The 72,089-nt window shown below is 39.6% G+C and overlaps 1 protein-coding gene across 1 annotated transcript; it reads right to left on the bottom strand.

Annotated features, from left to right (window-relative positions):
• Positions 1-625: 625 nt before the first annotated feature.
• Positions 626-51,839, bottom strand: ZNF208 (zinc finger protein 208). Its single transcript, XM_055104102.2, has 4 exons — positions 46,466-51,839; positions 24,115-24,241; positions 22,552-22,647; positions 626-10,145 (listed from the first exon to the last, which is right to left on the bottom strand). Exons 1-4 carry the CDS (start codon positions 46,466-46,468, stop codon positions 6,493-6,495), a joined length of 3,879 nt encoding a protein of 1,292 aa, XP_054960077.2. The 5' UTR covers positions 46,469-51,839; the 3' UTR covers positions 626-6,492.
• Positions 51,840-72,089: the final 20,250 nt, after the last annotated feature.

Consider the following 72,089-nt stretch of genomic DNA (forward strand, 5'->3'; position numbering starts at 1 on the left):
AAAATTTGTGGTCTGCATGTACATCATCATCCATTGAGTGGTCTATAGTTCCTGAGTTTCAGAAATGCTAATATAAGAATACTTCTTCCAATTGAATAATTTAAGTTTTCTCAGTGACTAAAAAAGATTGGAATTACTGATCACTCACTTACAATGGGGTTTTAAATGTTATTTAATGAAGATATATAAAGTTTCTTTTAAAAATCATTCTAACAACATTTCTTTTGCTTTTTCACTTTTGTTAGAAAATAAGTACGAAAATTTATGTTACTACAAGCCTATAAATTTTATTTAAATCTAGACATAATGCTAATCTTAAAAGACCTGTAAGTTTAAGATTATGGATATTCTATTTACACTTAGAAGATAAATAACTGCTTTCCAGTAAATCAAATGAGGCAATTTTGACTGTCAATTATAAGCTATTAAAATATTAATACTATCATCTGGTAGAAATTTTAGGTGTCTGTATGTTCAGGTTTTTTAGCATATAATAAATCAGAAACTATAAATTTTTAGAAACTATAAATAATACACTAAAATAAAGTATCACTTTCTTTTTGTCAGTTTTGAAATACTGTCATTTCTAGATGATATAACAATTACAGAGGCTGTGGCTGTTGAAATTAGAAATGTCATGGTTCATTCTTCTTTACTTGCTGCCTTTTCATTTCACACAAACACAGCAGCACAAGGAAGGCAAGAAATGCTACACCTTGATTGAAAACATGCCAGTGCCCATCTAGGGAGAATAAATGTCTGAGCATATTCACTTGAAATTCATGGCATCTTTTGTTCAAGTACAGACTTTCATATGGAAATTAATAAAGAAAAGAATTTCACACTGCAATAGCATAAGAAAAGTACTCTAAAAATACCTTCTGACCCATTATTTCTATTTTTCACAAGAATGATTGTGATGGAATGAGCATTTGCAGCACTGTGGTCTTAAATAACCCCCACTTTCTGTTGAATTATTTTTGGAATACAACCATAAGACTTTTGTGCTTTTTTTTTTTTTAGAAAAAATGTTTTATATTTCTAATTCAGTAATTTAGCATAATTTTTAGTCTCACCCTTTCACAAATAGTTCATTCTGAAAAAAAAATGATTAATCCAATTACATTTTCCCCCAAAAGAGTACAGTAACAAATTAAGTCTATAGTCTAGTGTACAGTTAATACATAAATAATAAAGGTGTAATTTGTTTTACTTGCACACTTGAAAATAAAACACTTTTTGGGCTATAGACCAAGAAATTTCAGGTTAGCTTATAAAATGTGAGGAGACCTGGTATAGAAACATTCACCACCATGCCTTAAGGGGTGAAAAATTTGTCTTTCACCCCTAATTTCAACTATTAACCCAGCACTGGAAAAATAGAACATGTCATTATACCAAAAAACATTTTATTATTTTTATTTTATATTTAAGGTACATGTGCAGATTTGTAAAACAGGTAGACTACATGATGTTGAGGTTTGGATACTTAATAATTCCATTGCCCAAGTAGTGTACATCATACCTAAGCAGATTTTCAATGCTTGTCTCCCATCCTTCCTCCTTCTTTTTAGAATTCTCAGTGTTTATTGTTTTTATCTTTGTTTCCATGTGCGCCCAATTTTTAGCATCCATGTATGAGTGAGAACATGTGGCATTTGTTTTTCTGATGCAATAATTTGCTTAGAATGGCCTGAAGCAGAGCTGCATTCATGTTGCTGCAAAAGACGTTACTTCATTCTCTTCTGTTGCTGCATAGTATTGGAGGTTGTATAAGTACATCATTTTTCTTATCCAATAAAAGATTCATGGGTAACTGGTTAAATTCTGTTTTTGCTATTGTGAACAGTGCTGCAATGAACATGTGAGTGCTGGTGTCTCTTTGGCAAAATTATTTATTCTTTTTGGGGGCAGATATCCAGTAATCGGCTTGATTGGTCAAATGGCAATTCTATTTCTAGTTCTTTGAGAAGTCTCCAAACTGCTTTGCACAGGTTCTGAATTAATTTGCATTCCCACCAACAGTGTAGAAAGATTTCCTTATCTCTACAACTTCAACATCTTATTTATCTTACTTTTAATAAGTCATTCTTACTGGTATGAAATAGTATCACACCGTCACTTTGATTTACATCTTTCTGATAATTAGGAACATTGAGCAATTTTTACATGTTTATTGGCAGCTCTTATGTCTTCCTTTGAGAAGAAGCTGGCTATTCATATCATGTTTGCTTTTTTATTAAATGTATTATAGATTCTGTACATTAATCCTTCATTGTCTGCAGTTTGCAAATATTTTATTTCATACTGTAGGTTATCTGTTTACTTTGCTGATAGTTTCTTTTACTGTGCAGAAGCTCTTTGGCTTAGATGCCATTTTTTATTTTTATTTTTGTTGCACTCATGTTAGATGTTAGTCATAAATTCTTTACAGAGGCCAGTATTATCTAAGTGTTCTTCTAAGATTTTTGTAGCTTGGAGACTCACAGATCAAGTCTTTAATCTATATTGAGTTTGTTGTTTTTTTTTTATAGAAAAAGGTAGTACAGTTTTCTTCCACATTATGACTAACCAGTTTTCCCAGTATTACTTACTAAATAGGGAGTTAATTCCCCTTTTGTTTATTTCTGTTGGCTTTGTAAAAATAACCTGATTGCAAAGTATAGCTTAATTCAGTACTCTCTCTTCCATTTCATTGGTCTAGATATTTATTTTTGTACCAGAACCATGTTATACTGGTTATTCTGATGCAATCTTGGCTCACTGCAACCTCCACCTCCCAGGCTCAAATGGTTCTCTTTCCTCAGCCTCCCAAGTAGCTGGGATTACAGGCATGCACCACCACACCTGGCTAATTTTTTGTATTTAGTAGAGATGCAGGTTTCACCATGTTGGCCAGGCTGGTCTCAAACTTCTGACTTCAGGTGATCCATCCATCTCAGCCTCCCAAAGGGCTGAGATGACAGGCATGAGCCACCATGCTTGGCCCAGATTTATTCTTTTAGTCTGAAGTTTTCTTGGCTATTTGAGCTCTTTAATTCTTTTGAATGTATTTTAGAATAGTTTTCTTTTTCTAATTCAATAAAAATCGTCATGGATAGTCTGATAAAAATAGCACTTAATCTGTAGGTTGCTTTAGGCAGAATGACCATCTTAATTATATTATTTGAATCCATGAGCAATATTTTTCCATTTATTTGCATTGTCTCTCGTTTCTTTCAGCAATGTTTTGTTGTTCTTTGTAGAGATATTTTACCCCCTTGATTTAATGTATTTCTAGGTATTTTTTTGTGTGTTTGTTGCTATTGTAAATAGAGCTGTGTTTTTTATTTTGTTCTCAGTTTGAATATTATTGGTGTACAGAAATGCTATGCATTTGTGCTGATTTTGTATTCTAAGATTTTTTTTGAAGTCTTTTTCCAGGCTTAGAACTTTTTTGGTGAAACATTTAAAGTATTCTAGGTGGACAATTCTTTCATCAGTAAAGATAATTTGACTTTCTTTGTTTTCTGTTTGGATTCCTTTTATTCTCTGGCTAGGATTTCATAACTTCAATAGGACTGTTTAGAATGGATATTCTTATTTTTATTCTCATGGAGAATGCTTCCAGTTTTTGCTCTTTTAGTATGATGTTGGCTAAGGATTTGTCATAGATGACTCTTATTAAGATATTTTCATCAATGTCCAGTGTGTTGACAACATTTTTGAGTCAATATTGGGTTTTCTTGAATGCTTTTTCTGCCCCTACTGTTAATTTTTTTCTTTTAATTATCTTTACATGGTGAATCACACTTATTGACTTCCATATCATGAAACACCTTCATATATATGGAAAAGCTCACATGAATGTAGCAAAATAACTTTCTGATTTGCTTTTGAATTCAGTTTGCTAGTATTTCATGGAGGATTATTATTCCAATATTCACCCAGAATATTGACCTGTACTTTCCTTTTTTTGTGGTGCCTTCACTAGATTTTAGTTTCATATATTTCACTGATTTAATATAACAAGTTAGGGTGAAATCCCACCTTGATTTTTTCGAATGCATTCAGTAGGCTTAGGTAAAACTCTTTGTATATGTGGTAAAACTTCGCTGTGATTTCATATGATCCAGGGCTTTTTATGGTTAGTAGGTTTATTATTACTTATACAATGTCATTATACATTTTATACATTTTTGCTCTGCTAAAGACTTCTGTTATTAGGCCAGGCACTGTGGCTCATGCCTGTAATCCCAGGACTTTGGGTGGCCAAGGTGGGCCTATCATGAGGTCAGGAGATCGAGACCGTCCTGGCTAATATGGTGAAACCCCGTCTGTACTAAAAATACAAAAAATTAGCTGGGAGTGGTGGCAGGCGCCTGTAGTCCCAGCTAATTGGGAGGCTGAGGTGGGAGAATGGCATGAACCTGGAAGGTAGACCTTGGCTAATTTCTGTATTTCTTTTTAGTAAACATGTTTAGTAAACATTTCTTTTTAGTTCCACTATGTTGGCAAGGCTGGTCTTGAACTCCTGACCTCAGGTGATCTGCCCACCTTGGCATCACAAAGTATTGGCCACAGTAAGCCAATGTGTCTGGAAAAAAAAAATCTGTGTTTTGAAGAAAAAAGTATACTTTAAATTTAATTATAACTCTTCAAAGATCTATTTCTTTTAAAGTTATATACAAATAATTCTTCTTTTTGCCAACTTTAGTTTTGGATTTTTTCCTATACTCAGCAGTCTGATTTAGTGTAATATCTGAAGTTTGAGTGACAGGTATTTCTACTGTGAATTAGCTGATATTTACATAAACTTAATTTTGGATTAAATATTTTTTATATTTACTGTATCTGTAAAAACATATTTTAGTATAAATGCGTTTGTGTTTTATAATCTGTAGTTTTTGAAAAAATGTTTTTCCAAATTTATTAAATTTGCAGGGTTATTCTTCAATATAAATTCCCTGATGTTGAGCAAAGTTGGAACAACTACCTCAGGTTTTCCTGTAGTACAAAATGTGCACAATAAAATCTGTGATACAAGTACATGTACTACAACCCTCTTAATATTTATAATGTGTTTCCTCAAAATAAATATTCTTCTGTACTTTAACAGCTTTTATTTTCTGAAAGATCTAGTGACAGTGATTGCACTTTTAATACTTTTATTTAGTATGAACTCTATGATGTTTAATAAGCTGTGAGAAGATATTACTGGCATTAACAAATTTTTTTTTTTCCAGACAGTCTCTCTCTGTTGCCCAGGCTAGTGTAAATGCTTTCCTTTGCAATAAGGCATGAGCACTGGTTAAATGTTTGTCACATTGTTTATTACAGTAGTTTTCTCCAGTATGAGTTATCTTACCTACAATCAAGTGTGACAGCCACTTAAAGGCTTTGTCATATTCTTCACTTTTCTAGGATTTCTCATCTGTACGATTTCTTTTATATTCAGAAAAGTCTGAGGTGTTGCCAAAAGCATTGTCACATCTTTCAGGTTTGTAGAGTCTCTCTTGTGTATGAATTAGCTTATGTCTCTTAAGAATTGAGGATCTGTTAGAGGCTTTCCCACATTCTTCACACATGCATGGTTTCTCTCCAGTATGAGTTGTCTTATATGTAGTAAGCCTTAAGGACTGGTTAAGGGCTTTGCCACATTCCACACAATTGTAGGAATTCCCCCCAGTATGAATTACATGAATGTTTAGTAAGGATTGAGGAATAGCTAAAAGGCTTGCCACATTCTTCAGATTTGTAGGGTTTCCCTCCTGTACAAATTCCCTTATGTTCAGTAAGGGTTGAGAATTAATTAATAGTTTTGCCACATTTTTCATATTTGTAGGGTTTTTCCTCCAGTATGAATTCTTTTATGAGTAGTAAGGTGTGAGGACCAGTTGAAGTCTTTATCACATTCTTCACATTTGTAGGGTTTCTCACCAGTATGAATTCTCTTATGTTCCATAAGGTTTGAGGACTGGTTGAAGCCTTTGCCACATTCTTCTCATTTGTAGTGTTTCTCTCCAGCATGAATTTTCTTATGTGCAGGAGGGTTGGGAACTGTTTAAAAGCTTTGCCACATTCTTCACATTTTTAGAATTTCTCTCCAGCATGAATTTTCTTATGTTTACTAAAGACTGAGAACCAGCTGAAGGCTTTGCCACTTTCTTCACATTTGTAGGGTTTCTCTCCAGTATGAATTACCTTATGTTTAGCAAGGATTGAGAATGTACAAAAGCCTTTGCCACATTCTTTGCATTTGTAGGGTTTCTCTCCAGTATGAATTACCTTATGTTTAGTAAGGATTGAGAACATACTAAAGCCTTTGCCACATTCTTCACATTTGTAGGGTTTCTCTCCAGTATGAATTCTCTTATGTTCCATAAGGTTTGAGGACCAGTTGAAAGCCTCGCCACATTCTTCACATTTGTAGGGTTTCTCTCCAGTATGAATTTTCTTATGATAACTAAGGGTTGAGGGCCACTTATAGGCTTTGCCACATTCTTCACATTTCTAGAGTTTCTCTCCAGTATGAATTTTCTTATGTTTACTGAAGACTGATAACCAGCTGAAGGCTTTGCCACATTCTTCACATTTGTAGGGTTTCTCTCCAGTATGAATTACCTTATGTTTAGTGAGGATTGAGAACGTACTAAAGGCTTTGCCACATTCTTCACATTTGTAGGGTTTCTCTCCAGTATGAATTTTCTTGTGATATCTAAGGGTTGAGGGCCACTTATAGGCTTTGCCACATTCTTCACATTTGTAGAGTTTCTCTCCAGTATGAATTACCTTATGTTTTGCAAGGATTGAGAACATAACAAAGCCTTTGCCACATTCTTCACATTTGTAGGGTTTCTCTACAGTATGAATTTTCTTATGATAACTAAGGGTTGAGGACCACTTATAGGCTTTGCCACATTCTTCACATTTGTAGGGTTTCTCTCCAGTATGAATTACCTTATGTTTAGTAAGGATTGAGAACGTACTAAAGCTTTTGCCACATTCTTCACATTTGTAGGGTTTCTCTCCAGTATGAATTCTCTTATGTTCCATAAGGTTTGAGGACCAGTTGAAAGCTTTGCCACATTCTTCACGTTTGTAGGGTTCCTCTCCAGCATGAGTTGCCTTATGTTCAGTAAGTCTTGAGGGCCAGCTGAAGGCTTTGCCACATTCTTCACATTTGTAGGGTTTTTCTCCAGCATGAGTTGCCTTATGTTCAGTAAGGCTTGAGGGCCAGCTGAAGGCTTTGTCACATTCTTCACATTTGTAGGGTGTCTCTCCAGTGTGAATTTTCTTATGTTCCATAAGGTTTGATGACCAGTTGAAAGCTTTGCCACATTCTTCACATTTGTAGGGTTTCTCTCCAGTATGAATTACCTTATGTTTAGTAAGGATTGAGAATGTACTAAAGCCTTTGCCACATTCTTCACATTTGTAAGGTTTCTCTTCAGTATGAATTTTCTTATGATAACTAAGGGTTGAGGATGACTTATAGGCTTTGCCACATGCTTCACATTTGTAGAATTTCTCTCCAGCATGAGTTTTCTTATGTTTACTAAAGACTGACAACCAGCTGAAGGCTTTGCCACATTCTTCACATTTGTAGGGTTTCTCTCCAGTATGAATTACCTCATGTTTAGTAAGGATCGAGAACATACTAAAACCTTTGCCACATTCTTCACATTTGTAGGGTTTCTCTCCAGTATGAATTTTCTTATGATAACTAAGGGTTGAAGGCCATTTATAGGCTTTGCCACATTCTTCACATTTGTAGGGTTTCTCTCCAGTATGAATTACCTTATGTTTAGTAAGGATTGAGAACTTACTAAAGGCTTTGCCACATTCTTTACATTTGTAGGGCTTTTCTCCAGCATGAATTGCCTTATGTGTAGTAAGGGTTGAGACCTTACTAAAGGTTTTGCCACATTCTTCACATTTGTAGGGTTTCTCACCAGTATGAATTCTCTTATGTTTAATAAGGATTGCAGATCGGTTAAAAGCTTTGCCACATTCTTCACACTTGTAGGGTTTCTCTACAGTATGAATTTTCTTATGATAACTAAGGGTTGAGGACCACTTATAGGCTTTGCCACATTCTTCACATTTGTAGGGTTTCTCTCCAGTATGAATTACCTTATGTTTAGTAAGAACTGAGAATGTAGTAAAGCTTTTGCCACATTCTTCACATTTGTAGGGTTTCTCTCCAGTATGAATTCTCTTATGTTCCATAAGGTTTGAGGACCAGTTGAAAGCTTTGCCACATTCTTCACATTTGTAGGGTTTCTCTCCAGTATGAATTACCTTATGTTTAGTAAGGATTGAGAACTTACTAAAGGCTTTGCCACATTCTTTACATTTGTACGGCTTCTCTCCAGCATGAATTGCCTTATGTGTAGTAAGGGTTGAGACCTTAATAAAGGTTTTGCCACATTCTTTACATTTGTAGGGCTTCTCTCCAGCATGAATTGCCTTATGTGTAGTAAGGGTTGAGACCTTACTAAAGGTTTTGCTACATTCTTCACATTTGTAGGGTTTCTCACCAGTATGAATTCTCTTATGTTTAATAAGAATTGCAGATTGGTTAAAAGCTTTGCCACATTCTTCACATTTGTAGGGTTTCTCTCCAGTATGAATTTTCTTATGATAACCAAGGGTTGAGGACCACTTATAGGCTTTGCCACATTCTTCACATTTGTAGGGTTTCTCTCCAGTATGAATTACCTTATGTTTGGTAAGGATTGAGAATGTACTGAAGCTTTTGCCACATTCTTCACATTTGTAGGGTTTCTCTCCAGTATGAATTCTCTTATGTTCCATAAGGTTTGAGGACCAGTTGAAAGCTTTGCCACATTCTTCACATTTGTAGGGTTTCTCTCCAGCATGAGTTGCCTTATGTTCTGTAAGGCTTGAGGGCCAGCTGAAAGCTTTGTCACATTCTTCACATTTGTAGGGTTTCTCTCCATTATGAATTACCTTATGTTTAGTAAGGATTGAGAACATACTAAAGCCTTTGCCACATTCTTCACATTTGTAGGGTGTCTCTCCAGTGTGAATTTTCTTATGTTCCATAAGGTTTGAGGACCAGTTGAAAGCTTTGCCACATTCTTCACATTTGTAGGGTTTCTCTCCAGTGTGAATTACCTCATGTTTAGTAAGGATTGAGAACATACTAAAACCTTTGCCACATTCTTCACATTTGTAAGGTTTCTCTCCAGTATGAATTTTCTTATGATAACTAAGTGTTGAGGGCCACTTATAGGCTTTGCCACATTCTTCACATTTGTAGGGTTTCTCTCCAGTATGAATTACCTTATGTTTAGTAAGGATTGAGAACTTACTAAAGGCTTTGCCACATTCTTTACATTTGTAGGGCTTCTCTCCAGCATGAATTGCCTTATGTGTAATAAGGGTTGAGACCTTACTAAAGGCTTTGCCACATTCTTTACATTTGTAGGGCTTCTCTCCAGCATGAATTGCCTTATGTGTAGTAAGAGTCGAGACCTTACTAAAGGCTTTGCCACATTCTTCACATTTGTTGGGTTTCTCTTCAGTATGAATTATCTTATGTTTAGTAAGGACTGCAGATTGGTTAAAAGCTTTGCCACATTCTTCACATTTGTAGGATTTCTCTCCAGTATGAATTACCTTATGTTTAGTAAGGATTGAGAACTTACTAAAGGCTTTGCCACATTCTTTACATCTGTAGGGTTTCTCTCCAGTATGAGCACTCTTATAATAAGTAAGGGTTGAGGACCAGTTAAAAGCTTTGCCACCTTCTTCACATTTGTAGGAATTCTCTCTAGTATAAATTCTTTTATGTTGAGATAGGTGTGAAAGCATGCAAAATGATCTGACATATTCTTTACATTTCAAATGTTTCTTTCCAGTATGCCTTATCTTATGTCTGTTTGAATTTGAACATTTATGAAAGACATTTGCATATTTGCCACGTTGAAATACCTTGCTCTGCGTAGTTGTCAAACTCTGGTTAAGTTTATTATAACCTTCTTTGTGCACCTTACACTCATCCACATTGGTATAACCAATTTTTAAGTGTAAATTCTCATGTCCACATTTTTCATACCTTCTCAATATCACTTTTTGGAAAGAATCTTCTATGCCCTGCTCTGGCCAAAGATCTTGAGCAAAATGAGAACATATAACTGAAAAGAAATAAAAATCACAAATTAGCCTACTTACTAGACTCAGATAAATACAGTTTCTAAATCTAAACTATAAAATTATTCAAACTACATAAGCAAGATGACACTGCAATATGACACAGGCCCTAATTCTTCATAGACATATAAATCTAATAAAAACATATAGACCGAAATACATATGTGGATAATTTATACATGAGTTAAGTGTGTGCAGTGCCTGAATTAAGCTGAATGCAGAGTCACATAGAAAAAAAGTTTGTTAAATTTACCCAGTACAACTCTTTCTGTTCCTCAATATTACCTAGTACCTTCAGAACTAAATTGTCAACTTCTATTTGTGTTTTTTTGTTTTGCTTTGTTTTGTTCTGTTTTTAAGGAAAGTAAAATATTGGCACAAAAAATTTAATTTATGTCTTCTACAGCCCTTTCCACACACTGGTTTCTGTCTCCCATGACATAAAATGCTGAAAGATATGGTGGTATACTTAGAAATGACAGTTTGAGTCTGCTGAGACCAAAGGTAAATGCACTGCAGCAGAGCACTGCAGTCCTGCAGAGAGAGACCAGATGTACCAAGTGATTACTTTTCAGAAGAAAGATAAATAATCTCTCTCAACTAAAAGTAAATGCAAAACTTCAGACAAGACAAATCTGAAGATGTTTGAGAGGCCCACATAATCTTAACCAAGACCATTGTTTTCTGACTATGCCAGGACAAAGCTACATTATAAATTTTGTGACAGGTAGCCTTTTTAAATGTCCAAATCTCAAAGATTAAAATCTATACAAAATAGGGCAATATAATTCCATCAAAAATATTATACAATTTTCAGAAAGAACCCATTAGCAATGGATATACTAATTTTAAAAACTGAATAACACTCAGTGAAATAGGAACACAAAAGTGTATAGAAAATCAGAAAAATGAGGATAAGAACAAAAATGACCAGTGAAATGTCAACAAAAGATTTGCAGGCCAGAAGAAAACTGTGTGATACAGTCAAAGTCCAAAAAAAAAAAAAAAAAAAAAAAAAAAAGGCTATCAAGTGAGAATAATACCATCAGCAAATCTGTCCTGCCTAATGGGGAAAAAAAAAACTTTCAAAATAACTAAATTCTTAAGAAGTATATTAGCACTGCATATGTCTTCCATAAGAAAGATGCCGAAAGCAGTTTTTACCACTGAAAATAACATAATGTAAGAAAACAACACCTAATCATATAAAAATACATTATTTTCTAGGAAAGACATGCACAGACAAAAAACTGAATTTCTAGCATTATTCTAATGGTGCAGAAAACATTTTTAATTATTCTCTAACATTTGAGAGATAAAAGCATAGGAATTATTATAAACATCTGTTAATGAATATACGACATAAATCAATAAACTTAGCAACATCGGTGACAAATTTAAGAGCAGACATAATAGGGAAGAATTTTTTATGCAACCAAAGTTAATTTTTCACCTGATTAAAATATATTGTTGTATTTTTAGGTTCTATGTAATCCCCAAGGTACCACACACACAAAATATCTGTATACATACAGAAAAGAAAACTAAGATAGTGAGAGCATATCCATACAAAAATCAGACAGAAACAAAGGAAGACAGAAAGAGAAAATGAGAGACAAGATGCAAGAATCAAATAGAATAGGTAATAAAAGTAACTCCTTCACTTTCAGAAAATTATTTAAATATATGGAAAATTAACTTTCAAATCAACAGATATTTAATAGATTTATTAACATTTATTCTTTTGAGACAAAGTTTTACTCTTGTTGCCCAGGCTGGAGTGCAATGACCCTATCTCAGCTCACTTGAACCTCTGCCTCCCAGGTTCAAGTGATTCTCCTGCCTCAGACTCCCAAGTAGCTGGGATTACAGGCATGCACCACCACACCCAGCTAATTTTTGCATTGGTAGTAGAGACAGAGTTTTACCATGTTGGCCAGGCTGGTCTTGAGCTCCTGACCTCAGGTGATCTACCTGCCTCAGCCTCACAAAGTGCTGGGATTACAGGCATGAGCCACCGTGCCCAGGCTATTAAAAAATTTTAAATATCAAGATCCAACTTGCCTTTCTACAAGAGTCAGTTGAAACCTAATGTTAAAAAGACTCAAAGTGGCAAGATGGAAGTAGACATTTCATGCAAATATTAATCAAATGAGAGCAGAAGAGGTCAAAATAATACTACACAAGCTAAATCTTAAGTCAAAGACTCATATTTTATAAAATGCACTTTACAGTGAAACTCCAAAGAGACAAAGAAAGATATTAAAAATAATGGATTAACTCAGAACCTGTGAAAACTTTGAATACGTGTGTGTGTGTATCACACATTAGGATTACAAATACAGAAAGCAAATACTGACAGAATAGAAGAAACACAAGGAGAGCAATACAATTATAGTAGGATGTTATTACACCACACTTTCTGTAATAAAAATCAAAATAGAGGAGGCTGGCAAGATGGCCAAATAGGAACAGCTCTGGTCTACAGCTCCCAGCGCGATCGACACAGAAGGTGGGTGATTTCTGCGTTTCCAACTGAGGTACCGGTTTCATCTCATTTCGACTGGTTGAACAGTGGGTGCAGCTCCCTGAGGGCAAGCCAAAGCAGGGTGGGATGTCGTCTCCCCTGGGAAGTGCAACGGGTTGGGGAACGCCCTCTCCTAGCAAAGGGAAGGGTTTAGGGACTGTACCATGAAGAACCGTGCTCTCCAGCCCAGATACTGTGCTTTTCCCATGGTCTTCGCAGCCTGCAGACCAGGAGATTCCCTCTGGTGCCTATGACACCAGGGCCCTGGGTTTCAAGCACAAAACTGGGTGGCCATTTGAGCAGACACCAAACTAGCTGCAGGAGGCTTTTTTCCCCCATACTCCAGTAGTGCCCAGAAGTCCAGTAAGACAGAACCGTTCACTCCCCTGGAAAGAGGGCTGAAGCCAGGGAGCAAAGTGGTCTGGCTTGGCAGTTCCCACAACCAGGGAGCCCAGCTGGCTAAGACCCACTGGCTTGAAATTCTGGCTGCAAGCATAGCAGTCCAAGCTCCACCTGGGAAGCTCGAGCTTGGTGGGGGAAGGGCGTCCGCCATTGCTGAGGCTTGAGTAGGCAGCTTTACCCTCAGAGTATAAACAAAGCCACCTGGAAGATTGAACTGGATGGAGCCCATCGCAGCTCAGCAAGACCAGACTGTATCTCAAGATTCCTCCTCTTTGGGCAGGGCATCTCTGAAAAAAATGCAGCAGCCACATTCAGGGGCATATAGATAAAACGCCCATCTCCCTGGGACAGAGCACCTTGGGGAAGGGACAGCTGTGAGTGCAGCTTCAGCAGACTTAAACATCCCTGCTGGACAACTCTGAAGAGAGCAGTGGAGGTACCAGCACAGCATTTGAGCTCTGCTAAGGGTCAGACTGCCACCTCAAGTGGGTCCCTGACACCCGTGTCTCCTGATTGAGAGACACCTCCCAGTAGAAGCTGATAGACACCTCGTAAAAGAGAGCTCTGGCTGGCACATGGCGGGTGGCCTTGGGACGAAGCTTCCAGAGGAAGGAACAGGCAGCAATCTTTGCTGTTCTGCAGCCTCTGCTGGTGATACCCAGGCAAACAGGGTCTGGAGTGGACTTCCAGAAAGCTCCAGCAGATCTGCAGCAGAGAGGCCTGACTGTTAAAAGGAAAACTAACAAACAGAAAGGAATAGAAGTAACATCTCCAAAAGGATGTTTACTCAGAAACCCCATCCAAAAGTCATCAACATCAAAGACCAAAGGTAGATAAATCCATAAAGATGGGGAGAAGCCAGTGCAAAAAGGCTGAAAATTCCAAAACCCAGAATGCCTGTTCTCCTACAAAGGATCACAACTCATCGCCAGCAAAGAAAGAAAACTGAATGGCGAATGAGTTTGAAGAATTGACAGCTCAAATTTGACAAATTTCAGAGGTGGGTTATAACAAACTCCTCCAAGCTAAAGGAGCATGTTCTAACCCAATGCCAGGAAGCTAAGAACCTTGAAAAAAGGTTAGATGAATTGCTAACGAGAATAACCAGTTTAGAGAACATAAATGCCTGATGGAGATGAAAAACACAGCACGAGAACTTCATGAAGCATGCACAAGTGTCAACAGCTGAATCGATAAAGCGGAAGAAAGGATATCAGAGACTGAAGATTAACTTAATGAAATAAAGCAAGAAGATAAGATTAGAAAAAAAAGAATAAAAAGAAATGAACAAAGCCTCCAAGTAATATGGGACTATGTGAAAAGACCAAATCTACATTTAATTCGGGTACGTGAAAGTGACAGGGAGAATGGAACCAAGTAGGAAAACACTCTTCAGGATATCATCCAGGAGAATGTCCCCAACATAGCAAGACAGGCCAACATTCAAATTCAGAAAATACAGAGAACACCACAAAGATGCTCCTCGAGAAGAGCAACCCCAAGACACAGAATCGTCAGATTCACCAAGGTTGAAATGAAGAAAAAATGTTGACGGCAGCCAGGGAGAAAGGTCGGGTTACTCACAAAGGGAAGCCCATCAGACTAACAGTGGATTTCTCTGCAGAAACCCTACAGGCCAGAAGAGACTGGGGGGCCAATATTCAACATTCTTAAAGAAAGGAATTTTCAACCAAGAATTTCACATCCAGCCAAACTAAACTTCATAAATGAAGGAGAAATAAAATCCTTTACAAATAAGCAAATGCTGAGAGATTTTGTCACCACCAGGCCTGCCTTACAAGAGCTCCTGAAGGAAGCACTAAACATAAAAAGGAACAACTGGTAAACCAGCCACTGCAAAAACATACCAAATTGTAAAGATCATTGACACTATGAAGAAACTGCATCAAGTAATGGGCAAAATAACCAGCTAGCGTCATAATGACAGGATCAAATTCACACATAACAATATTAACCTTAAATGTAAACAGGCTAAATGCCCCAATTAAAAGACACAGACTGGCAAATTGAACAGTCAAGATCCATCAAAGTGCTGTATTCAGGAAATCCATCTCATGTGCAAAGACACATATAGGCTCAAAATAAAGTTATGGAGGAATATTTACCAAGCAAATGCAAAGCAAAAGAAAGCAGGGGTTGCAATTCTAGTCTCTGATAAAACAGACTTTAAACCAACAAAGATCAAAAGAGACAAAGATGGTCATTACATAATGGTAAAGGGATCGATGCAACAAGAAGAGCTAACTATCCTAAATATATATGCACCCAATACAGGAGCACCGAGAATCATAAAGCAAGTTCTTACAGACCTACAAAGAGACTTAGATTCCCATACTATAATAGTGGGAGACTTTAATATCCCAGTGTCAATATTAGCCAGATCAATGACACAAAAAACTAAGAAGGATATTCAGGACTTGAACTCAGCTCTGGACCAAGCAAACCAAATAGACATCTACAGGACTCTACCACAAATCAACAGAATATACATTCTTCTCGGCACCACATCACTCTTATTCTAAAATTGACAACATACTTGGAAGTAAAATACTCCTCAGCAAATTTTAAAAAATGGAAATCATAACAAACAGTCTCTCAGCACAGTGCAATCAAATTAGAACTCAGGATTAAGAAACTCACTCAAAACCGTACAACTACATGGAAACTGAACAACCTGCTCCTGAATGATTATAAGGTAAATAATAAAATGAAGGCAGAAATAAAAAAGTTCTTTGAAACCAACAGGAACAAAGACACAACACACCAGAATCTCTGGGACACAGACAAAGCAGTGTCTAGAAAATATATAGCACTAAATGCCCACAAAAGAAAGCAAGACAGATCTAAAATTGACACCCTAACATCACAATTAAAAGAACTAGAGAAGCAAGAATAAACAAATTCAAACCCTAGCAGAAGACAAGAAATAACTAAGAAAAGAGCAGAACTGAAGGAGATAGACACAAAAAATCCTTCAAAAAAATCAATGAATCCAGGAGCTGGTTTTTTGAAAAGATTAACAAAATAGACTACTAGCCAGTCTAATAAAGAAGAAAGGAGAGAAGAATCAAATAGACACAATCAAAAATAATAAAGGGGACATCACCACTGATTCCACAGAAATACAAACTACCATCAGACAATACTATAAACATCTCTATACAAATAAACTAGAAAATCTAAAAGAAATGAATAAATTCCTGGACACATACACCGTCCCAAGTCTAAATCAGGAAGAAGTCAAATCCCTGAAGAGATCAATAACGAGTTCTGAAACTGAGGCAGTAATTATGAGCCTAACAACCAAAAATGTCCAGGACCCGATGGATTCACAACCTTTGTACCAGAGGTACAAAGAAGAGCTGATTCTATTATTTCTGAAACTATTTCCAACAATAGAAAAAGAGGGACTCCTGTCTAACTCATTTTATGAGGCCAGCATCATCCTGATACCAAAACCCAGCAGAGACACAACAAAAAAAGAAAATTTCAGGCCAATATCCCTGATTAACATGGATGCAAAAATCCTCAATAAAATACTGGCAAACTGAATCCAGCAGCACATCAAAAAGCTTATCCACCAAGATCAAGTCAGGTTCATCTGTGGGATGCAAGGCTGGTTCAACATACACAAATCAATAAACATAATCGCTCACATAAACACAACCAATGACAAAAACCCATGATTATCTCAATAGATGCATAAAAGGCCTTCAACAAAATTGAACAGCCTTCATGCTAAAAACTCGCAATAAACTAGGTATAGATGGAACGTATCTCAAAATAATAAGAGCTATGTATGACAAACTGACAGACAATATCATACCAAATGGTCAAAAACTGGAAGCATTCCCTTTGAAAACTGGCACAAAACAGGGATGCTCTCTCTCACCACTCCTATTCAACATAGTATTGGAAGTTCTGGTGAGGGCAATCAGGCAAGAAAAAGAAATAAAGGATATTCAAATAGGAAAAGAGGAAATCAAATTGTCTCTATTTGCAGATGACATGATTGTATATTTAGAAAACCCCACTGTCTCAGCCCAAGATCTTCCTAAATGGATGAGCAACTTCAGCAAAGTCTCAGAATACAAAATCAATGAGCAAAAATCACAAGCATTCCTAAACACCAATAATAGCCAAATCATGAGTGAACTCCCATTCACAATTGCTACAAAGAGAATAAAATACCTAGGAATACAACTTACAAGGGATGGGAAGGACCTCTTCAAGGAGAACTACAAACCACTGCTCAAGAAAATAAGAGAGGACACAAAAAATGGAAAAACTTTCCATGGCTGGGCGCAGTGGCTAACGTCTGTAATCCCACCATTTTGGGAGGCCGAGACGGGTGGATCATGAGGTCAGGAGATCGAGATCATCCTGGCTAACACTGTGAAACCCCATCTCTACTAAAAACACAAAAAATTAGCCGGGCATGGTGGCAGGCGCCTGTAGTCCCAGCTACTCGGGAGGCTGAGGCAGGAGAATGGCGTCAACCTGGGAGGTGGAGCTTGCAGTGAGCTGAGATCGCACCACTGCACTTCAGCCTGGGTGATAGAGCGAGACTCCATCTCAAAAAAAAAAAAAAAAAAAAGGAAGAACATTCCATGCTCGTGCATAGAAAGAATCAATATCATGAAAATGGCCATACTGCCCAAAGTAATTTATAGATTCAATGCTATCCCCATCAAGCTACCACTGACTTTCTTCACAGAATTAGGAAAAAAAACCGCTTTAAATTTCATACAGAACCAAAAAAAAAAGCTCATATAGCCAAGACAATCCTAAGCAAAAAGAACAAAGCTGGAGGCATCATGCTACCTGACGTCAAATTACCCTGAGGCTACAGTAAACAAAACAGTATGGTACTGGTATCAAAGCAGATATATAGACCAATGGAACAGAACAAAGGCCTCAGAAATAACACCACACATCTACAACCATCTGATCTTTGACAAACCTGACAAAAGCAAGCAATGGGGAAAGGATTCCCTATTTAATAAATGGTGTTGAAAAAACTGGCTAGCCATATGCAGAAAACTGAAACTGGACCCCTTCCTTACACCTTATACAAAAATTAACTCAAGATGGATTGAAGATTTAAATGTAACACCGCAAACCATAAAAACTGTAGAAGAAAACCTAGACAATACTATTCAGGACATAGGCATGGGCAAAGACTTCATGACTAAAACACCAAAAACAATGGCAACAAAAGCCAAAATTGACAAATGAAACCTAATTAAACTAAGAGCTTCTGCACAGCAAAAGAAACTATCATCAGAGTGAAGAGGCAACCTACAGAATGGAAGAAAAATTTTGCAATCTATCCATCTGACAAAGGGCTAATATCCAGGATCTACAAAGAACTTAAACAAATTTACAAGAAAAAAAAAACCCATCAAAAAGTAGGCAAAGGATATGAACAGACATTTCTCAAAAAGACATTTATGTGGCAAACAAACATATGAAAAAAAGCACATCATCACTGGTCATTAGAGAAATGCAAATCAAAACCAAAATGAGATACCATCTCATGCCAGTTAGAACGGCGATCATTGAAAAGTCAGGAAACAACAGATGCTGGAGAAGATGTGGAGAAGTAGAAAAGCTTTTACACTGCTGGTTGGAGTGTAAATTAGTTCAGCCATTGTGGAAGACAATGTGGCGATTCCTCAAGGATCTAGAACTAGAAATACCATTTGACCCAGCAATCCCATTACTGGGTATATACTCAGAAGATTATAAATCATTCTACTATAAAGGCACATGAATACACATGTTTTTTGCAGCACTATTCACAATAGCAAAGACTTGGAACCAACCCAAATGCCCATCAGTAATATACAGGATAAAGAAAATGTGGCACATATATACCATGGAATACTAGGCAGCCATAAAAAAAATGAGTTCATGTCCTTTCCAGGGACATGGATGAAGCTGGAAATCATCATTCTCAGCAAACTAACAGAAGAACAGAAAACGAAACACAGCATGTTCTCACTCATAAGTGGGAGTTAACAATGAGAACACAGGGACACAGGAAGGGGAACATCACACACCAGGGCCTGTCGAGGGGTGGGGGCTAGGGGAGGGATAACATTAGGAGAAATACCTAATATAGATAACAAGTTGATGGGTGCAGCAAACCCCCATGGCACGTGTATACCTATGTAACAAACCTGCACATTCTGCACATGTACCCCAGAATTTAAATTATAATTTAAAAAAAACAGAATATTAATAAGGAAACAGGCTACATAAAGATGGTATAAAACAACTATTTCTGACAGAGGTATAGAGAGCACTCCTTAACATCAGGATACACACCCTTCTGAATAGCTCATACAATATATTTCTTGATAGACCACCTCTTAAGCCAAAAAAGAAGTCTTACCAAGTTTTTTAAAACTGAAATTTTATGAATTATTTTCTGTGACTAAACTTGAATGCCAGTATACAACAAAAATAGAAAAAAACTGAAAACAAAACAAATATGCCAGGTGCGGTGGCTCATGCCTGCAATCCCAGCACCTTGGAAGGCCAAGGCTGGCGAATCACAAGGTCAGGAGATCAAGACCATTCTGGCCAACATGGTGAAACCCTGTCTCTACTAAAATACAAAAAACTAGTGAGGCTTGGTGGCACGCACCTGTAGTCCCAGATACTCAGGAGGCTGAGGCAGGGGAATCGCTTGAACCCAAGAGGTGGAGGTTGCAATGAGCCGAGATAATGCCATTGCACTCCAGCCTGGTGATAGAGTAAGACTCTGTCTCAAAAAAACAAAAACAAACAAACAAACAAACAAAAATATATATATATGAATTTAACAAAACACTCGAGTATGCTCTTATGCAAAGGTTGTAATGTTAATATTGTAAAGATGTTCATCCTATTCAATGTAATCTATAAATTTAATGAAATGTTTTTCAAATTTCTCCTTGCATTTTTGAAAAAATAGAAACTGCAACCCTTAAAGTATATAGAATCTCAAAAGACAATAAAGTACCCAACAATCTTAAAATAATAATAATAAAGCAATGTTGCAGGCATTAAAGTTCCTGATTTCAAAAGACATTCCAAGCCACAGAATTAAAACAATCTGGTATAAGGATGAAAAATCAGACTAAAGAAATAGAATGCAACACATATACTTTAACATGTATAGTCATATGAGGAGTCATTTACATAGCAATAATTATTACTGTAAGCTAGTAGGTAAAGGCAATGCAAATTTCTGTCACCAAATCATTCAGTAAATATAATCTGAAATATAAAAATACTGGAATATCACTCAGTTTTAAAAAAGCAGAAAATATTCTACCAATTATAACGATAAATCTTGATAACATTATGCAAAATGAAATGAGTCAGCCACAAAAAGACAAAGATTGTATGAGATAGAGAGATATAAAGCATTTACACTCTTAGAAACAGATAAAAACAAAAAGGTCTCCTATTTGCTTAACCCCCAACAGCAAGAAAGTTTGTCAGTCATCCGTGACAAAAATATCTTAATGAGGGAACCAGGCATCATGGTTAACATCTGTAATGGCAGCAACATGGTACAGTAAGGTTGGAGAATTGCTTCAGGCCAAAATTTGAAGACCAACCTGGGTTATGTAGTGAGACCCCATCTCAAAAATAAGTGCCTTTAAGAGAGCTTTGAGATCCAGGGAGGCAACTGTGAAACTTTGCTAAAGCCCAAGATTGAGGAGCACCCTTTTCAGCAGGCAAGCTTTCATTCAAGTGGCAAACTACAGGACCCCTGCTCTTGACTATAGACCAGAAAATGTCCCACCCAACTTGGTCCCACGGAGAATTTTGAACTTACTCTGTAACCATCCCAAACTCCTCCCAGCCACAGTCTGTGAGAGGTCTTTGTCTTCCAGAAGCCTGGAGAGAGATACCCATTTAGAGCCATGATGGCAGGCCGGCAGACCTTGGTCCTTACTGTGGTCCCAATACCAGTTTCATGACTCAGTTCCAGTTTCCTAAGCCACAGTTCATGGCCACTTCTGCCCATGTAGAAACCTACAGTGACCTCAGAAATGCTCTCTGGTACTCAGTGAAGCCATACTAATCCACATCCTATTATAAAGCCCACCATACGCAGACCTGACTGCAGAAACCTGCCCCAGCATCTGATACCCTACTGAGCAAAGTCCTGAGGGATATTTACTCTGTCCAAAAATAAAATGGGAATTACAACTACCAAAGCCCCTTATAATAAGCCAACTCTATTGCAGAGCCAGCAGCCCTGTGACCGAGCTACAACCCTCTGAAACCAGTTTATAAAAACTTTAAGAGGTGTTTACTCCTTCAAATTCATACACCAATGCAAAAGTATATTGTGCCCATTGTCAATGCTTCTATTTTAACACAGCACTTGAAGTATGTGGAAGAAAAATTAGTCAAAAAAATTTTAAAGTCATTGAAATTGAAGACAAATAAGTAAAACATTACTGTTTGTAAATCATGCAATGTTCTCTATAAAAAACCATAAACAGTATATTAAAACCTTTTCAAACCAATAAATACACTCAGTAAATTAGCAAAATATAAAATTAACATACAAGTTATGTTTCCATACACTTAAACTATCTGATAAAATAGAGTAATAAAACAATCTTATTTACAATAGCACTAAAATAATAAATATCTGAGAACAAATTTAACTGAGGAGTTGAAAGTTTTCAAGTGCAAGATTTATCAATGAAAAATAATGAGAACACAAATTCAAATAAATTTTATGCCTATCAATTCAAAGAATAAATGGTAAAATGCCATATTATCCAAAGTGATCTCTAGATTCAATAAACTCTCTATCAATATTCCAGTGTTTTTTTCACAGTAATGAAAAATACAATCATAAAATTTACATGAAACTACAAGAAACTGAATAGCCAAAGCAATCTTGAAGAAAAAGAAAAAAGCAGAAGGACATCGTACTTTATAATTTCAAACTATATTTCAAGACTACAGTAATAAAAACAGGATGAAATGTACAGAAAAATGAACAAAAAAAACCCAAAGATACAGAAACCACTACTCTCACACATTTCAGAGATGATGGAAAGAGAGAACTTATAAGATAGTTTAACATGGAGTATCTTAAAATCATGCAGATATCTGTGTGTCCACAAAAACAAACAAACAAAAAGATTGTGCACTCTCTTGTATGCCATGAACAGTACTTTGGCTGTCACTGTAAACTTGAAGGAAGATTACTGAAGGGAAAGAAGAATTCTTAGAAATTTTAAAAGTGTAAGACCGAAGATGCCCCTGTGTGAGAGAAAATTAAAGAATAAAAATAAAAATTAGGCTCTCCAGAAACTACTTCTTTTGGAACACAGCTTCCAGAATCACTTTAAGGACTGGCTTCCTCCTTGACTTTCGACCTCCCATCCATGTTGTCTGTATTCACTCTCACCTACCTGGGGATTCTTCCACCATCTCATGTCTCTTCATATTCCAGGGCTCTTTTCCTTCCTCCAGAAAAATGATCAGGTCTGGCTTAAAGGCAGCAATACCTGTTTTATTAAAAATGAACAACATGCTTCTTGCTCATATTCTCCAATTACCAACTCAGTAATGTGCTCAGTAAAGAGGATGTAATAGAATATTCTAATACATTTATTCCAAAATACTAAATTATAATAAGTTGGGAAAAAGGCTTATGGGGTGCCTGTATAAGCTGGCCATAAAAATATGGGACAATATGTTGTGGAAAGCCACAGGAGGCCTCCGAGGAGGAAAGCCTCCTTACTGCCATCACGTTCCCATGACCAGAGCGTGACCTGCTCTCTTACTTATAAACACTGTGCTCAAGGAGAAAGATACTCCTTTGAAGCATTGGAATGTGGCCAGATATGCAGGCTCCTAGTTAGGCCCACCCCCAACAGCTGCTCTCCGGTAAGTTAAAGAATAAATCAGTAGTTAAGTTTATTCTGCTTCAGCACAAAGAAAATTTGCCTAAACCACCACTGCTATAGATTAGGTGTATGACACACTACCTCGCTTTCACCATTTCACCCCTGAACATCTGCTTCTTAGATCTAAGTGATTATACTCAATAAATACTGTGGAGACCAGAACTTGATGCCTTTTGCAGCCTCCAAAAGTGCAACTGGTCCCCTGGCACCCCACCCTTTGTGCACTCTTAACCTGTCTCTTCTCATTCCTTCGTCGCCACCGGACTTTCTGTACCCTACAGGTGGTATTGAGGCTGGTCCCCAACAATAACAGAAATTTCTAAATATTTAGAAAATTCTCTAATTTTGTAGGTTAATTTTATCACCTAGTAATACTGAATTAAAAATTGGTGGTTGCCAGTAAACTTTTGAAATTACCATTAATCTAAAGTGAAGGACACAGATCAGCTCAAGAATGTGGTAAGTTCAGGTCAAGATGAAACATCTTGAATTTTTTTTCTATATGGAAAAACTCCTATGATTTTCTTGAAAATAGAAATCTGAAAGCATAAATTACCAAAAAGAAATTATACAAAAAAGAAATGGTGTTGGGAGCTGAAAACCTGAGGGTCATGACCAACTCAGCATTCCACTGGAGGCTATATGATAAACAGCAAACGGTTTATCATGAATGCAGAATGTGGGCAAACTTGCTTCTGCTCCTGCCACCAGAAGGTACACTGAGGACAGTCACTCCCTGGTGCCATGCTCCTTGAAGTTATCTACTGGAACATCTGGAGAGTGCTGTTGAAAGAATACAGTCATGCAGGCCTTCATTAAGTCAAGCAGCTGACCACAACCTCCTCCTTCTCCCTATCTCCTTTACTCAATAAATACAAAGGGCTATAGAAGCTCAGGACCCTTGTTGACTAGAAGCAAGGAGGCCCCTGACCCCTTCTTCCAAATATACTCTTTTGTCTTTGTCTTTATTCTCACATTCATCCTCCTTTGTTCAGTCCAATAAGGTCTGCAGCAAAATGAAACCTGTAGTGTATACTAGGAATTGCGTATTAAAGTTATTCTCACCCAGGAAGACCAGGTTTCTGTAGTTCTCTAACATCACATTTCTATATAAATTCTGCTGTGCAGTGTCCAGGCATTGCCACTCCTCCAGAGAGAATTCTATGGCCACATCCCTAAATGTCAATGATCCCTGGAAAAGACAAACACACATATTTATCAACTGGACATGGGCAGAATTTTTAATTTGACTCAAGGTAAAATGCAGAGAGTAAAGAGAGCTGGTTCTGACTTATAAGCATGACTGAAATTATTCAATAAAATAATTTTTAACACAAATATTCTCTAACATATTCTTTTTTTTCTTTTTTTAACTATTATTATACTTCAAGTTTTATGGTACATGTGCAGAATGTGCAGGTTAGTTACATATGTATACATGTGCCATCCTGGTGTACTGCACCCATTAACTCGTCATTTAGCATTAGGTATATCTCCTTATGCTATCCCTCCCCCCACCCCCCACCCCACAACAGTCCCCAGACTGTGATGTTCCCCTTCTGGTGTCCATGTGTTCTCATTGTTCAATTACCATCTATGAGCAAGAACATGGGGTGTTTGGGTTTTTGTCCTTGTGATAGTTTACTGAGAATGTTCCAATTTCATCCATGTCCCAACAAAGGACATGAACTCATCATTTTTTATGGCTGCATAGTATTCCATGGTGTATATGTGCCACATTTTCTTAATCCAGTCTGTCATTGTTGGTCATTTGGGTTGGTTCCAAGTCTTTGCTATTGTGAATAGTGCCGCAATAAACATACGTGTGCATGTCTTTATAGCAGCCTGATTTATAGTCCTTTGGGTATATACCCAGTAATGAGATGGCTGGGTCAAATGGTATTTCTAGTTCTAGATCCCTGAGGAATCGCCACATGGACTTCCACAATGGTTGAACTAGTTTACAGTCCCACCAACAGTGTAAAAGTGTTCCTATTTCTCCACATCCTCTCCAGCACCTGTTGTTTCCTGCCTTTTTAATGACTGCCATTCTAACTGGTGTGAGATGGTATCTCATTGTGGTTTTGATTTGCATTACTCTGATGGCCAGTGATGATGAGCATTTTTTCATGTGTTTTTTGGCTGCATAAATATCTTCTTTGGAGAAGTGTCTGTTCATATCCTTTGCCCACTTTTTGATGGGGTTGTTTGTTTTTTTCTTGTAAATTAGTTTGAGTTCACTGTAGATTCTGGATATTAGCCCTTTGTCAGATGAGTAGGTTGCGAAAATTTTCTCCTGTTTTGTAGGTTGCCTGTTCACTCTGATGGTAGTTTCTTTTGCTGTGCAGAAGCTCTTTAGTTTAATTAGATCCCATTTGTCAATTTTGGCTTTTGTTGCCATTGCTATTGGTGTTTTAGACATGAAGTCCTTGCCCATGCCTATGTCCTGAATGGTAATGCCTAGGTTTTCTTCTAGGGTTTTTATGGTTTTAGGTCTAACGTTTAAGTCTTTAATCCATCTTGAATTAATTTTTGTATAAGATGTAAGGAAGGGATCCAGTTTCAGCTTTCTACATATGGCTAGCCAGTTTTCCCAGCACCATTTATTAAATAAGGAATCCTTTCCCCATTACTTGTTTTTCTCAGGTTTGCCAAAGATCAGATAGTTGTAGATATGCGGCATTATTTCTGAGGGCTCTGTTCTATTCCATTGATCTATATCTCTGTTTTGGTACCAGTACCATGATGTTTTGGTTACTGTAGCCTTGTAGTATAGTTTGAAGTCAGGTAGCGTGATGCCTCCAGCTTTGTTCTTTTGGCTTAGGATTGACTTGGCGATGCGGGCTCTTTTTTGGTTCCATATGAATTTTAAAGTAGTTTTTTCCAATTCTGTGAAGAAAGTCATTGGTAGCTTGATGGAGATGGCATTGAATCTATAAATTACCTTGAATCTATAAAATACCTAGTATGGCCATTTTCACGATATTGATTCTTCCTACCCATGAGCATGGAATGTTCTTCCATTTGTTTGTATCCTCTTTTATTTCATTGAGCAGTGGTTTGTAGTTCTCCTTGAAGAGGTCCTTCATGTCCCTTCTAAGTTGGATTCCTAAGTATTTTATTCTCTTTGAAGCAATTGTGAATGGGAGTTCACTATGATTTGGCTCTCTGTTTGTCTGTTATTGGTGTATAAGAATGCTTGTGATTTTTGTACATTGATTTTGTATCCTGAGACTTTGTCGAAGTTGCTTATCAGCTTAAGGAGATTTTGGGCTGAGACAATGGAGTTTTCTAGATATACAATCATGTCATTTGCAAACAGGGACAATTTGACTTCCTCTTTTCCTAATTGAATACCCTTTATTTCCTTCTCCTGCCTAATTGCCCTGGCCAGAACTTCCAACACTATGTTGAATAGGAGTGGTGAGAGAGGGCATCCCTGTCTTGTGCCAGTTTTCAAATGGAATGCTTCCAGTTTTTGCCGATTCAGTATGATATTGGCTGTGGGTTTGTCATAGCTCTTATTATTTTGAGATGCATCCCATCAATACCTAATTTATTGAGAGTTTTATTCTCTAACTCTGATAAAAGAAAGTGGTATAAGATCCATAACATCAGTTTATATGTAATATTTTTCTAGATAATAAAGTATAAACTGAGGGCATAAACACTAACATGTACAATTTTGAGTGCTATATTTACATCATACAGAATTAACTGTGTGCCAGGCATGGTGGCTTATGCCTGTAATCCCAGCACTTTGGGAGGCTGAGGCAGGCAGATCACCTGAGGTCGGGAGTTCGAGACCAGCCTGACAAACATGGAGAAACCCTGTCTCCACTAAAAACACAAAATTAGCCAGGCATGGTGGCGCATGCCTGTAATCCTAGCTACTTGGGAGGCTGAGGCAGGAGAATTGCTTGAACCCGGGAGGCAGAGGTTGCGGTTAGCCGAGATCATGCCATTGCACTCCAGCTTGGGCAACAAGAGTGAAACTCCATCTCAAAAAAAAAAAAAAAGAATTGCATTTTTCAAATGGAAAAGACGTAGTTTTGTGTATTATTCAGATGGAATAGACGTGTTGAGTTAGACGGTATCACTCAAATTTTAATGTGTACAACAAGCTAGAGATCCTGTTAATGCAGATTTTTTTTTTTTCCAGAAGATCTGAGATAAAGTCTGAGTTACTGAATTTCTAATAAGCTCATCAGTATGCCAAAGTTTTTGGCCCAAAAAGACTATTTTGTCAAATATCCAGTAATTGAATGAGCCTGTGTTTTTCTCAGTTTTTCTGGTTTGTAAACAAAGATGAGAGGTTTCATTTTCCAAAAACAGACAAATGGAAAGGAAACCTAAGAAAGAAGGGCAGCAGCCAGATTAAATGTGTTGGTTTATTCACATCAGCTGCATAAAGATACTTGATGATGAAGAGAAAAATAATGAATTCTATAGTGAAAAAATGTGTCAGAAAGCTTATCAACCAAGTGATTTATTAACATCAACTACACTAGAACACATTTTTATAATGTCCTGATGCACCCAGAAGGACGCAGCATTACTGCTGAGATATTGCCCCCTGAAAGGTAAATTATAGTCTGAGTTTAACCATAAGGAAACATTAGTTTTATGGAAAGTTCAAGATACAGATATCTCCCATGTTCTGTAATTTTTAGTAGTGATTTTAAATAGTCTTTCTTTAGCACTGTAGAAAGCGGGTATCTCCTAACAATTTTTTAAGAATTTTCTGGGTAATAAATACCATACTGCTTCAATGAGTGTTTTCTTATCCTGTACTGCAGAGACATAATAAAGAACACAGATGAAACCTCAACATTATATGTTGTCTTCACTAAAAACCCCAGGTTTTCCCCAATAGGAATTTTGAGTGTCTACATCTTCCCATGTTCCACAGCCACAAAGGGACATTTTTAATATTGCAGATTATAAATTCATAGTGAGATTTCTGCATGGCATATAAGAAGCCGTAATATAGAGAAGGCTCTGGTATACAGAAAAAATATATATTTTTCAGAGACTTTGATTATTGTCAGAATTTTTTCAAATAGTTAAGACAAACTCATTAGGGAGGAAAAACACAAATACAGAAGTACAGGTTTGCAAGTACTAAACACATGTTTTCTGGAGGAAGCAGACTGGACACAGATCTTGATCTGAGACATGTTTAGCTGAAAAAGAAAAGGCCATTTTTTTCTCCTTCTCCTCCTTCTCTAGGATTCTTTCTCAAATAAAATTTTCTAGACAAATTACACCTGCATCTTGAGAATATGCCTTTAAAAGTGTCAGCACCACAGGTCTACCTGCTGTCACCACATCCACAGGCAGAAGGACCAAGACAGAAAAACTCCATCCATTTCTGTCCTTTATAGCAGAAGAGATTAACAAAGAGTAGCTCCACAGAGATAAAAATATGCTTTTCTTTATTTTGTCCTCAGGAGCCATCCCCTGACACAGGCACCAGCAATTTCTGCCACAGTAATGGAAATATGGGCCACGCTGTACTGTCCCTACCAAATCCAAACAGAATTAGGTTCTTGGACCACCCTTTAATGCAAAGATGGAACTTAACTCTCATGAATGTATTTTGAATTCCTCATACTTGATTCTGGCCTCACCTTAGAGTCACATGAGCCACTTAATTAAAACAACATGGATGCTTCCACCAAGAACAATAAACAGAATCCATGGACAGGGCACAAGTAAAAAGAGTTCTGCAAAATGGCCAAGTGATACTAATTAGAAGCCTGGGCTGATAACTCCTTAAGTAAGCATTTCCTCTCAAGCTCTAATGAGCTTATAAAATCACTTGGTAATTTTGGCCCCACTCTATGAAATGTAATTCTGCAGGTATGGAAAGGGTCCATAAATGGGTCTTTTAAACAAATGCCCTGTCAATAATGATGTTGCTCCCACTGGGCTTATTATTAGCATTAGTTAGAGAAATGAGGCACAATGCAGAGTCCCTTACACGCAGCACTCTTGTCAAAACACAAATACTTCTGGTACAAATGAAGACAATCATTCTTCATCCTAAAGTATTATATTCTTTGCTGACTCTTTAAAGTTTACAGAGAAAAAAAAAAGCAGCAATTTCTGAGTAAGTCTGCATTTGGAAAACAACATGTGCACATGTACTACTGCAATGTTTATTAAGCAGGTACTATGTGCTCAATAGGAAGTTACAGAGCACTGTGATAGCACATTATGTGATTTAATCCTAATAACACCCTTTCAGTTGATACTAAGTGTTCAATAATTCCAAGGCTTTAAAGGACCCAGCATTTTTATTTCTATTTCTGTTGATCTGTCATTGATTTTTTCAAAAAATGTATAGAACAAAAGCTAAATATAGACAGATGAAAGGGATACAGATGGAAAGAGTTTAATGCAATTTAGATACATTTTTATTGTGTTTATATTTACTTTCTTGTGACTTGTGAATCAACTACTAGATCTGGAGGAACAGAAAACAAGCTGCTAAATAATGTCTCTTCAAGCACTGGTTTTAATAAAAAATTTGAAAAGTAAGATCCTATAATACATACTTTATATTTCTCATTTATCTGCTTTTAAGTTTCAGAAAATGTTGAGCACCAGCTCTAAAAAGGCAACAGGATTCATGACCCAAAACTCTGATCTCTTCTAATCGGTTCTTTCAGGCAAGACTCCAGGGTAGGGCCAGACATAAATAAGCCCTCCAAAAAAGGGTGAATATGAACAGGGCTGGGGCAGAGTGTAGAGCCAATGTACAATTCTGTTCTCTATGCCACTGGGGGGTACTGTCAGTTCTTTTTTTTAAGCTTACTTAAGTAAACTTAAATCCGAGTTTGTATAATTTTAATCTTTTTTAGCCAATGCCCTGTAAATTTTATACTATATACTAATAAGCAATTCAAAAAAAAATCCCTTAAGGTTTTCTAGAATAATTTTTTTAGAAGAAAAATAAGTATTCTTAGCAGGGTAAAAGAAATACAAATAATAATAATGACTCTTCCGTTTATAAGTTCAGGTGTAGACATCAGAAACCACAATATAAAGAAAGTGGCTCAAATAAAGCCAAGTTGTTTTTTGTACACATCTATTTATTGTACCCTCCATATGATCCATAATTCAACCATTTTTCCAGTTGCTAGTCTAGACTACAACTTCCAGGATGGTAGCAATCATGACTGCTTATCTGTTTTTCATTTTTTTTTTTTTTTTTTTGAGACTGAGTCTCACTTTGTTGCCCGGGCTGTGGTGCGATGGTGTGATCTCAGCTCACTGCAGCCTCCTCCTCCCAGGTTCAAGAGATTCTCCTGCCTCAGCCTCCCAAGTAGCCAGGACTACAGGCATGAGCCACCACACCCAGCTAATTTGGGTATTTTTAGTAGAGATGGGATTTCACCATGTTGGCCAGGCTGGTCTCAAACTCCTGACCTCAGGTGATCCACCCATCTTGGCTTCCCAAAGTGCTGGGATTACAGGTATGAGACATTGCACCCAGCCTGTTTCTTCTATTTTTTTATGACGATATGAAATGGAAGCAATTAGTTTATCTATTTGAGCCTCCAGACCTCCTGATTTTTTACCCAAGTACCAGGGAACTGGAAAAACTCTCATCTGGGTACCAACCAGAGATACTTCTTGTATAAGGGGTGAAACAAACACGAGATGACTCATTTCTCTCACACTGGGACAGAAGCAGAATTAATCACTCTTGTCAGCCTGACACAATTCTGTTCTGGACATTCTCAAATGTCTCAGAGATTCGTAGGTAATTGTTAGACGGTTCCCTGTGAACCTGGGCTGATGGTCCAATGATAAGCCAGGCAGAGAAGACTCAGGATGATTCTAAATAAAAAAATGGAACTACTTTGGCTCAGCTCCAGAATCTGGGTTGCCTGTCCTGATTTGCTAGCTGTTGGGTAAGTAGAAGGACAAGAAGACTCTACTCCAGTATCACATTTTACAGGTAGGTATAGTTGTGGTCATGGCTCTGGATACTTTGTGGTCTTAAGATGCTTGTTTACACTTGCAGATTCTGCCATCAGAGTCTATTTACTCCTGGAGCCTCTCATATAACTGTGGCAGGTTAATGAAGAAGATGTGAAAAGGTCAAAAAGCCACACTCTCAAAAGAGGAATTTAAAATGTCTATGTTGATATCTCACAATGCAGAAAATGCCTCCTGTTGGTTTTCTGTAAATTCTCAATCCAAAGTCTGGCCCTGCCTTGTAAATCCCAGCAGAGGCCAGGTCTTATTTGCAAATTCTAGGTGAAATCAACCTCAGTCTGCATTTTTGGGTGTTACAGCAAGTAGAGTGAAATCAAAGGAGAGATTCCCTCATAGAGGCTGCTCTAGGATATTCTAAATAATATTTTACCTTAAAAAAGCTGACACAACATGAACATAAGCAGACAGTTTATTTGGGTCAAGCTTAAGTATTTTAACTTGAGACAAAATATTCAAGTTGCCTGGAATCTACACTTTCATTAGCAGCACTTACAAGTGGATTTGTGAAGGCAAAAAAGAGGAACAGTGAGTGGGCTGATACAAAATTGGTTGTGAGAAATTCTTATTTATGTAAAGAAATAACTTTAATAATTGATTGGATATACATCATTAAGGTTAAGGATATGGAATATAGTGTCCAGTGTAGAATTATTAGTTTAATTTATAGCTACTTGTGGCAATAGTGAACAGTTTCAATAGATATATAGCTGAAAAAAAGGAGAAAAACGTAATTGTGCTCTCATTTTAATGTTTCTCTGACTTTAGTAACTAAAAGGACTTGCATTCCTCAGATAAAAACTTATTTTTTTCTTTTCAATTCTCAAGACTTAGATTTAGAATACGGAGCTGCAAATTCAGGTCCTGCATGGGTAAAGTAGCAGCAAGTGTTACCTGAACATTTGTGGGCATTTTAGCATGAGGAGGGAGGGAGAATTGGATTCTCACGTCTACAGGTCTACTCAGTGCACATATTTTACTCTGATTGGGTTTCTGTGCCCCATGGTCACTGAATCAGTTTCAGGTCTGAAGACACAAGTCATTGAAAGAGGTAAAATGGTTAATATCTGACCTATGAAGTTTGTAGAAATCTGTTCTAGCCTCTCTAAAAGTGACTGTAGAGGATGATAGATACCAAGTACGTAGAGACACAATTCCACCTGCATATTTAGGGGACAGCATGCACTTCACAGCACAACTGTGAATTGACTGGAAGCCTGAGTGGAAAAGGCCCATCTAGAGTAAAGCTTAGTTGGCACCTTATGTGTTTGTATTATGTCTGGTAATTCTAGACAAGGTTTGGGAAATATAATTAGAAGCACAATTTTCTTCAGCCCCAGAGGAACTCCACATAACAGAACAGAAAGAAAATTGTTTTATTACACAATTACATGTGAATATGACATGCATTATAGTCAATTTGCTCAAGAGATTGCAAAGACAGAAAGACAGTGACCATAATTTGTCTACAAGTAGAATTTACAGCACCATGTCATACATAGTTCATCCTAAATTCACATGGTAGTTGGGAAGGCCATCCATGTATGCTAATTGGTTATAATCAATGACAAAGTAAAGTTTTCACATCTTCATGACTAGAGGTAGTTTTGCAACTTGAACCCCGGTGCCTACTGAAGGTAGGCTTTGACTCTTCTACAAAAAGTGTTGATTTGGGTGCTATCTTTTTGGCTATTTACATTTTAAAGCAATAGCTCTCTACTCCCTGAGCACTGGGCTAGAACACTCCTGCTTTCCCTCTCTTGGTGGCTAGTGTACTCTCTTGACCCCACCATCTGCCACTGAGGCACAGCCCACAGCACAGGGCTCACAGCTGGAAACTCACATCTTAGGTGAACCCCAATTGCCACAGCAGCACTCCAGTGCCACATCAGACAGTGAAGCCTGAGCAGCAGGAGGAGAGCCTGCAGGCCTCCTGGGTAGAATTGCACCTTCACAATAATGGAAAAGGGAGCAGTGTTTCAGCCTCAGTTTTTATTTATAATGGTGACATGAAAAAAATACTGCTGGATTTTAGCATGAGTCCAGATAGAGATAGCTCTGAGAGTTCTCACTGTGACAGCCCACGTCTTTCACAGACACCATGGAATACTAATAGGGCTTCTCAAACAGACACACAATGCATTAGAGAGAAAAAACTGCTCTAATTCTGAGAAAGATTATGTTGAGAGAAAAAAGTTAAAAGTGTCTTAAGAAAAAACTGAGATTAGATATAAGATTGATCAAGTCAGCCAGAAAATATTTCCCTAAGAAGAATTTCTCTCCAAACACCCAAAGTGCATAGCTACTCTCAGCAAGGGAAACATGAGCATTATTGAATAAAGGGGGCACATTCTCAGCAAAAAAAAAAATTTTTTTTTTTGAGATAGAGTTTCATTCTTTTTTTTTTTTTTTTTGGACAGAGTCTCACTCTGTCGCCCAGGCTGGAGTGCAGTGGCGCGATCTCGGTTCACTGTAAGCTCCGCCTTCTGGGTTCACGCCATTCTCCTGCCTCAGCCTCCTGAGTAGCTGGGACTATCGGCGTGTGCCACCACGCCCGGCTAATTTTTTTTTGTATTTTTAGTAGAGATGGAGTTTCACCATGTTAGCCAAGATGGTCTCGATCTCCTGACCTCGTGATCCACCTGCCTCGGCCTCCCAAAGTGCTGGGATTACAGGCGTGAGCTGCCACGCCCGGCCAAGGAGTTTCATTCTTGTTGCCCTGGCTGGAGTGCAATGGTGTGATCTTGGCTCACTACAACCTCTGCCTCCCGGGTTCAAGCAATTCTCCTGTCTCAGCCTCCCAAATGACTGGGACTGTAGACACACACCAGCACACCTGGCTAATTCTGTTATTTTTGGTAGAGACGAGGTTTCACCACATTGTCCAGGCTGGTCTCAAACTCCTGACCTCAGGTGATCCACCCACCTTGGCCTCCCAAAATGCTGGGATTACAGGCATGAGCCACAGCGCCCAGCTCTCAGCAGAATTTTAAAAGATTTATCTTCCATCTCTGCTGTTCTCTTATTTCCTAACCATTGAATGTGAGATATATTGGAATATATCTGACAACTTCCACCAGCACTTTTTTATAAAAATTGAAATCTGACTGTGTTAATATAGTAGAATATATTAGAGCTTGCAACATAGCTAACTGGAGAGCAATTACGGTTTTTGGGTAGCCATATCACTTGTCTTTGTCCTGTAATAGTAGCAAGCTAATTTGGTAAAATATATGACACTAAAATTATGCTATAATTTTATAGCATAATTTTATGCTATAATTTTATAGCATAATTTTATGCTATAATTTTATAGCATAATTTTATGCTATAATTTTATAGCATAATTTTATGCTATAATTTTATAGCATAGTTTTATGCTATAATTTTATAGCATAGTTTTATGCTATAATTTTATAGCATAATTTTATGCTATAATTTTATAGCATAGTTTTATGCTATAATATTATAGCATAGTTTTATGCTATAATTTTATAGCATAGTTTTATGCTATAATTTTATAGCATAGTTTTATGCTATAATTTTATAGCATAGTTTTATGCTATAATTTTATAGCATAGTTTTATGCTATAATATTATAGCATAATATTATGCTATAATATTATAGCATAATATTATGCTATAATTTATAAATTATATACCTATAATTTATTCCCATTGGATAAATTAATATGCATGTCAGACTAATATCTACTGTAATGATTTAATGGTAAATTTTTTTGGATATCAGATACAAATATATAAGTATGAATAATTTTATGTACTACTCATAATGTATGTAAGATTTTAAAAAATTATCTGAACTATACTTCAGTTGAAACACTGTATTTCAAAAATATGAATAATATTAAAATAACTAAGGAATTCAATCAAAGTAAATATGTGGCCTTAAATTCATACTATTATAGAAAATACTGTTTATATGAATGCAGGTTGTCTACAAACACTACACATAACTATACTAACTGTACTGAAGTAACCCAAGTACAACAGACTCCACTGTTCAGTCTATACACTGAACTCTTCTGGCTTTTGCAGTGTAAGTATGTCAGCCAGCAAATAATCACCCTGGATAATCAGGTTTCTGCCAAAGAACTTACTCAGGATCTTTTAGTCTTTATTATTCTGTATTGCTAAATTTAATCCAATCTTTGTGCTCAACTTTTTTATGCTCTTGAAATGAACTTTACTCTGAACAAATTTGTGTCTACTTTAAAGACTAAAGACAAAAAAAAAACAATCTTTTGCCAAGACAAAAAGAAAGCAATGAATCTCAGGTCCCAGATAAAGACAATTCTGAGTCAAAAAGAATGACAAATGGTTTGTGTTATTGCTAATATGATTTACATATATTTCAAAAAGCAGAAAAAATATATACCTATAATCTAAACCTTTTATAAAAATCAGCAAGTTATCCTCCCTTATTTTCACATATGAGAATAAAGCCTCTTATTTCTAATTTATATTTTGTCTTACAACAGCCAGGTCTCTGGACAAGTTCTTGAACTCTTGGACATCTGAATTTTGCACACTGTGTGCACTTGAAAGAATGTTTATGGGGGGAAAAGCAGAAGAGAGGAAGGTGTTATAAAAAAACTCCATGGGTTCACATGAATAAAGCAAGTTCTTAGAGACCTATGAAGAGACTCAGAATCTGACACAGTAATAATCGGAGACTACATCTGACAAGCACTAATGGACAGATCACTGAAGAAGAAAATTAACAACAATATTACGACCTGAACTCAACACTTGACCAAACAGTCCTAATAGACATCTACAGAACTCTTCATCAAAAAATACCGTAATATACATTCTTCTCATCACCACGTGGCACATACTCTAAAATTGACCACAGAATCAGAAACAAAACAATTCTCAGCAAATTCAAAAATCTGAAAATGATACAAACCACACACACAGATTACAGCTTAAGAAAAAAATGATTCAATACCAATAAAACAACTGGAAACTATACAATTAAATAAAAATTAAATGGCCTATACTTGAATAACTTTTTGGTAAATAATGAAATTAAGGCAGAAACCAAGAAGTGTTTTGAAACAAGTAAGAACAAAAATACAACACACCAGAATCACTGCAATACATCTAAAGCAATGTTAAAAGAAAAATTTATAGCATTAAATCCCCAGATCAAAAAGTTAGAAAGATCTCAGTTTAACAACCTGACATCATAAATAAAAGACTGAGAGCAACAAAAGCAAATCAGCTCCTAAGCTAGCAAAAGACAAGAAATAACCAAAATCAGATCTGAACTGAAGGAGATTTAGACATGAAAAATTACAAAATATCAAGAGATCCAGGTATTAAATCTATTTTTTTAAAAAAGGTAAATAAACTACTAGCTAGATTAATGAAGAAGATACAAATAAACACAATTAGAAATAAAAAAAAAGAGACATTAGCACTGACCCCACAAAAATATACTGCAGTCTGCTATGCATATAAACAAACAAACAAACGAAATCTAGAAGAAATGAAAAAATTCTCGAACAAACACATCCTCCCAAGACTGAACACACACACACACAAAATCAAAGCCCTGGGCTGAGTGCAGTGGCTCATGCCTGTAATCCCAGCACTTTGGGAGGCTGAGGTGGGTGGATCACCTGAGGTCAGGAGTTCGAGACCAGCCTCAACCTGGGGAAACCCCATCTCTACTAAAAATACAAAATTAGCCAGGCATAGTGGTGCATGCCTGTAATCTCAGCTACTCGGGAGGCTGAGGCAGGAGAATTGCTTGAACCTGGGAGGCGGAGGTTGCGGTGAGCCGAGATCGAGCCATTGCACTCCAGGCTAGGCAACAAGAGCGAAACTCCATCTCAAAACAAACAAACAAACAAAAAATCAAAGCCCTAAATACATAGATAAGCTCAAAATATTGAATTAGTAATAAATAGCCTACCAACTAAATGAAGCTCAGGACCAGACATACTCACAGCTGAATTCTACCAGATGTACAAATAGAAGCTGATATTATTTTTACTAGAACAATTTCAAAAGATTAAAAAGAAGAAACTCCTCTCCAACTCATTATGTAAGAACAGCATCATTCTGATACCAAAACCTAACAGACATAAAACAAAAAAAGGCAACTTCAGGCCAATATCCTTGAAAATTGATGCAAAAATCTTCAACAAATGGCTGGGCCTGGTGGCTCATGCCTGTAATCCCAGAACTTTGGGAGGCCAAGTTGGCCGATTTCCTGAGGTCAGGAGTTCAAGACCAGCCTAGCCAACATGATGAAACCCTGTCTCTTCTAAAAACACACAAAAAATTAGCTGGGCATGGTAGCACACACCTGTAATCCCAGCTACTCAAGAGGCTGAGGCAGGAGAATCACTTGAACCTGGGAGGCAGAGGTTGCAGTGAGCCAAGATTGCACCACTACACTCCAGCCTGGATGACACAGTGAGACTCCATCTCAAAAAAAAAAAACAAAACAAAAAACAAAACAAAAAGAAAAAAGAAAAGAAAAGAAATCTTCAACAAACTACTGGCAAACCAAATCCAGCAGCATATCAAAAAGCTAACCCACTATGATCAACTATGGTTTATTTTGGGGATTTAAGGTTTGCTCAACATACAGAAATCAATAAATGTGATTCATCACATAAACAGAATTAAAGACAGAAAGCACAAGATTATCTCAATAGATGCACAAAAAGCTTTCAATAAAATTTAACATTTTTCATGTTAAAAACCCTCAGCAAACTAGGCATTGAAGATGCATACGTCAAAATAGTAAGTTATCTATGACAAACCCACAGCCAATATACTGAATGGACAAAACCTGGAAGCATTCCTTCTTGAAAACTGGCACAAGACAAGGATGCCTTCTCTCAACACTCCTATATTCAACATAAAATTGGTAGTCTTAGCCAGAGCAATCAGGCAAAAGATAAAAATAAAAGGCATCCAAACATAAAGAGAGGAAGTTAAACTATCCTTATTTGCAAACAACATGATTCTACATCTGGAAACCCATATACTCTCAGCAGAAAAGCTCTTTAAACTGACAAACAACTTCAGTAAAGTCTCAGGATACAAAAGAAATGTACAAAAATTAGTAGCAACCCTATATATCAAGAACACCTAGGCCAAATCCGAATCGAAAACACAATCCCATTCACAACTGCCACAGAAAAGAATAACATATCTAGAAATACAGATAACCAGAAAGGTAAAAGATCTCTATGACAAGAATTACAAAACAATGCTTAAAGAAGCCAGAGATGACACAAACAAATGGAAAGCAACTTTATGCTCATGAATAAAAAAGATCACTATCATAAAAATGGTCATACTGCTTAAATAAATTTACAGATGGAATGCTAATTTAATCAAACCACCAAAATATTTTTAACAGAAATAAAAGAACAAACTATTTTAAAATTCACATGGAACCAAAAAAGAGCCTGAATAGCCAAGGCAATCATAAGCAAAAACAACAAAGCTGAAGGCATTACATTACCTGACTTCAAACTACAAAACAGTGCTACAGTAAACAAAGCAACATGGTACTGGTACAAAAACAAACTCATAGGCCAATGCAACAGAATAGGGAGCCCAGAAATAATGCCACACACCTAAAACCATCTGATCTTCAACAAACGTGACAATAGGAATGTGGGAAGAATTTCCTATTTAATAAATGGTGCTAGAATAACTAGCTAGCACTATGTAGTAGATTGAAACTGGACCCTTTTATAACACCATATAAAAAAATCAACTCAAGGTAAATAAAAGACTTAAATGTTAATCTTAAAAAGGATATATTTTTTAAAACCCTGGAAGGTAAGAAGTGCCATTCTAGACATAGAAACTGGCAAAGATTTCATGATGAAGATATGAAAAGCAATTGCAACAAAAGCAAAAACTGACAAATGGGACCTAATTAAACTTTTTCACAGCAAAGGAAACTATCAACAGAGTAAACAGACATCCTACAAAATAATAGAAAATATTTGCAAACTATGCTTCTGACAAAGGTCTACTATCTAGAATCCATAAGGAACTAAAACAAGTTTACAAGAAAAAAAAACTAAAAAGAAGACCAAAAAAAAAAAAAACATGAAAAAGACGTTTGTCTTCAAAAGGAGACAAACATGTGGCTAACAAGCATATAAAAAAATGCTCATCACTAATCATTAGAGAAATGCAAAAGAAAACCACAACAAGAAATCATCTCAAACCAGTGAGAATGGCCATTATTATAATTCAACCATTGTGAAAAGCAGTGTGGTGATTCCTCACTAAACTAAAAACAAATTACCATTTGACCCAGTAACCTCACAATTGGGTATATACCTAAAAATATATAAATTATTCTATCCTAAAGACACATGCACAATCACGTTCATTGCAGCACTATTCACAACAGCAAAGACATGGAATCAACCTAAATGCCTATCACTGGTAGACTAGATAAAGAAAATATAGTATGGTTGGGCATGATGGCACACGTCTGTAATCCAGCACTTCGGGGGCTGAGCTAGGTGGATTGCCTGAGCTCAGGGGTTTGAGACAGGCATGGACAACATGGCAAAATCCCATCTATAAAAAAAAAAATACAAAAATAAAAATTAGCTAAGCATGGTGGCACAGACTTTAGTCTTAGCTACTTGGGAAGCTTAGGTAGAAGAGGATTGCTTGAGCCTGAGAGGTTGAGGTTTCAGTGAGCCAAGATCACACCACTGCACTCCAGCCTGGGAAAAAGGTGAGACCCTGTCTCCAAAAATAACAAAAAAATTAAAAACTTTATTAATAAACTTAATAAAAACAAAATATGGGCTGGGTATGGTGGCTCACACTTGTAATCCCAGCACTTTGGGAGGCCAAGGTGGCAGATCACCTGAAGTAAGGAGTTCGAGACCAGCCTGGCCAACGTGGCAAAACCCCATCTATACTAAAAATACAAAAATTAGCTGAGTATGGTGGCACACGCCTGTAATCCCAGCTACTCCAGAGGCTGTGGCAGAATTGGTTGAACCTGGGAGGTAGAGGTTGCAATGGGCCGAGATCATGCCACTGCACTCCAGCCTGAGTGACACAGCAAGATTCCATCTCAAACCAAACAAACAAACAAATATGGTACATAAACACCATGAATTCATGAAATACTGAGTGGCCATAAACAACAACAACAACAACAAAAAAACAAGATTATGTCCTTTGCAGCAACATGGATGAAGCTGGAGATCATTATTCTTAGAAAACTGATGCAGAAACAGAAAACCAAATGCATGTTATTATTTATAAGTAAGAGCTAAATAAGAACACATGAACACAGAGGGGAAAAAAGACACTGAGGCCTAGTAGAGGGTGGAGGGTGGGAGGACTAAAAGGGTCAGAAAAAGTACCTTTTTGGTGCTATGATTAGTACTGCAGTGACAAAATAATCTCTACACCAAACTCCCATGACACAATTTTAGCTATATAACAAAGCTGCATGTGTACCCCTGAACCAACCAAAAATAAAAGTTAAAAGAAAACAAAGTCCCTGGGTTGGAGAGAGTGCAATGCAGGTGGAAGGACTGGTTTGTCCTATAGATAGTGGCCCAGGTGGGGCTGTACTCTGATTTATTTCTGGGTCCATGCAGGCAGATAAGATTATGAACCCTAGGCTGGCGGAGAAAACAGGTTGCTACTGCAGATTCAGTGTCTGAAAATAGAGATATGCCAGGAGACTTGTAGACACTTTTGTGGTTTTTGGCCAAAAAAACCACTAGGATCAAAAATGCTGTGGTAAAATTCCTGAGGGTGGTGCCTTGTCCAGAGAGGAGTGTGGACACATCAATGTCAAGTGGGTGTTTGTGAGTGGGTAGAAATCCTCTGCTGGCAGCTGTGGCAAAAGGGGGTTTGTCATCAGATCTCTTTTAAGTTTTCAGTCCTCTGTCACCCTGGGAGGAGATCTGAAATCAAAGAACAAGGGGCAGTGTGACAGCCTGTGTAGAGGAGATCAGAGCTTCCCATTCCCAGACACCCAGAGTTTCATTCCAGGCCAGGAGTCTGTGATATCTTTCTTCTGGCACCAAATCTGCAGAGTTTGATGAACACCAACAATTCTCCAACAGCAACTCATTGTCTAACACTTGAATTCTGACACCACCCAGAGTCAGCACAGACCCTGATTCAGGGCTCAGTCCCACAACATTGTCCTCACTGCAGATGCCAGTCACAAACCCCATGGGCTCATCTATGCTTCTGACCTACTGTTTAAAAATTGGGGACTCCCATAACCTTTTTGAAATTCAATAATCTGATACAGCTACTCACAGAACTCAGCAGAACACTAGTTATACTTACTGGCTTCAAATAAAATATACAACCCCCAAAAAGTCAAATGGAAGAAAAGTATAGAACCAAGAAAAGAGGTGGGAAAAGATGAAGCATATAGATAATAAATAGCCGGGATTAGTAAAATTCTCTATCCTCTGTGTTCTCCAGGAACACTTATGAAAAGAAACACCCTTCTCATCATGACTTAGATGGTGCTCTTTTCTTACCTACTACACAACCAGGAAAACACTCTGCATATTTTCTTCTTCTTCTCATTAAAAAAATCAGCTGAATTTGCCTTCAGTGGTCAACATAAAATACCTTTTAATCAAACTTAAGTTTATTTTCTTCCCACAGGCTCCTGAACTCTGAGCTACTCTCAGTCTGAGCCACCATACAACCTCATTTTATGCTACTGCAGATTCAGTGTCTGAAGAACACTCCTAAGAACACACTGACTTCAGGGTAAAACATTCTCTGATCTAAAATCTGATTATTTCACCCTTCATTTAAACATTCCCCCTCACCTTCTTTCTAATCTTATTTGCTTTTCCCTAGGAAAAAAAGCCCTTTTCTACCTAATCTTTGCAATCCTTAAAGATCTTATAGTTGGTACTTCCTCCTGTTGTAATACTCCTTTGGAATTCAATTTTTTTTTAATGTACGTCTAACTGGTTTATTTTAAAACCTCTCGAAACTGCCTCAAAACAGTAACAATTTACTGTTTAACAATTTAGGGTTAGGGTTCAGTTTAGGGTTAGGTTTAGGGTTCCGTAAGACACCCCCAAACCTCTTCTATCTTAACCTTAACTGCATCTGCCTGTGGGGCCCCAGCTTTCCAGGGCTCTGTAGCTTCTCTCACTATACAGGCTTCTTCCATGGCTGGGGTAAGCACGCTGGGACATCTGCAGGAAAGGCTTTCCAGAAGGAACTAACTGGGCCTTTAATAACCTCCATCTGCTGGCTCAAAATTAACCTTAGCTTGCAGTCATTGGGCTCAAGCTTTAATTTACCATGTCAGAGTCATTCACTTAGTTTTTGAAATTGTGTTTGAAAAATCCAGCAAAATGATTCAAAAACAGTGTTCATATAAGAAAATTTTAAGGTGCTTACCTTTTGTACCTCAGTAAGAGAAGCAAATGTATTTATTTCTTTTGGACAATAAAGCATTATTTTATTTTTTGTATTAAAAATCATGTGGTAAACAGTTATATGGGAACACTTCTAGGAGGTACCAAGTTTCATGACATAAAATTTACCATTAAACTCAGAAATCGAAAAACAGGATATAGAACAAAGATATTTATTTTTGCAAATTCACCCTGCAAGAAAAGAAACTGATGTTTTCACGAATCTGTTTAACTCACCAATTACCCACCGCATTTTCTTGTGGAAATATATTAATTCTCTATAGCCAAAATGGAAGAAAAATTTTTATTTTTTTCCTCAGTAGCTAACATTCTAAAAGCTAGATGGAATTCTATTTGAAATCACTCAGCCATAAAAAACACACCTGAGGGCCGGGCACGGTGGCTCATGCCTGTAATCCCAGCACTTTAGGAGGCCGAGGCAGGTGGATCATGAGGTCAGGAGATTGAGACCATCCTGGCTAACACGGTGAAACCCCGTCTCTACTAAAAATACAAAAAAATTTGCTAGGCGTGGTGGCGGGCTCCCACTATTTGGGAGGCTAAGGCAGGAGAAGGGCGTAAACCTGGGAGGCGGAGCTTGCAGTGAGATCCCGCCACTGCACTCCAACCTGGGGACAGAGCAAGACTCTGTCTCCAGAAAAAAAAAAAAAAAAAAAAAAGTAACACCTGAAAAAACTCCTAAATTCACTCTGAGAAAATAAAAGGTGAATGAGAATTTTCAACAAATAAAATATATAATTAGATATTGTTTTTTGAAACTCACCTTTTTAATGCCCTTTGTAAATATTTTCTTACCTTTCAAGCCCTACTAATAAAATGCAATTTACGGTTAAAAAACTGAGGTCAGCCGGGCATAGTGGCTCACACCTGCAATCCCAGCACTTTGGGAGGCCAAGGCAGGCAGATTACTTGAGGTCAGAATTTTGAGCTCAAACAGCACGGTAAACATGGCAAACCCCCATCTCTATTAAAAATACAAAAAGTAGCCAGGTGTGGTGGCAGGCACCTGTAGTCCCAGCTACTCGGGAGGCTGAGGCATAAGAATCACTTGAACTCGTGATGCGGAGGTTTCAGTGAGCCGAGATTGCACCACTGCACTCCAGCCTGGGTGACAGAGGAAAGCACTGACTTAAAAAAAAAAAAAAAAGGGGGGGGGGGCAGGGCGCGGTGGCTCACACCTGTAATCCCACCACTTTGGGAGGCTGAGGCAGGCAGATCACAAGGTCAGGAGTTCGAGAACAGCCTGGTCAACATGGTGAAATTCCATCTCTACCACAAATACAAAAATTAGCCAGGCGTGGTGGTGCACACCTGTAGTCCCAGCTACTCAGGAGGCTAAGGCAGAAGAATTGTTTGAACCCGGGAGGCGGAGGTTGCAGTGAGCAGAGATCATGCCACTGCACTCCAGCCTGGGTGACAGAATGAGACTCTATCTCAAAAAAAAAAAAAAAAGAAAAAAAAACCGAGGTCAAAATAAGTGAACAATGCATTTAATCATTTCAAGGTACAGATATGTCTGACTCATGTGTCAAGTCAGGCCATCCAATTACTTGAGAGATTCTCCCACCCCATCCTGTTCACTTAAGTGCTCAGTAACCATTCTCTCAGGAGACTCTGAACTATGCCCCAGTGAGTGCCCCAGGTACATTTTACTTTGCAAGTTCTTGCACCATCTCACTGGGGTCAGTTTTTTTTGTCTTTGGAGTGCTATTTTTTTTCACAAACCTTTTACCATTTTTATTTCACTATTTTTCTGTCCCCTAAGAGAATCCAGGGGCAAAAATTATTTTGGTTTCCCCTTCAATACCAGCATCTGATTGTCTGAACAGCAATGTGTCTCCAAGAAATGGAAGCTGCGTTGGGTAAAGACAACACTAATATCTCAAGGGGTTAGCTTTCCAAAAAAAACAGGACACCAGAAGATGCCTCTCAGCCCCAGGGTATTCACCTGCTCTCTTGAGAGGCTACACTCCATATCTCACGTTGTGTTATGGGAGAAGAGAGGCTACACTGTGTACCTCAGGTTGTCTTATGGGAGAAAATGACCCAGGAGCTGATATTCACTAGACACTCTTGCAGACATAGCCATGGCGGGTATCTTAGTTTTTCCCCAGACCGTACTGAATCTCAGGTCCAAGAAAAAACTGAAGGGTGTCTGAGGACACATCTCCCTATAAAGTTTCCAAAGGGAAACCTTGACCCAAAAACATTCTGATATCTATGTCTATGGAAAACAGAAGAAAAAATATTTACAAACAGAAAACAAATCTTTTTAAATGTGCCATCAAATGCTTTGTCAAAAAATGATTAACACAGGTATCAAAATGTACACTAAAGGACAAATAGTTGATCATGTGAATAAGGGAGGGGAAACTGGCGTTTGGGAATGTCAGAAGGAACTGGAAATTAAGTATTTTACTGCAAGCCAGAGTCAGGCTGGAGAAATAGGGGGTGGCAGATAGACTTGAGGTCCTGCTTGGGACACATGTGAAAAATGCAAGGAAACAGCAATTCCTTGTGGGGTGTGAAAATAATTAAGTGGCTGGCAGTTAGACTGAGGAGGCTCTAGTTCCTAATTTCTACTTTTAAAAAATCTAATTTGGCCAGGCACGGCGGCTTACACCTGTAATCCCAGCACTTTGGGAGGCCAAAGCAGGTGAATCACTTGAAATCAGGAGTTCGAGACCAGCCTGACCAACATGGTGAAACCCCGTCCCTGTTAAAAATGCAAAGTTAGAGGGCATGGTGGTGCATGCCTGTAATCCCAGCTACTTGGGAGTCTGAGGCAGGAGAATCATTTGAACCTGGGAGGCGGAGATTGCAGTGAGCCCAGATGGCGCCACTGCACTCCAGCCTGGGCGACAGAGTGAGACTTGGTCTCAAAAAAAAAAAAAAAAAAAAAAAAAATCTAATTCAAATGCATTTTTTGTAAATTACTACATTGGGGGAAAAAATTTCAGGCTTAACACACTATAAACTGCCAATTAACCTCTGATTACATAACCAAGAAATTTCCATCTTGATGTTACAAATTAAGAAACTACAAGGCCGGGCGCGGTGGCTTACGCCTATAATCCCAGCATTTTGGGAGGCCGAGGCGGGCGGATCACGAGGTCAGGAGATCGAGAACATCCTGGCTAACATGGTGAAACCCTTTCTCCACTAAAAATACAAAAAAGTAACCGAGCGTGGTGGCGGGCGGCTGTAGTCCCAGCTATCGGAAGGCTGAGGCAGTGGAATGGCGTCAACCCGGGAGGCGGAGCTTGCAGTGAGACAAGATCGTGCCACTGCACTCCAGCCTGGGCGACAGAGGGAAGACTCCGTCTCAAAAATAAATAAATAATAAAACAAAACAAGAAACTACGTAACTGTACCTAACCAATTATTGAATGTGGTTTTCCTCGTTACGCACCTTATAAAACTCTTTCCGTCAAACCCCTTCAATAGACCATTAACTACAACCCATAGCTGGGTGCTCTACAATTTTGGAATCACTCTTTGATTAAATTCTTTAATATTTTTGAGGTGACTTCCATACATTTTTAATAGGAGAAAACAGGAACTGGGAGCCTCACGGACCAAAGCTCTTCCCATTCATGAACCCACACCTCAAGTCAGGATTCTCCTCTCACGACCCTCTCATGGTCCCTGCACATCTGGGAGAGACTCCGCGCTGCGGGTGCAGAGCGGCCCCAAGAGGGCTCCAGGCCAGGGCACAATCACAGCGCAGGGAAGAGACAGGACGCCCGGGGACCGGGTGTCAGCGCAGCCTCCATCTTATGGCTGAAGGGGACTGAGGTCGAGCTAGGCAAGAACTCGGGGCACAGATGTGGAGCTGACTGCGGGGAGGCCTGAGTCCCGCCACAGCCACTTCCCACCGGTTCCAAGCAGCCCGGGCCACTCTCTCCGGATGTCGGACCCGGCACACTCACCATTTCTAGGCTTCCAGGGGGTCCTGGCGACTTAGTTGTGGATCTCCCAATACCTGCAGGTCATAGGGCCACAGAGGCTGGGACTCTAGGAACAGAGGACACAGAGCAGTAAGGACGAGACCTTTACCTCCGGCTGCAGCGAGAGACAAAGGACCGACCACATCCCGGAAGCCGACCTGTCCCCTCCAGCTGCCTGCCTGATTGGACGTTCCCAGCCCAGCATCCCTGATTGGATAATGTTTAAGGCCCCGCCCTTTCAGGCCCTGAGTGACAGAAGATGTGATCAGATGCTGGGCTGAATGAAGAAAGAGAGCCAGCGTAGGCTGCAGCCTTTTCAGGCAGGGCTTCCTCCTTGAGCTGAGCCAGGCCCACCCCAGAGCATGGGAAAATTCTATCTCTTCTTTACTCTCTCTCTTTTTAAATGTATTCGAAATGTGAACGAATATATTTTACTGCCATGTTAATAATACATAAAACTTTTGTTCCAGAGTAAATTAATTTTTACTTTAGTCATAGTGTGTTATCAATACTAAAGGCCGGGCGCGATGGCTTACGCCTTTAATCTCAACAGTTTGGGAGGCCGAGGAGGGCGGATCACTGGAGGTCAGAAGTTCAAGACCAGCCTGGTCGATAGGGTGAAACCCCTACTCTACTAAAAATACAAAAATTAGTCGGGCGTGGTGGTGGGGGCCTGTAATCCCAGCTACTCAGGAGGCTGAGGCAGGAGAATCATTTGAACCCAGGAGGTGGAGATTGCAGTGAGCCAAGGTTGGGCCATTGCACTCCAGCCTGCGCAACAAGAGTGAAACGCCATCTCAAAAAACAAAACAAAAAAACTAAACCTATTTTAGTAAAACCTTATAAATAAATCCATCAAATTTGTCACTTTTCAACACTCTAGATTTTCATATGTATTTTATAATCTCATATTTTTTTAACTTTTTCTATTTTATTTTAATAGACTTTTTTTTAACTTGAAACAACCTTAAATTATTATTATTATTATTGTTGTTGTTGTTGTTTTTTGAGACAGAGTCTTGCTCTGTCCACCAGGTTAGAGTGCAATGGCATGATCTCAGCTCACTGCAACCTCCGCCTCCTGGGTTCAAGCAATTCTTCTGCCTCAGCCTCCCGAGTAGCTGGGATTACAGGCGCCCTCCACCACACCCAGCTAATTTAGCATGGTGACCTGAACTTGTAGTACCAGCTATTCAGGGGCTGAAGTAGGAGTATTGCCTGAACCCAGGAGGTTGTGGCTGCAGTGAGCCCTGATCAAGCCACTGCACTCCATTCTGGGTGACAGAGTGAGACCCTTTCTTAAAAAAAAGACAAAGCATATAAGCTTAAACTTATGGGAGTTTGGGGCTTTTTATTTTTGTCTTAAATTATTATATTTCAATAGTTGTGGGGTATACGTAGTATTTGGTTTCATGGATAAGTTCTTTTGTGGTGATTTCTGAGATTTACGTGCACCAATCTCCCAAGCAGTGTGCAGTGTACCCAATGTGTAGTCTTTCATCTCTCACCCCCTCTCCCACCCTTCCCACTGAGTGCCCAGAGTCCATTATATAATTCTTTTATTTATTTATTTATTTTCTGAGACAGAGTTTCATTCTTGTTGCCTGGGCTGGAGTTCAGTGGTGTGATCTCGGCTCGCCACAACTTCCACTTCCCAGGTTCTAGCGATTCTCCTGCCTCAGCCTTCCCAAGTAGCTAGGATTACAGGCATGCCCCAACATGCCCGGCTAATTTTGTATTTTTAGTAGAGACAGGGTTTCTCTATGTTGGTCAGGCTGGTCTTGAACTCCCGACCTCAAGTAATCGCCCGCCTCTGCCTCCCAATGTGTTGGGATTACAGGCGTGAGTCACCGCACTCGGCCCCATTATATAATTTTTATGCCTTTGCATCTTCATAGCTTAGCTCCCACTTATAAGTGAGGACATACAATATTTGGGTTTTTATCCCCTATTTCTTTTTTTTTTTTTTTTTTTTTTTTGAGATGGAGTTTTTTTTTTTGTGATGGAGTTTGCTGTGATTACAGGCATGAGCCACTGTGCCTGGCCTATTTTTTGATGTTTTAATTATGGTCTTTTCTGTTTGTTTGTTTTTGAGAGGAGTCTCGCTCTGTCGCCCAGACTGGAGTGCAGTGGTGCGATCTCGGCTCACCGCAACTTCCGCCTCCCGGGTTCAAGCGATTCTCCAGTCTCAGCCTCCCGAGTAGCAGGCATTACAGACACACGCCATCGCGCCCTGCTAATTTTAGTATTTTTAGTAGAGGCGTGGTTTTGCCATGTTGGCCAGGCTGGTCTGGAACTCCTGACCTCAGGTGATTCACCTGTCTCGGTCTCCCAGAGTGCTGGGATTACAGGCATGAGCCACCATGCCCGGCCAATCATGGTCATTCTTGCAAGAGTAAGGTGATATTACATTGTGGTTTTGATTTGCATTTCCCTGATCATTAATCATTAGTGATGTTCAGCATTTTTTTTCTATGTTTGTTGGCCATTTGTGTATCTTCTTTTGAGAATTTTTTAAGTCCCATCTGTCTTTGTTTTTGTTGCATTTGCTTTGGGATTCTTGGTCATGCACTCTTTGCCTAAGTCAATGCCTGGAAGAGTTTTTTCAATGCTTTAGAATTCGGGTTGTTTCAGGTCTTAGATTAAAGTATTTGATCCATCTTGGGTTGATTTTTGTATAAGGTGAGAGATGAAGATCCGTTTTTTTTTTTTTTTTAATTTTTTTGAGACAAGTCTCGCTCTGTTCCTAGGCTGGAGTACAGTGGCATGATCTCAGCTCACTGTAACCTCTGGCTCCTGGGTTCAAGCAATTCTCTGCCTCAGCCTCCTGAGTAGCTAGGATTACAGGCACCCGCCACCATACTTGGCTAATTTTTTTTTTTTTTTTTGTATTTTTTGTAGAGACAGAGTTTCACCATCTTGGCCAGGCTGGCCTTGAATTCCTGACTTCATGATCCAACCACCTCGACCTCCCAAAGTGCTGGGATTACAGGTATGAGCCACTGCGCCCAGCTGAAGATCTAGTTTTATTCTTCAATATGTGGCTTCCCAATTATCCCAGCACCATTTATTGAATAGGGTGTTCTTTCCGCACTTTATATCTTTGTTTACTTTGTCAAAGATCAGTTGGCTGTAAGTATTTGGGTTTATTTCTGATTTCGCTATTCTGTTTCATTGGGCTACATGTCTATTTTTATACCCATACAATGCTGTTTTGGAAACTATAGCCTTGTAGTATAGTTTGAAGTCAGATAATGTGATGCCTTCAGATTTTTTTGTGTGTGTTTTTGGTTTTGTTTTGTTTTGTTTTATTTTTCTTAGTGTTGCTTTGACTATGGAGGCTCTCTTTTTAATTTATATAAATTTTAGGTTTTTTTTTTAGTTCTGTGAAGAATAATAATGTTATTTTGATGGAAATCACATTGAATTTGTAGATTGCTTTTGGTAGGTTGATCATTGTCACAGTAAGATTGCTACTCATCCATAAGCATGAAATACATTTCCATTTGTTTTTGTTGTCTATGATTTCTTTCAGCAACGTTTTGTAGTTTTTCTTGTAAAGATCTTTCACCACTTTGGCTAGACATATTCCTAATTTTTTTTTTTTTTGCAGCTATTTTAAAATGATGAGTTCTTAATTTAATTATTAGTTTGGTCACTGTTAGTGTACACCAGTGCCACCAATTTGTGCACATTCAGTTTGTATCCTGAAATTTTACTGAATTTATGTATCAGATTGAAAAGTTTTTTTTTTTTTTCTTTTTGAGACAAGGTTTTACTCTGTCTCCCAGGCTGGAGTGCAGTGGCGTGATCTCGGCTCACTGCAACCTCTGCCACCCGAGTTCAAATGATTCTCCTGTCTCAGCCTCCCTAGTAGCTGGGATTATAGCCCCTCGACACCATGCCCGGCTAATTTTTGTATTCTTAGTAGAGACGGGGTTTTCATGTTGGCCAGGCTGCTCTTGAACTCCTGACCTCATGATCTGCCCGCCTGGGCCTCCCAAAGTGCTGGGATTACAGACGTGAGCCACTGTGCCCAGCTGATGCTGTTAATTTTTTGCTTTACTCTGATTGCTCTGGCTAAGACATCCATTAGTGTGTTAAATAGAAGTGGTGAGAGTGGGCATTATTGTCTTGTTCCAGTTCTCAGAAAAAATCCTTTCAACTTTTTCCTCTTCAGTGTAATGTTGGCTGTTTATAATAGATAGCTTTTTTTTTTTTTTTTTTTTTTTTCCCAGACAGAGTCTCACTCAGCCCAGGCTGGAGTGCAATGTCAGGATCTCCGCTCACTGCAATCTTTGCCTCCTGGACTCAAGTGATTCTCCCGCCTCAGCCTCCCCAGTAGCTGGGACCACTAGGCACCCGCCATCATGCCTGGCTAATTTTTGTATTTTTGAACAGACGAGATTTCACCATGTTGGCCAGGCTGATCTCAAACTCCTGACCTCAGGTGATCTGCCCACCTCGGCCTCCCAAAGTGCTGGGATTACAGGCTTGAGCCACCACGCCTGGCCTGTCATAGATGGCTTTTATGACCTTACAATATGTTCCTTCTATCCCAATTTTGCTGAGGATTTTAATCATAAAGGGATGCTGGATTTTGCCAAATGATTTTTCTGCTTATATTGAGATAATCATATAATTTTTGGTTTTAATTCTGTTTATTTGGTGTAAAACATGTATTGACTTACCTATGTTAAATCATCTCTGCATCCCTGGCATAAAATGTTCTTGATTATGGTGTACTATCTTATTAATATGCTGCTGTGTTTGGTTAGCTAGTATTTTATTGAAGATTTTTGCATTTATGCTCATGAGGAACATTGGTGTGCAGTTTTCTTTTATTATGTCTTTTCCTGATCTTGGTATTAGAGTGATATTGGCTTCATAGAATGATTTAGGAAGGATTCCCTTTTTCTCTGTCTTTTGGAATAGTTGCAGTAGGACTGGTACCAATTATTTTGAATGTCAGATAGAATTGAGCTACGAATCCATCTTGTCCTGGACTTTTTTTATTGGCATTTTTTTTTCTTGAGTCTTGCTCTGTCACCCAGGCGGGAGTGCAGTGGTGTAATCTTGACTCACTGCAACCTCTGCCTCCTGGGTTTAAGTGATTCTCCTTCCTCAACCTCCCGAGTGACTGGAATTACAGGCACAAACCACCATGCCTGGTTAATTTTTGTATTTTTAGTAGAGATGGGGTTTTGCCATGTTGATCAGACTGGTTTCAAACCCCTGACCTCAAGTGATCCACCCACCTCATCCTATCAAAGTGCTAGGATTACAGGCAAGAGCCACTGCACCCAGCTGGCAATTTTTTATTACTAGTTTAATCTTGGTACTTGTTATTGGTCTGTTCAGAGCTTTTATTTCTTCCAGGTTTAATCTAGGAGGTTTGTATATTTCCAGGAATTTATTGAACTCCTCTAGGTTTTCTAGTTTGAGCATGTAAAGGTATTCATGGTAGCTTTGAATGATCTTTTATTTCTAATTGAGCATATTTGGATCATAGATTCAATGCTGTCCCCATCAAGCTACCACTGAGTTTCTTCACAGAATTAGAAAAAACTACTTTAAATTTCATATAGAACCAAAAAAGAGGCTGCATTGCCAAGACAATCCTAAGCAAAAAGAACGAAGCTGGAGACATTACACTACCTGACTTCAAACTATTGTACAAGGCTACAGTAACCAAAACAGCATGGTATTGGTATCAAAACAGATATACAGACCAATGGAACAGAACAGAGGCCTCAGAAATAACACCACACATCTACAACCATCTGATCTTTGACAAACTTGACAAAAACAAGCAATGAGGAAAGGATTCCCTATTTAATAAATGGTGTTGGGAAAACTGGCTAGCCATATGCAGAAAACTGAAACTGGACCCCTTCCTTACACCTTATACAAAAATTAACTCAAGATGGATTAAAGACTTAAATGTAACACCCCAAACCATAAAAACTCTAGAAGAAAACCTAGCTAATGCCATTCACGACATAGACATGGGCAAAGGCTTCATGACTAAAATACCAAAAGCAATGGCAACAAAAGCCAAATTTGACAAATGGGACCTAATTAAACGAAAGAGCTTCTTCACAGCAAAAGAAACTATTGTTGGAGTGAACAGGCAACCTACGGAATGGGAGAAAATTTTTGCAATCTATCCATCTGACAAAGGGCTAATATCCAGGATATACAAAGAACATAAACAAATTTACAGCAGAAAAACAAACAACTCCATCAAAAAGTGGGCAAAAGATATAAACAGACACTTCTCAAAAGAAGACATTTACGCAGCCAACAAACATATGAAAATATGCTCATTATCACTGGTCATTAGAGAAATGCAAATCAAAACCACAATGAGATACCATCTCATGACAGTTAGAATGCAATCACTAAAAAGTCAGAAAACAACAGATGCTGGGGAGGATGTGGAGAAATAGGAACACTTTCACACTGTTAGTGGGAGTGTAAATTAGTTCAACCATAGTGGAAGACAGTGTGAGAAATCCTCAAGGATCTAGAATCAGAAATACCATTTGACCCAGCAACCCCATTACTGGGTATATACCCAAAAGATTATAAATCACATGAACACGTATGTTTATTGCAGCACTATTCACAATAGCAAAGACTTGGAACCAACCCAAGTGCCCATCAGTAATAGATTGGATAAAGAAAATGTGGCACATATACACCATGGAATACTATGCAGCCATAAACAAGGACGAGTTCATGTCCTTTGCACGGACATGGATGAAGCTGGAAACCATCATTCTCAGCAAACTAACACAAGAACAGAAAACCAAACATTGTATGTTCTCACTCATAAGTGGGAGTTGAACAATGAGAATGCATGGACACAAGGAGGGGAATATGACACACTGGGACCTGTCAGATTGAGGGGGGCTAGGAGATGAATAGTATCAGGAGAAATACCTAATGTAGATGATGGGTGGATGCATTCAGCAAACCATCATGGTACATGTATACCTGTGTAACAAACCTGCACATTCTGCACATGTGTCTCAGAACTTAAAGTGTAATAATAAAAAAGAAAAAAAAAAGAATGCTGAAGGCAGTTTCTTTTACTGAAAATAAAATGACTCAAGAAAATGACACATAATCATATAAACATATATATAAACATTTTTTTTTGAGATGGAGTTTTACTCTTGTTGTCCAGGCTGGAATGCAGTGGCCTGATCTCAGCTCACTGCAACCCCTGCCTTCCAGTTTCAAGCAATTCTCCTGCCTCAACCTCCCATGTAGCTGAGATTACAGGTGCCTGCCACCACGTCCAGCTAATTTTTTAAAATTTTAGTAGAGATGGCATTTCACCATGTTGGCCAGGCTGGTCTCGAACTCCTAACCTCCTGATCTGCCCACCTCAGCCTCCGAAAGTGCTGGGATTACAGGCATGAGCCACTGCATCCGGCCAAAAGAGAAAAGAAAAAAAAGGATTACTTTCTTGGATAGACATGCACATACAAAAAAATGAAATTTCTTAGCATAATCATAATGGTGCAGAAAACATTTTTAAGTATTGTCTGTAATTTGAAAAAAATTTAGAAAATTATTAAAATTTTGAGAGTAAAATCTTTGTATGCAACTGAAATTTATCTTCTACCAGATTAAAATATATTGTTATATCTTTTAGAGGGTTTGTGTAATTTCCAAGGTACCACAAGGTACCACAAAAAAACTGTAATCTGTATAGATACGCAAAACAAAATAAGAAAAAATTAAAAGCATATCAGTACAAAAATCAAAATGACACAAAGGAAGACACAAAGAGAGAAAATTAGAGACGAAGATACAACAATCAAATAAAACAATAAAATAACATTACTAAGTCTTTCTGTTTCAGAAAATTATTTAAACATGTATATAAAATGAGCTTTCCAATTAAGAGACATATTTGTAATAAAGGAATTAGATAATTTTAAAAACCAAGATCCAACTTGCCTTTCTATAATCAAGTCATCAGAGATCTAATGATAAAAAAGACTGATAATGGCAGGATGGATGTAGATAGTCCATGCAAATATTAATTAAATTAGAGCAGAAGAGGTCAAAATAATGTTACTTTAGCTGTTTATTTATTTATTTATTTATTTATTTATTTATTTATTTATTTATTTTGAGATGGAGTCTTGCTCTGTTGACAGGCTGGAGTGCAGTGGTGTGATCTCGGCTCACTGCAACCTCTGCCTCCCAGGTTCAAGAGATTCTCCTGCCTCAGCCTTCCAAGTAGCTGGGACTACAGGTGCATGCCACCACAGCCAGCTAATTTTTGTATTTTTAGTTGAGACGGGGTTTCACCATGTTAGCCAGGATGGTCTCCATCTCTTGACCTCGTCATCTATCTGCCTTGTCCTCCCAAAGTGCTGGGATTACAGGCATGAGCCACTGCACCCAGCCTACAGTAGCATATTTCCATACCCCTATTTGTATAATAAAAACAAAACAAGACAGCATAATAGTAAGAGAACAGAGAACTTGAAGACAAGTATAAAACAATCATTCCTAACAGAGGTACAGCGAACACTCCTCAACAACATCAGGATACACAGCCTTCCCAACAGCTCATAAAACATTGTCCTTGATAGACCACCTGTTAGGCCAAAATAGAAGTCTTAACATAATTTTTAAAACTAAATTTATATGGATTACTTTCTATGACCAAAATGAAATGAGAGCATGAAACAATAATAGAAAAAAACTGAAAAAATTATAAATGTATAGAAATTAACACACTTAGGAGCATGCTCCTGTTCAAAGGTTGAGATAAATATTTTGAAGATATTCATACTCTTCAATGTAAACTACAGATTCAATGGGATGTTCTTTAAAAGTTCACACTACATTTTGAAGAAATAGAAACAGCAACTCCAAAAGTATACGGAATCTAATGAGACAATAAAATACCCAATAATCTTCAAAAAAAGAAATAATGTTAAAGGCATTACAGTTCCTGATTTTAAAACTCATTACAAATCTACAAAATTAAAACAATTTGGTGTGAGTATAAAAGTAAAAATGTAGACTAATAAAAACCAATGCAGCACATATATAAAATTTAACATATATAGTCATATGAAGAGTTATTTTCATGCTCATAATAACTGCAGCATTGTTACAAATTTTTAGTAGAGGCCGGGTTTCACCATGTTGCCCACGCTGGTCTCCTAGGCTGAAGTGACCCACCCATCGCTGCCTTCCAAACTGCTGGGATTATAGGTGTGAGCCACCTCACCCGGCCCAATTTATTTTCTTTTTTTAAGGTTTTTTTTCTGAAAATTTTATGATATTTTGGATGGGAATGTATTGCCCTGTTTTGTATACATTGTAATCTTTAATTGATATTTGGACATTTTTTAAAAAGCTAGCTGTCACGATCTTTTATCATGTAGCTTTGTCCTGGCATAGTCTGAAAACAATTGTCTTTGCTAGAGATTCTGGGAGTCTTTCGAACATGTTCTTAGTATGCGTCTTGTCTGAAATTTGGTGTTTTTTCTTTTAGTTAAAGAAGTTTGTCTTTCTTCTTAATAGTCTTCACTTGCTACACCTGTTCCCTGTCTGTGGTACTGCAGCCTCTCTGCTGCTGTAACATTTACCTCTGGTCTCTGCAGACCCAAATTGTCACTCCAAAGTATACCACCATTTCATTCAGCACTTTGTCACTTTGTGACCTCCATCTCTGCCACCATGACCACTTTGTTCATGGGCCTATTGAGCAATGACGGGGTGGCTGGGGAAAGACGCTGAGTGATGTCAACAAAACAGGTCATCCTATCCACTTGATTATTAAAAATCTCCTCTGTTAAGGTCACCCATTGGTTAGCACTCACATGGGATACAAATATCTTCACAGTTTTTGACCACTCAGGAGGTTCATCCACATACCTCTTCCCCAAATTTCTTTGTCACCAATTTTTCAATCATGCTTCTTCCAAGTACCTGGCAATCCAGCCAAACCATTGGCTAAAGTCCATGATTCAGTATGTAATCACACATCTGGCCACTTCTCCTTCCATGCAAAGTGCACAACCAGGTGCACTGCTCAAAGTTCTGCCCACTGGGAAGACTTCCCTTCACCACTGTCTTTCAGGGATGTCCTAGAAAGGAACTGTAGTGCCGCAGCTGTGTCCACTTTCAGGTGGTGCCTGCTTATTATACAGAATCATCTGTAAATGAGGCCACAGTCTTTTCTTCCTCTGTCAAATGATCACAGGGAACTCCCCCTTAGGTCATCAGTGCAGGCTGGGGGAGAGAAGGCAGGATGGCAGAAGTGGAGACCATGGGCATTTGAGCCACTTTCTCATTTGTGCCTTCAGAACCTGCTCAAGCCCAATCACGTATATACTACCTCCATTTGATGATGGAATGCTGTTTTGCATGACCTACTTTATGGTTAGATGGGTCAGAAAGCACCCAGTTCATGATAGGCAGTTCAGGTCACATGGTGACTTGATAACCCATAGTCAAAAGTTCAGTTTTTACCAAAGCCCAGTAATAGGCCAAGAGTTGTCTCTCAAAGGGAGAGTAGTTATCTGCAGAAAATGGCAGGGCTTTGCTACAAAATCCTAGAGGCTGGCCAGGCACAGTGTCTCATTCCTGTAATACCAGCACTTTGGGAGGCCGAGGCAGGCAGATCACCTGGGGTCAGGAGTTTGAGACCAGTCTGGCCAACATGGAGAAACCCCATCTTTACTAAAAATATGAAAATTAGCCAGGCATGGTGGTGGGTGCCTGTAATCCCAACTACTCAGGAGGCTGAGGCAGGAGAATTGCTTGAATCTGGGAAGTGGATGTTGCAGTGAGACAAGATAATGCCATTGCACTCCAGCCTAGATGACAAGAGCAAGACTCCATCAAAAAAAAAAAAAAAAAAAAAAAGAAAGAAAGAAAGAAAGAAAGAAAGAGAAAACAAAATTCTAGAGGCCTCTGCCATGATTCACCTAAGGGGGCCTGCCAAAGGCTACAAATAGCATCCTTATTTTACACTGACAACTCAAGATCCATTGGAGCTCCTGGGTAATATGGCCCAAGTGGCAGAGCAGCTTGCACAGCAGCCTGGACCTGTTGCAGAGCCTTCTCCTTTTCTGGACCACACTCAGAACTGGCGGCTCTTTGGGTCACTCAATAAATGGGCCAGAGTAACACACCCAAATGAGGAATAGGTTGCCTCCAAAACCCAAATAGGCCCACTAGACATTGTGCCTCTTTCTTGGTTGTAGGATGGGCCAAATGCAGCAACTTACCTTTTACCTTAGAAGGACTATCTTGACAGGCCTTGGACCACTGGACCCCTGGAAATTTTACTGAGCTAGAAGGCCCCTAAATTTTAGTCAGACTTATTTTCCATCCTCTGGCATGCAAATGTCTCATGAATAAGTCTGGTGTGTTTGCTATTTCTTGCTTACTGGATTCAATCAGCATAATGTCATCAGTGTAATGGACCACTGTGCTATTTGCAAAAGCAAAAAGTGATAGAGGTCTCTTTGAATAAGATTATGACACAAAGCCAGAGAGAGCGATAGGACAGTAAAGGTGTATTGCTGGCCTTGCCAGCTGAAAGCAAATTGCTTCTGGTGGGCTTTATGGACAGGAATGGAGAAAAGGGCATTTGCGAAGTGCATGTCTGCATACCAGGTACCAGGAGATGTGGTAATTTGCTCAAGCAATGAAACTACATCTGGTACAGCAGCTGCAATTGGAGTTACCACTTGATTAACCTTACGATAATCCACTGTCATTCTCCAAAATCCATCTGTCTTCTGCCAAATGAGTTGAACGGGGATGGGGTGGGAATCACAGCCTCTGCGTCTTTCAAGTCCTTGATGCTGGCACTAATCTCTACAACCCCTCCACGGATGCAATATTGGTTTTGATTTACTATATTCCCAGGTAGAGGCAGCTCTAATGGCTTCCATTTGGCTTTTTCCACCCTAATAGCCCTCACCCTACTACTCAGAGAGCCAATGTAGTAGTTCTGCCATTTGCTAAGTATGTCTATGCCAATTATGCATTCTGGAACTGGGGAAATGACCACAGAATGAGTCTTGGGACCCACTGGATCAACCGTGTTGGACCTGAGCTAAATTTCTATTAAGTACCTGACCTCCATAAGCCTCTACTTTAACTGGAGGACCACAGTGATGTTTTGGGTCCCCTGGAATCAATGTCACCTCAGAGCCAGTGTTTAATAGTCCCCCAAATGTCCAATCATTTCCCTTTCCCCAATGCACAATAACCCCCATAAAAGGCCAGAGATCTCCTTGGGGAAAGATGAGAGAAAGATTCACTACATAAATTGTCAGTAGTGTAGTGGGGTTTTTCCTCAAGGGAATCCGGCCTCCCCTTTATTCAAGGGGTTCTGGGTCTGTAAACTGGCTCAAGTCTGGAAATTGATTGAGGGGCCATGATTCTCTGTTTTTATGTTTCAAATTAGTCTTTTGTCCATTCAACCTAGAAGTTTTCTGCTTGTATAAATTAAGTAGGAATGCAGTATGTTTCCTGTCAATTTTACTTCTAAGAACACCGTGATGAATCAGCCAATGCCAGAACTCTACACAAGTCAGACTATTCTGATTGCCATTTTGCCTCTGCTGTCCATTACAGTAGCTATGCCCACCTTGCCTTTGATGGTTGAGTGCCACCACTTGGCCCCTGCCACCATGGGATCCAATTATTCCCATTGTATTTAAATTTTGTAGTTGAGTGACCGGGGTTCCCACTGTTAGATCCGACATGCAGAGAAGAGCAATTATAAGGTTCTTCAAAGATTCAGGTGCTGCCTTCACAAGTCTATTTTGCAAGGCAATGGTCAAGGGTATATCTTCTGGACCTTCCCTGCTAGAATTAGTAGGTCTAAAGTGACTAATCCACTCCAGTATCCCAATCTCCCTAAGCCTTTTGATTCCTCCCTCTACATTAAACCAAGGGATATCAGGCATTTCCAGGTCCCTCACAGTGGGCCATCTTTTAATCTATATTTCAGCTAACCAAGCAAATAAACTATTAAAACCTTTTTTAATTCCCCAAGCTGCAACATTAAATGCAGTGTTCCTACTTAGTTGGCCCAAATAAACAAATTCAGCCTTGTTCAACTCTATGTTTCTTCCACCATTATCCCACATCTTGAAATATTCATCCCCAAGCCTGTTCTCCAGATTTCTGTTTATATAAATTAGAAAACTCAAGCAGTTCTTTTTGAGTGTAGTGTACCTCCTCACGGGGCACACTCTCAACCTCACCTCTAGGGGTCTGCTGGGACTTTAGTCTACTTATATGCCTAGAAGCAAACAGGGGTGTTGAGGGTGGCTCCTGAAAAGAATCAACATTATTTTGCCTGGGAACTGCCTCAGGGGAGGCCATCACTGTTGCCTCAGGCAGTGCAGAGTTTATCTCAGACAAAGGTGGAAAGGCTAATGGCAGCATGGATCAGAAAGGGGATGTTGCCACTACTGGGGATGGGGAAGCTCTTTCTTCTGACAAAAAAGGCTCATCAGAGTTTACAAACTCAGTGCCCCTAGCTTCATCAGGGTCCTCCCACACGTCCCCATTCCAAGTGGCAGGGTCCCATTCTTTTCCAATCAATGTCCTCACTTTAACAGTAGACACCTGGCGAGGCTGTGCATACACCTTTTGTTGCAGGTCAGCCACTAGCATAATAAGAGTTTGTGTCTGTTTTTGCACAATTTCAGCTCTTTCTCTACCAGAGATGAGACTCTTACACAGGGCAATCTTAGCAGATTTGAGGCTCAGTAACTGCTTCTGAAGCCAAAAGATAGAATCCCTGAGTTCATCATTTTCTATCATCACTTTGTTCACTGAACTTATGACAACCAGCTTCATTATGTTCCTTGGTTCTCCACATATGGTCAAACCTCCGCCTCCCAGTTCAAGCAATTCTCTGCCTCAGACTCCTGAGTAGCTGGGATTACAGGCACCCACCACCACACCTGGCTAATTTTTGTATTTTTAGTAGAGAGGGAGTTTCACCATCTTGACCAGGCTGGTCTTGAACTCCTGACCTCGTGATCCACCCACCTCGCCCCCCCCAAAGTGCTGGGTTTACAGGTGTGAGCCACTATGCCCAGCTCGTCTAAGGTATTATGTGTAGAGTCACTAAACTCCTTGCCTCTCAAGAGTGATAAATCAGGAGTGTCAAATGCATTTATTTTACTTAACTCTCTAAACAGTTCATCCCAAAGACTATCAGTGTTTTCCATACTATTAGAAGTAAAGTCTTAACATTTTTGGGTCTAATCATATTAAGCAGCCAACTCCAGAAACCCCAGAATCAAAAAAGGAACTCCATCCTTAATATTCTGTTCCTCTAGAACCACTCCTGGTACAAAAATCTGTATTAGTCAGGGTTCTCTAGAGGGACAGAACTAATGGAATATATATATCCCTGTGTGAGATATATATATATATGTATATATATAAAGGGGAGTTTATTAAGTATTAACTCACAGAATCACTAGACCCACAATAGGCATTCTGCAGGCTGAGAATCAAGGAGAGCCACTCCGAGTTCCAAAACTAAAGAACTTGGAGTCTGATGTTCAAGGGCAGGAAGAATCCAGCACAGGAGAAAGATGTAGGCTGAGAGGCTAGACCAGTCTCTCTTTTCACATTTTTCTGCCTGCTTATATTCTAGCCACTCTGGCATCTGATTAGATTGCGCCCATCCAGATTAAGGGTGTGTCTGCCTTTTCCAGCCAACTGACTCAGTTGTTAATCTCCTTTGGCAACACCCTCACAGAGATACCCAGATTTAATACTTTGTATCCTTCAATCCAGCCTAGTTGACACTCAGTATTAACCATCACACCTAGTTAAGAGAGTCAACATCTCTCCATTTGGCTGAGTCCAGGTGAAACAGTCATCACCATTTTTCTAAGCTGAATCCAGAAATGAGTCAGCATTCCATCAGTGGGCAGATTCACATATCAGTCACAATTCCAACTGTGAATTTTTTTGGTGTGTGAGATTTAGAACCTCACCAGTGGGCTCTGTTTATATGTGAAGGTAACAATACAAACTGTTAGCTTTGTCTGCATATTAAAGTCACAATCTCACCTGCGTGCTGGGCCCTGTGATAAAACTTTGCATTGCCAGAGGGCTTTATGTACTTTCCATAAGTGTCATAATCTTCCGTGACTCTCATACAGGTAGGAGACCCAGGACCCTACCAGTTTCCTCAAGCCTAGCTATAATAGTCAACATATATTTTATTGGCTGGATCCAGGTATGAGAGTTATCAATGTGCCTGTGAGCTAACTTTATAAATAGGTCAACATCACTCCTGTGGCTGGATCTACATATGACATTCCAGCTGTGGACTGTGTCCATGTACAAGATTCAAGACCTTACCAGAAGTCTCTGTCCATGTGTGAGGGTGACACTCAACTTTTGGCAGGATGAGCATACAAGAGTCACAATCTCACCTGTGTGCTGGGTGCAGTTATATGTCAAAATCCCACCTGTGGAAAAGAAACAAGCTAAGAGAGTCACATATTTTAAGTTCTAGGCTAAAGATATGTTACAATATGCCTGTGGGCAGGGCTCAGGAAAGAGAGTTACATCACCTGAGTGATGTGACTGGTGATATGTCACAATGCCTTCTATGGGCATGGCTCAGGCAGGAGTTTTACATTATTTTTGTGTTGGCCCTATGATATGTCACAATCCCCCTCCATTTGCGTGACTTAGAGAAAATAGAAGAGTCAAAGCACCTAAATTATGACCACAGAGGTATATCACAATACCTCCTGTGGGCAGAGCCTAAGATAGAGGGTCACATCACCTGCAATCTGGGCTCAGTACAATGTTTCAATCTCCCCTGAGGCCAGAGCCCAGGCAGAAAAGGAGAGTTATATCACCTAAGTGCTTGGGCCTGTGGTATGTCACAGTTCTTTTTTTTTTTTTTTTTTTTGCTGGGGGGTAGGCAGAATGCAGGCAAAGTATTTCACAATACCTACTGTGGGCAGGGCCCAGGCAGTACAGTCACATCACAGAGGTGCTGGGCTCAGTGACATCTCACAGTGACTTTGTGGACAGGGCCCAGGCTGAAAATAAGAGTCACATGACCTAAGTGCTGGGCCCAGTGAAATTTCACAATAGCCTCTGTGGGTAGGGCTCAAGCAAGAGAGTCACATCACAATCTTTTCTGAGAGCTGGGCCCAGGCAGGGAAGTAAAATCACTCAGGTGCTAGGCAAAAGTATATGTCACAGTCATACTTGTGGGAAGATCTAGGGCTAAGATTCACAATTCCACACATGTCCCAGCTTCAGGTAAAAGCGTCAACACCCCCTGTGAGTTGCATCCAAGTACATGAGTCACAGTATCAATGATGAACTGGATCCATGCATGAGAGTCCCAATTCCACCTGTAGACTGTGTGTTGTGTTGGCCCTATGATATGTCACAATCCACCTCCATTTGCATAACCTAGAGAAAATAGAAGAGTCGCAGAGCCTTCTGTGACTTGTATTAGAGTCAAAGCCTTCTAGTTGTGTTGAATCCTGGTCTTAGAGTCACCATCCACCTGTAGACAAAATCCACATAAAACAATTACAATCCCAACTTTCGACTGTGTCCAGGTGTGAGATTCAGAAGCTCAACAGTTTTCTGTATCCATGCAGGAGGGTGACAATTTTTACTAGGCGCTGGAAGTGCATATGAGAATTAAAATCTCAGCTTGTTCTGGGTCCTCTTATGACACTCTCTGTACCACCCAAGGGCTTTACATTGATTGGGTGAGAGTCACAATCCCCTGTGAGATATTACCACTGGTATAAATTCATGATCTTGCCTGTTGCCCTAAGTTTAGGTATGAGAGTCAACATCTCTCCTATTGTCTGGGTCCAGGTATGAAAGTAATTGCTGTGCCTCTTAGTTGGGTTTTATGAGTCACCCTCCCACTTGTGGCTGGATCCACACATGACATTAAAAATTCCAACTGTGGACTGCATCTGTAAGTGAACCTGCGGGTTCTGTCCATGTGTGTGGGTGACAATTCTTACTCTTTGCTGGGTGTGCATTTGAGAGTCACAATCTCAAATTTTGCTGAGTTATGTAATGACACTTTCTGTACAACCCAAGGGCATTATACAATATTAGTGAGCGTGGTAATCCTCTGTGACATTTATACAAGTAGAAAACCCAAAACCTTACCTGTTGCCCTAAGCCTAGGTACAAGCAGCAACATATCTTCTATTGGTGGGTTTATTGGGCAAGTGAATTGGGTTCAGAAATTTTCCACCATCCAACTGGTGTAATAGGTTCATATGTGAGACTCAGGCCCTCACCAGTAAGCTCGGCCTATGTGTGAGGGTGGCAATTCAAACTGTTGGCTAGGTGTGTATAGGAGAGTCACAATGTCACCTGTGTACTCAGTCTTGTAATGACACTCTGTATTGCCCAAAAGCTTTATACTATATGTGTGAGTGTCATAATCTTCTACTACCTTCCTACAAGTAAAAGACTTAGACCCCAAAGCCTAGCTACCAGAGTCAACATCTCTCTTATTGGCTGGGCCCATGTTTGACAGTCATCACCATTCCTGTGAACTGAATCCAGAAATGAGTCACCATCCCACTTCTGGCAAGGTATACATATGACAGTCACAATTCCAGCTGTTGACTGCATTCACTCATGAGACTTGGGACCTCAACAGCAGTCTTTGTCCATGTGTTATAGTGACAATAGTAACTGTTGTCTGGGATTGCATACAAGAATAAAAATCTCATCTGTGTGCTTGACCACATTATATTTCACAATTTTAACTGCGGGAAAGGCTAATAAATGAGAGTAACATCACCATAATTCTTCTCCTGGAATATGTCTCAATCTTCCCTGTGGGCAAGGCCCAGGCTGGAGAATCAGATCACTTGCATGCAGGGCCCAGTGACATATTATATTTTCTCTAGGCACAGCCCAGGCAGGAGAGTCACAACATTTGGGTGTTGGGCTCAGAGATATGTCATAATCCCTTTTTGGGTCATGTCTCCTGCAACAGAGGAGAGGCACATTATGTAGAAAATTGGTTCAGGGATTTGTCACAATGTCCCCTTTGGGTGGTGCACAGGCAGGTGAGGAGAGTCAAATCACCCAGATAATGGAACTAGCAATATGTCACAATGCCCCCGATGGAAGGGCAAAGACAAGAAAGTCACATAACCTAGGTGAGAAAACCTGACCTATGTCACAATTCATGCTATGAGTAGGGATCATGGAAAAGAGGAGAGTCACATAACCTAGGGGCTGCACCCAGATATATGTCATAATCACTGCAGTGGGCAGGGCCCAGGCATGCGAATCACATCACATAAATGCTGGGCTTAGCGATATGTCACAATCCCCACTGTGTACATGTCCCAGAATGAAGTAAAGAGTCACATCATCTACTTGTTGGGACCAAAGATATGTATCAATGACACCTGTGGGCAGGGACCAGGCAGAAGAGCCACAGCACCTGTGTGCTGGACCCTGTGATAAGTTACTATTTATCTGTTGGCATGGCCCAGTCAGAAGAGGCAAATCAAACCACCTGGGTGCTGGGCCCAGTGATATGTCACAGTGTCTTCCATAGGCAAAGCCCAGGTAACAGAGGAGACTCACATCAAACAGTTGATGGGCCCAGAGATATTTCACAATGCTCCCTGTGAGCAGGGTCCAGGTAGGAGGCTCACATCACCTTTGTGCTGGGCCACTATCTTTTGTGGGAGCAGAACATAGGAAAATGATAAGCATTGGCTGGGTGTGGTGGCTCATGCCTGTAATCCCAGCACTTTCGGAGGCTGAGGAGGGTGGATCACCTGAGATCAGGAGTTTGAGACCAGCCTGACCAACAAGGTGAAGCCCCATCTCTACTAAAAATACAAAATACACCAAGTGTGGTGGCAGGCACCTGTAGTCCCAGCTATTCAGGAGGCTGAGACAGAAGAATTACTTGAACCCAGGAGCAGAGGTTGCAGTGAACGGAGATTGCGCTACTGCACTCCAGCCTGGGTGATGGAGCAAGACTCCACATCAAAAAAAAAAAAAAAAAAAAAAAGAGAGAACCGTCACATCATCTGAGTGCTGAGCCCAGATATGTCTCAATCCCCCTGTGAGCAGAATCCATTCAGGAGAGTCAACATACATGGGTGATGGGCACAGAGATATTTCATAATGTCCCCTGTAGGAAGGGCACAGGCAGAAGTGTAACATCACTTGAGTACTGGACAGTGCAATATGTCAAAACAGCCAATGTGGTCAGGGCACAGGCAGAAATCACATAACCTGGGTGCAGGGCCTGACAGTGCATCACAATGTCCTCTATGGGCAGAGCCAAGGCAGAAGAATAGGTCACATCAGCTAAGTGCTTGGCCAAGTGATACATCATAATCCCTACTGGGGGCTGGACCAAGGCTGGGAAGTCAGATCGCTCAGATTCTGGGCAGAAGGATATGTCAGAATCACACCAGCAGGAAGGTCCTGAAATGAAATTAACAATCCCACACATGTCCCAGTTTCAGGTTTGGGAGTCAACACCTTTTGTAAGTTTGGTTTAAGTACCTGAGTCACAATTTCAACAATGGGCTGGATTTGTACACAAAAGACCCAATCCCTCCTGAAGACTGTGTCCCCTTAATGAAGCCACAGCCTCACAGCCGTGAGGAATCTTGGTCTGAGGGTAACCAACCAGCCTATGGATCAGATCCACATATAAGAGTTATTTCTTCAACTTCTCACTGCCTCTGAGTGGGAGATTCAGAGCCTCAACAGTGGGTTGTGTTCATGTGGAAGGATGACAATCTTTACTATTGGCTACCTGTGCATAAGAGTGTCACAATATTACCTGTGTGCTGGGCCCTATGAGGACAGTCTCTCTACTATTCAAGGGCTTTATATGCTATTCACAAGAGTCAGAATTTGCTCTGAGACCTCCATGCTGGTATGAACCCATGATTGTTCTCATGGCCCTAAGCCCATGTATGAGAGTCAACATCTCTTTAATTGACTTGGTCCAGAGAGGAGATTACTCTGCTGCCTATGAGATGGTTTTAGAAATGAGTCACCATCTCAGTTGTGGTCAGATGTTTACATATGACAGTCACAATTCCAACTGTAAGCTGCATCCATGTATGAAGTTCAAGAACTCACCAGTACACTGTGTCCTTGTGTGAATGCAATAATCCTAATAATTGGTGGGGTGTACACACAATATAAAGAATCTCACCTGTGTGTTGGGCCCTGTGAAGACACTCTCTGTATCACCTGAGGGCTTTATACAGTATGTGAGGGAGTGGAAATAATCTATGACCTTCCTACAAAAAGGAGACTCAGGATCTTACCCATTTCTCTAAGCTTAGCTACAAGAGACAGTATCTCTCCTGGTGACTGGTATGAGAGTCATTATTGCACCTGTCAGCCAGGCCAAGATGTATGTAACAATCCCATTTGTCAGTAGAGAATGAGCAGGATGATCACATCACCCGAGAGCTGGGAAAGGGTAAAATCACAGTCATTTTTGAGGCCAGGGACCAGGGATAAAAGAAACATCACCTTAGTGCTAGGCCAAGGGCTATGTTCCACTGTTTTCTGTGGGCAAGGTGCAGGCAAAACAAACTCATCACCTTGTTGCTGGGCCCAGTGATATGTCACAATTTTCCCTGAGGGCAAAGTGGAGGCTAAAAACAAGGGTCATATCTCTTAGGTCATGATGCAGAGATATATCACAAGGCCTCCTGTGGGCAGGCCACAGGTAGAAATCGCCAATTTCCTAGGTGTTGGAGCCCACGATATGTCAAAATACACAATGTATGCAGGGCCCAGGCAGGAGAGAAGAGTCACATAACTTAGGTGCTGAGCCTAGCAATACATCCCAATTTCTTCTTGGACGGAGCCCACACACTTATTACCCAGGTGTTGGGTCTAGCTATATGTCAAAATATTCCCTGAAGGGAGAGATCAGGGAGGAGTGTAACCTCACCTAGGTGAGAAGATCAGAGATGTTGCCGATTCTGTGTAAGTCTCAGGAATAAGAGAAGAGTCAGGTATCCTAGTAACTCAGCTACATTATACGTTACAATTACCCAAGTGGGCAGGAATCTCATGAGAAGAGGGTCACATCATGTAGCTGCTGAGCTAAACGATGCATCACAATTCCCACTGTGTATTGGTCCCAGAAAGAAGAGGAGAGTCTCATCACCTAGGTGATGGGCCCGGAAATCTGGCATATGTATCCTGTGGGCAAGCAACAGGCAGAAGTATCTCAGCATGTCTGTGGTGGGCTTGGTAGTAAGTTACTCTCCCTTGTATGGGCATGACTCAGGCAGAAGAAGTCACATCACCTAGGTGCTGGGCCCAGAGATATATCACAATCTCTTTTGTGGGAAAAGACAAGGTAAAAGAAGAGATTCACATCAAATAGTTGATGGGTCTAGAGATATGTTACAATCTTTCTGTGGGCAGAGTCTAGGCAGGAGACTCAGTCACTGTGGTCCTGGGCACAGCACTATATAAAAATGCTTTATTTTGGAAGAGCCAAGGCAGAAGAATATCACCTGTCTGTTAGCCTAGCAATGTCACAACATCCCCTGCAAACCAAACCTTGAAAGAAGAGTAGAGTAACCTCAGCTAGGTGCTGGTCCCAATTATTTGTCAAAATCCTTCTTTTGAGCAGAAATTGGTAGAAGAGGATTATCAAAACACAAAGTTGATTGGTGCATAGATATGTCACAGAAAACCTAGTAGGCAGGGCCAGGCCAGAGAGTTACATCACCTGGGTATCAGACTCAGCTACATGTCAAAATGGCCCATATGGGCAGGGCACAGGCAGGAGAGTCACATAACCTGAATGTGGTGCCAAGTGATATGTGACAGTGCCGCCTGTGGGCAGCATGAAGGCAGAAGAGACTCACATCACCTGGGTGCAAGGCCAAGCAATATGTCACAATGCTCCCTTTTGGCAACGCTAAGGCAGGAGCATGCAGCTACATCACCTAATTGCTGCTTTCAATGAAATTTTATAATTTCAGCTCTGGGCTGGGCCCAGGGAGTAGAGTTAAATCAGTCACACGACAGGCAGAATCTATGTCACAATCACACCTGCAGGAATGTCCAGGTATGAGATTAACAATCCCATATGTATCTAGGTTTGAGGTGTAAGATTCAATAGCTCATGTATGTTGGGCCTACGTAAAGAGTCACAATCTGGATGGTAGACTAATCTGTCCATGAGACCCTTAATTCCTCGTGTGGACTGTATCTCCTTAGTGAAGTCACAGCCTCAGAGTTGTGTTGAATCTGAGAGTCACCAACCCACCTGTGAATGAGATCCAGGTATGATAGTCAATTTTCTAACTTTTGACTGCCTCCAAGTCTGAGATTCAGAAGCTCAATCATTGGCTGTTTTCATGAGACAGAATGACAATATTTACTGTTGACTGGGTGTGCATATGAGTGGCACAATCTCATCTGTGTGCTGGGCTCTGTTGGAACTCTTTCTGCACTGCCTGAGGACTTTGTAGAGTGTGCATAAAAGTCACAGTCTGCTCTGAGACCTTTCTGCTAGTATAGACCCATGATTATATCTTTGACCCTAAGTTCAGGTATAAGCATAGTTGTCAGGGTCCAGATTAGACAGTCCTCACTCTCTAGTCGGCAGGGTCTAGATTGGAGAGTCTTCACCTGCCTATGCACTGCATTTATTAATGACAATTTATTAATTGTGGCCAAATGTTAATATATGACAGTAACAATTCCAACTTTGAACTGTGTCCACCTGTGAGATTCGGGAGCTCACCAGTTGGCTTTTGCCATGTGTGAGGGTGACAATCCTAACAGTTGGCAGTTTCCGCATTTTAGAAACAATCTCACCTGTGTGCTAAGCCCTGTGAAGACACTCTTTGTGCCACTCAAAAGGTTTATGAAACACACCAAAGATTGGTAATTCTTTTTTTTTTTTTTTTTGAGAGGAAGTCTCATCTCACTCTGTCACCCAGGCTGGAGTGCAATGACATGGTCTCGGCTCACTGCAACCTCTGCCTCCAGGTTTAAGTGATTCTCCTGCCTCAGCCTCTTGAGTAGCTAGGACTACAGGTGCATGCCACCACACACGGCTAATTTTTTTATTTTCAGTAGAGACAGAGTTTCACTATGTTGGCCAGGCTGGTCTCCAACTCCTGACTTCATGATCCACCCACCTTGGCCTCCCAAAGTGCTGGGATTACAGGCATGAGCCACCCTGCCCAGTCAGATTGGTAATTCTTTATGACATTCATACAAAGAGGAGGCCCAGGATCTTACTTGTTTCCCTAAGCTACAATACAAGAGACACTATCTCCCCTATTGGCTGATTCCAGGTATGGGAATCATCATAGCACCTATGAGTTGGACCAGGATATTTGTCACAATCCCAAGTATAAGTAGAAAATGAGCAGAAGAGTCGCATCACCTGGGTGCTGTATGAGGGATGTCACAACATTTCCTGGAAGCAGGGCAAGGCAGGAAGGTCACATAACCTGGTGGCTGAGCCCAGTGATATTTCACAATGCTCCCTGTGGGAAAAGACCTGCCAGAAAAGACACATCACCTGGTTACTGGGCCCAGTGATATGTCACAATCTTCTCTATGTGCAGGATGCAGGCAGAAAAAGTGTCACATCACTTTGGTGATAGAGGCAGACATATGTCACAAGGCCACCTATGGACAGGGCTTATTCAGTAGCCTCTGACCCAATCATGTAGGTGTTAGGTCCAGTGACATGTCACAATACCAAAAATATGCATGGCTCAGCAAAAGAAAAGATTTACATCACCTAGGTGCTGGATCCAGTGACATGTCACAATCCTCTTTTTTGGCATGGCCCAGGAAGAAGTAGAGAGTCACACCACCTAGGTGTTGGACCAAGCCATATGTCACAATACACAATAAATGCAGGGCCTATGCAAAAGAGGAGAGTCAGATCTCTTAGGTGCTGGAAACAGTGGTACATCACAATTTCTCCTTTGTCAGAGCCACATCACCTAGGTGCTTGGTCCAGCAATATGTCAAAATTCCCTTGAGAGGTGAGCCCAGGCAAGAGAGTCACATCATTTCGGTGAGAACCCCACAGATGTGTCACTATTTTCCCTGTGAATAGCGCTGAGGAAGAAAAGGATAGTCACATCATTTAAATGATGGGCCCAGAGATAGATTACAATGGCTCCTGGGTACAAAAACCAGGCAGAATAATTACATCACCTGTGTGCTGGGCCCAGTGATAAGTCACTTTCCCTTGTGTGGGCATGGCTTCAGCAGGAGACAAGAGTCACATCACTAAGGTTCTGTTTCCAGAGATATGTCACAATCTCTCCTATTGACAAAACATGGGTAGGAGAGGAGAGTCAAATGAAGCAGCTGATGGAACCAGAGATATATCACAATGCCCACCCCCTCCATAGGCAGAGTACAAGCAGGTACCTCCCAATTCTTTAGGTGTTGTGGTCGGGGACATGTCACAATACTTAAAAAATGCAGAACCCAGGCAATAAAACAGAGTCACATCACCTAGGTGCTAGGTTCAGTGATATGACACAATTCCTAATTCAAGAGGGCTCAGGGAAATAAAAAGAGTCACATAACCAAGGTGATAAATGTAAAGATATGTCATAATACTCCTGTGGGCAGAGTCCATTTAGGAGAGTCACATTACCTTGATGTTGGACCCAGCCATATATCACAATGCACAGCATATCCAGGGCTCAAGCAGGGAAGAAAAATCACATCGTCTAGTTGCTGGGTTTGATGATATGTCACAATCACTTGTTTTTGCAGAACCCAGACAGAAAAGAATAGTCACATCTCCTAGTTCATGGATGCAGAGATAAGCCAAAAGGCTCCTTGTGGGCAGGACCCAGGCACAAGGCTCTCATGCCCTAGGTGTTTGTCTCAGCCATACGTCACATTACCAAATATATGCAGGGCCCAGGCAAACAAGGAGAGTCATAACACCTTGGTACTAAGTTTAATGATATGTTACAATCCCCCCTTTTGTCAGGGCCAGGATGCACACACACACACACAAACAAAGGCACATCACATAGGTGATTAAAAAAAAAAGAAAGATATGTCATAATATCCCTATAAGCAGGGCTCATGCATAAGAGTCTCATCACCTAGGTTTTAGACCCAGAGATTTGTCACAATACACAATTTATGCAAGACTCAGACACAAGAGGAAAGTCACGTAACCTAGGTGCTGGGCCCAGTGATACATTACAATCTCTCCTTGGGTAGAGTCCAAGCAGTAGAAAAGAGTTACATTACCTGGGTACTTGCTCCAGGAATATGTCACAATACCTCCTGAGGAAAGAGTCCAGGAAGGGGAGTCACATCACCTAATTGAGGGGCCCAAAGATATATTTCCCAGTGCTCCTTGTAGGTAGAGCTGAGGATAATCAAAAGAGTCACATAACCCAGGGGCTGAGCCCAGCTATATGTCACAACTACCCTAGGTGCAAGTCTCTGGTATGAGAGAAGAGTCACATTACATAGGTACTGGGCCAAGTAATATGTCACAATCTCCACTGTAGGAAGGTCTCAGGAAAAG

This window comes from Pan paniscus, chromosome 20, assembly GCF_029289425.2.
Source record: "Pan paniscus chromosome 20, NHGRI_mPanPan1-v2.0_pri, whole genome shotgun sequence".
NCBI lineage: Eukaryota > Metazoa > Chordata > Mammalia > Primates > Hominidae > Pan > Pan paniscus.

Bases quoted from the DNA above. Each gene is read 5' to 3' on its own strand.
- ZNF208 (XM_055104102.2), bottom strand. The intron at 22,648-24,114 runs GTGAGAATAACT...TTAATAAAACAG, and splicing joins CAGAAACCTGGTCTTCCTGG to GTATTGCTGCCTTTAAGCCA. The intron at 10,146-22,551 runs GTAGGTGAGAGT...ATTTCTTTTCAG, and splicing joins GATGGTGGAAGAATCCCCAG to TTATATGTTCTCATTTTGCT.